Source organism: Mobula hypostoma, chromosome 8, assembly GCF_963921235.1.
Source record: "Mobula hypostoma chromosome 8, sMobHyp1.1, whole genome shotgun sequence".
NCBI classification, from domain to species: Eukaryota; Metazoa; Chordata; class Chondrichthyes; order Myliobatiformes; family Myliobatidae; genus Mobula; species Mobula hypostoma.
In genome coordinates this window covers 139,704,749-139,765,696 of record NC_086104.1, presented here as the reverse complement: position 1 = coordinate 139,765,696, position 60,948 = coordinate 139,704,749, and the positions used below count along the sequence as shown (strand labels likewise).

At 45.7% G+C, this 60,948-nt stretch overlaps 1 protein-coding gene across 1 annotated transcript; it reads left to right on the top strand.

Moving 5' to 3' along the window:
• Positions 1-2,837: 2,837 nt before the first annotated feature.
• LOC134351006 (mitoferrin-1-like) lies at positions 2,838-54,506 on the top strand. The gene is made up of 4 exons (XM_063056963.1): positions 2,838-3,112; positions 44,429-44,657; positions 50,228-50,284; positions 51,645-54,506. The coding sequence occupies exons 1-4, from the start codon at positions 2,894-2,896 to the stop codon at positions 52,169-52,171; spliced, it is 1,032 nt and encodes a 343-aa protein (XP_062913033.1). The 5' UTR covers positions 2,838-2,893; the 3' UTR covers positions 52,172-54,506.
• Positions 54,507-60,948: the final 6,442 nt, after the last annotated feature.

Sequence of the window (60,948 nt, the reverse complement as noted above, 5' to 3'; positions counted from 1 at the left end):
AGAGGATGGGCAAGAGGTATATTCAGAGGGACAGTGGGAGAAAAAGGAGAGTGAGAGAAAGAATGTGTGCATAAAAATGAGTAACAGATGGGGTACGAGGGGGAGGTGGGGCCTTAGCGGAAGTTTGAGAAGTCGATGTTCGTGCCATCAGGTTGGAGGCTACCCAGACGGAATATAAGGTGTTGTTCCTCCAACCTGAATGTGGCTTCGTCTTTACAGTAGAGGAGGCCATGGATAAACATGTCAGAATGGGAATGGGATGTGGAATTAAAATGTGTGGCCACTGGGAGATCCTGCTTTCTCTGGCGGACAGAGCGTAGATGTTCAGCAAAGCGGTCTCCCAGTCTGCGTTAGGTCTCGCCAATATATGAAAGGCCACATTGGGAGCACCGGACGCAGTATTTCACCCCAGTCGACTCACAGGTGAAGTGTTGCCTCACCTGGAAGGACTGTTTGGGGCCCTGAATGGTGGTGAGGGAGGAAGTGTAAGGGCATGTGTAACACTTGTTCCGCTTACACGGATAAGTGCCAGGAGGGAGATCAGTGGGGAGGGATGGGGAGGATGAATGGACAAGGGAGTTGTGTAGGGAGCGATCCCTGAGGAATGCAGAGAGAGGTGGGGGAGGGAAAGATGTGCTTAGTGGTGGGATCCCGTTGGAGGTGGCAGAAGTTACGGAGAATAATATGTTGGACCCGGAGACTGGTGGGGTGGTAGGTGAGGACCAGGGGAACCCTATTCCTAGTGGGGTGGCGGGAGGATGGAGTGAGAGCAGATGTACGTGAAATGGGGAAGATGCGTTTAAGAGCGGAGTTGATAGTGGAGGAAGGGAAACCCCTTTCTTTAAAAAAGGAAGACATCTCCCTCATCCTAGAATGAAAAGCCTCATCCTGAGAGCAGATGCGGCAGAGACGGAGGAATTGCGAGAAGGGGATGGCATTTTTGCAAGAGACAGGGTGAGAAGAGGAATAGTCCAGATAGCTGTGAGAGTCAGTAGGCTTATAGTAGACATCAGTGGATAAGCTGTCTCCAGAGACAGAGACAGAAAGATCTAGAAAGGGGAGGGAGGTGTCAGAAATGGACCAGGTAAACTTGAGGGCAGGGTGAAAGTTGGAGGCAAAGTTAATAAAGTCAACGAGTTCTGCATGCGTGCAGGAAGCAGCGCCAATGCAGTCATCGATGTAGCGAAGGAAAAGTGGGGGACAGATACCAGAATAGGCACGGAACATAGATTGTTCCACAAACCCAACAAAAAGGCAGGCATAGCTGGACCCATACGGGTGCCCATAGCTACACCTTTAGTTTGGAGGAAGTGGGAGGAACCAAAGCAGAAATTATTAGGAGTAAGGACTAATTCCGCTAGACGGAGCAGAGTGGTGGTAGAGGGGAACTGATTAGGTCTGGAATCCAAAAAGAAGCGTAGAGCTCACTTTAAGGACTCTTTATTTTTTCATGTTCTTGTTATTTACTGCTATTTATTTATATTTGCATTTGCTCAGTTTTTCTTTTGCACTCTGGTTGGTCTTTCATTGATCCTGTTATAGTTACGATTCCATAGATTTGCTAAGTATCCCTGCAGGAAATGAATCTCAGGGTTGTAAGTGGTGAGATATATGTACTCTGATAATTAATTTACTTGTGTACTTTTTAGAAATAATGTAAGACTTATGTTTTGTATTGTCAGAATTCATGTGCCAATGATTCTGCTAAAAACGAGATTTTTCATTGTAATACATCACCGTACATGGGTCTGTGACAATAACTGACTTGAATAAGAGAGAAAGAACTTTAGGATCTACAGTATTTAGTTCGTACAGCCGACGAAGCAATATAAAATCAGGAGAGTGCAGGGGAAGAAAGTCAGGCTCACTCCGTCTTCAGGAGGTTGTAGGCCTGAAGAATGTTACACAACCAGGGAGACAATCGGGGAATTTGAAAGCAAGAAATGAGCAGCTTAAACCGGAAGCTGATCCCACTTGGTGAGCACGGGTATATTACTCATGGAGCTGGCCACGTCATGTTGACCCCCTTGATTGCCTCATTGACTTGAAAATTTCGTGCTGCAGCTATGACTTCTCTACTTTGCACATTCGCCCATTCCTATCTGGTTCCCTCGTCAGCCACCTGCTCAGTTGCACGAAACCGTCTGTTTATCTCAAATGTCCATTTTTGCGCAAAGAGCCAGCTACGCCCGAAGGTTAGACTGACGTTAACAGTTGGAAATTTTGCCAAGTTAACTTTGCGACCAACTTCGACTTTACCTTAAGACGTTAATGAATTCGGTTCACCCTCAATGATTAAATCTGATAATTTTAAAAAACTAGATTCATGAAATGTGACGATTTCGCCCCAAAAATACAATTCACATTGACGCAGTGAATCGCACCACAAACAAATCCTAATCCAATGAAAATGATTGCTGATTTTTCAGAAACAGTGAAAATGCATATTTTTCCGCAAGGTAAAGTTGGATTGCAAAGTTGTTTGCAATATTTATTTTAACTTTGGCTCCGAAATCAGCCATAAATAACCAGGGTGTTCCAGTCACTAGGTGGGCAAGACTTTTACTGTCATTGGTCACTTAACAGAATGTTGCCCTTGATTGATAGGCATATAGACCAATCAATTTTAAGTTCATTCCGAATTTCCATTGGTGCAAATGGACTGTAGGTACCTCCCCGTTCCTCCATTTGATGGGGGCTGCCCAACAAATCCCGCCTCTTTTGCCCTCGTGACTGGAGGACATTTGCGAAGTGATTGGCGCTCAGGTCTGTCTGTCATGTCACGTAACGAGGGAGTACGTCTGTCACGCCGGGACGACCGTGAGCATCAGGGGGCGGAGCTTGGTCTATAAGCCGGGAGCCGGGAGCCGGGAGCGGGCTAGTCCCCCTGTCCATGGAGGTGGGTTGTGTCGGCTCGGAGCGCGGTCTCCGCCGCCCCCCTCGTCTCCTGATGGATCCCCGGGAGGAGGTGCAGGCCACCGGGCCGGACTCCGCGTCCGTTGACGTCTACGAGTCTCTGCCCGAAAGCGCATCGGTCAAGGCGCACATGCTAGCGGGCTCGGTGGCTGGGATCCTGGAGCACTCGCTCATGTTCCCTATCGACTCGGTGAAGGTGGGTTCCGCGACGGGAATTGACAGCCCTCTCCGTTCCCCTGGCACGTGGTTCGGAGCATGGGCCACTGATGGATGATTGGTGGCACGGCCGGTGGGTGCTGGGGCAATGAGTACTGGTTAGTTGGGCGCTTGTGTTGGGGTGGCGAGGGTAGGTGCAGGGGCAGTGGATGCTGGTGTGAATGCCATTGGTGACTGGCAGTCAGGCGACAGAGCACTGGGTTCTGAATAGTGTTAATAGTTATCAGCCAGCAGCACTGAATAAGGAGCAGGACACTAGGCACTCAGGTCTGGAGAGAAAGTTACATAAAACACTGACTCCAATTACCCAGGGCTGTTCACTTTACCAGTGGTAGAGTGAAAAGCTGGTCATATAGATCAGATATATACATTGCATTGAAGTAACAGTTAAAAACAAAACAGGATGCAGAATCAAAAACAATAGCTATTGAGAAAGTACAGTGCACGTAGACAATAAGTTGCAAAATCCTAATAAGGTTGATTGTGAGGTCAAGAGTCCATCTTATCATTCTAGGGAACTACTCAATAGTCTTATAACAGTTAGGTAGAAGCTATCCCCTTGAGCCTGATAGTATGTGCCTTCAGGCTTTTGACTTCGTTGGGTTGGGTTGAGTTGAGTTGTTCTGATCTTGGTAATTTACTTGCAAACGTTTCGTCACCAAACAAGGAGACATCATGAGTGTGCTGTTAATTGTGGTGTGTCCTCGGAATGCTTAGCCTTTATATACTTTTGGTCGCATGGTAAAGAAGTGTTTGTGAGTAAGTTCCCAAGATTGGAGAACAGTTCAACCCTACCACCCACCGTCCGAGCTGCACATGATCTGAATTTTGGCTTTGTCCAATGGGAAGGGCCAGGAAAGGAGTGGGAGAGGTCTTTGATTATGTTACTTGTTTTACTGAGTGAGAAATACAGACCGAGTCAATGCAGGGTGGCTGGTTTCCCTAATGTACTGAGCTGTGTCCACATCGCTCTGCCGATTCTTGTGGTAACTGGTGGAGCAGATGCCGTAACAAGCTGTAAAATCCATCAATTAAAAAATTAAGGGTTGATGGTGACATGTCAAGTTTTTTTTGAGATTAGAATATTAATCTCTTGGTGAGGGGTCATGATATATACCTGTACACTGCAGAATCAGAATCTGGTTTAATATCACTGGCATATGAATTGAAATGTGTTGCTTTTGGCAGCAGTACATAATTAAACTGTATATTACAGTAAGTGTATATATAAAACAGTTAAATAAGTAGTGCAACAAAAGAAAAGTAGTGAGATGATGTTCATAGGTTCAATGTCCGTTCAGAAATCTGGAAGAGGGGAAGAAACTATTCTTGAACTGTAGTGTGTGGGTTCAGGCTTCTGTACCTCCGTCCTGATGGTAACAATGGAAAGAGTGGGTGATGAGTCCTTGGTGATGGATGCCATCTCTCTGAGGCATCACTCCTTGAGGAGGTCCTGGAAGCTGAGGAGGCCAGTGCCCATGTTGGAGCTGACTGAGTTTACACCTCGCTGCGGCTTATTCGATCCTGTGCAGCGCACCCCCCCCCCCCACCTGGCCCACACATACAATACCAGGCGGTGATACAGCCAGTTAGAATGCTCTCCATGGACGTCTGGAGAAATTAGTCAGTGTCTTTGGTGACAGACAAAAGCTCCTCAGTCTCCTAATGTAATATAGCCACTCTCATGCCTTCTTTGTAACTGCATCGATATGTTGGGCACAGGATAGATTATCAGATGTTGACACCCAGGAGGAACTGGAAATTGTTTATCCTTTCCATTTCTAATCCCTCGATAAGGACCTCATCTTGCCCTTTCTGAAGCCCACAATCAATTCTTTGGTCTTACTGACTCTGAGTGCAAGGTAGTTGCTGCGACATCACACAACCCAACTGATCTGTCTCGCTCCTGTACCTCTCATCACCTTCTGAATTTCTGCCAACAATAGTTGTATAGTTGTAGAGATAAAGCACACAATAGACCCTTCCAGCCCTTTGAGCCACACCCCGCAGCAATTCCCTGGTTTAATCCTAGCCTAATTATGGGACAGTTTACAATGACCAGTTAATTTACCAACTGTTCTGTCTTTGAATTGCGGGAAGTAACTGAAGCACCTGGATGAAACCCATGCGGTCATGGGGAGAAGGTACAAGCTACTCGCAGACAGTGGTGGAAATGAACCTGGGTTGAGCTAATCTCTCTACCGGTGGGGGGCTGGGGGGGGGGGTGCACTACACAGGATCGAAATAAGCTGCAGAAAGTTGTAAACTGGTGCCCCGCGTGAGAAACGAGCAAGCTCACGACCTTCAGATTATGAGACTGCAAGCTTATGGATAGCATTTGGGCTGTGCCAGGCCACACAGTCATGGGTGTAGAGAGAGTAGAGCGATGGTTTGAGCACACATCCCTGCTGATTATCAGTGGGTGGAGATGTTATTTCCAATCTGCACAGACCTCGAGGATCCAGTTGCAGAGGGAGGTACAGAGGTCCAGGTGATGAGCCAATGAGATTACATTCACTGTAGACCTGCTGTGGCGAAAGGCAAATTACAGTGGGTCCGGTCCTTGCATAGTCAGAAATTGATCCTAGTCGTAACCAACCTTACAAAGCACTTCACGCCGTAGATGTGAGTGTGCTGGATGATAGAATGAGAAATCATAAACCTGGCATTACTCCTTAATCTGGGATCTATCAGGAGATGACGATATCTGTTCTAATCTATGGTTGTGTATTCAGGGGCATTGGGACTGCTCTGATTAGTGGATTTCCCTGTTATTTCTGTAGCTGGTAGCATTATAATATACTACCTCAGCTTTATTCCTAAAGACACAAGTGCATGCTTACTGCACGATAACCCGTAGGCTTTGTGACTCTAGGGCACTCTCTGGGACTGTTCATATTATAGAAGAAGGTATTCCTCCAAGGTTTGTGGGTCTAAAGTGGCTAAAAAGGGCAATATGAGAACTGCAGGTTCTTCCACAGATGAGGCAGGGGTTGGAGGTGGGTGGGAGGTGTGTATCCGCGAGCTTTGGGACTGGATAGTATGCTGCATACAATAGCAGGCTAGTGCTCTGAGGTAACCTTATCCCTATTTTACCCCTCAATATTGAGGTCCAGGTAGTGTTTTCTCATGTTGCTTTCCTATTTGAGTTATAGCCCGTGGCAGGGATGCATGCTGCACGCTGAACACATTTTCCACCCGAGGCAGTCATCATTGTCTACCTTAATTGAGAGTTGCCTTGCGAGATGGTGGAAGTGTTTCAAATTTTTCAGTGTCTCTGAACTTTATCTGTCAAAGATTGATATTGTATGGTGGGGTGGATTGCTCAAGAGCTTTTTCACTCTCTTGTGAGCTTCAAGGGTTGAGCTGGCTATGACTTTTGGAGTCATATTGACAGCCCTCTCCGTTCCCCTGGCACGTGGTTCGGAGCATGGGCCACTGATGGATGATTGGTGGCACGGCCGGTGGGTGCTGGGGCAATGAGTACTGGTTCGTTGGGCGCTTGTGTTGGGGTGGCGAGGGTAGGTGCAGGGGCAGTGGATGCTGGTGTGAATGCCATTGGTGACTGGCAGTCAGGCGACAGAGCACTGGGTTCTGAATAGTGTTAATAGTTATCAGCCAGCAGCACTGAATAAGGAGCAGGACACTAGGCACTCAGGTCTGGAGAGAAAGTTACATAAAACACTGACTCCAATTACCCAGGGCTGTTCACTTTACCAGTGGTAGAGTGAAAAGCTGGTCATATAGATCAGATATATACATTGCATTGAAGTAACAGTTAAAAACAAAACAGGATGCAGAATCAAAAACAATAGCTATTGAGAAAGTACAGTGCACGTAGACAATAAGTTGCAAAATCCTAATAAGGTTGATTGTGAGGTCAAGAGTCCATCTTATCATTCTAGGGAACTACTCAATAGTCTTATAACAGTTAAGGTAGAAGCTATCCCCTTGAGCCTGATAGTATGTGCCTTCAGGCTTTTGACTTCGTTGGGTTGGGTTGAGTTGAGTTGTTCTGATCTTGGTAATTTACTTGCAAACGTTTCGTCACCAAACAAGGAGACATCATGAGTGTGCTGTTAATTGTGGTGTGTCCTCGGAATGCTTAGCCTTTATATACTTTTGGTCGCATGGTAAAGAAGTGTTTGTGAGTAAGTTCCCAAGATTGGAGAACAGTTCAACCCTACCACCCACCGTCCGAGCTGCACATGATCTGAATTTTGGCTTTGTCCAATGGGAAGGGCCAGGAAAGGAGTGGGAGAGGTCTTTGATTATGTTACTTGTTTTACTGAGTGAGAAATACAGACCGAGTCAATGCAGGGTGGCTGGTTTCCCTAATGTACTGAGCTGTGTCCACATCGCTCTGCCGATTCTTGTGGTAACTGGTGGAGCAGATGCCGTAACAAGCTGTAAAATCCATCAATTAAAAAATTAAGGGTTGATGGTGACATGTCAAGTTTTTTTTGAGATTAGAATATTAATCTCTTGGTGAGGGGTCATGATATATACCTGTACACTGCAGAATCAGAATCTGGTTTAATATCACTGGCATATGAATTGAAATGTGTTGCTTTTGGCAGCAGTACATAATTAAACTGTATATTACAGTAAGTGTATATATAAAACAGTTAAATAAGTAGTGCAACAAAAGAAAAGTAGTGAGATGATGTTCATAGGTTCAATGTCCGTTCAGAAATCTGGAAGAGGGGAAGAAACTATTCTTGAACTGTAGTGTGTGGGTTCAGGCTTCTGTACCTCCGTCCTGATGGTAACAATGGAAAGAGTGGGTGATGAGTCCTTGGTGATGGATGCCATCTCTCTGAGGCATCACTCCTTGAGGAGGTCCTGGAAGCTGAGGAGGCCAGTGCCCATGTTGGAGCTGACTGAGTTTACACCTCGCTGCGGCTTATTCGATCCTGTGCAGCGCACCCCCCCCCCCCCCCCACCTGGCCCACACATACAATACCAGGCGGTGATACAGCCAGTTAGAATGCTCTCCATGGACGTCTGGAGAAATTAGTCAGTGTCTTTGGTGACAGACAAAAGCTCCTCAGTCTCCTAATGTAATATAGCCACTCTCATGCCTTCTTTGTAACTGCATCGATATGTTGGGCACAGGATAGATTATCAGATGTTGACACCCAGGAACTGGAAATTGTTTATCCTTTCCATTTCTAATCCCTCGATAAGGACCTCATCTTGCCCTTTCTGAAGCCCACAATCAATTCTTTGGTCTTACTGACTCTGAGTGCAAGGTAGTTGCTGCGACATCACACAACCCAACTGATCTGTCTCGCTCCTGTACCTCTCATCACCTTCTGAATTTCTGCCAACAATAGTTGTATAGTTGTAGAGATAAAGCACACAATAGACCCTTCCAGCCCTTTGAGCCACACCCCGCAGCAATTCCCTGGTTTAATCCTAGCCTAATTATGGGACAGTTTACAATGACCAGTTAATTTACCAACTGTTCTGTCTTTGAATTGCGGGAAGTAACTGAAGCACCTGGATGAAACCCATGCGGTCATGGGGAGAAGGTACAAGCTACTCGCAGACAGTGGTGGAAATGAACCTGGGTTGAGCTAATCTCTCTACCGGTGGGGGGCTGGGGGGGGGGGTGCACTACACAGGATCGAAATAAGCTGCAGAAAGTTGTAAACTGGTGCCCCGCGTGAGAAACGAGCAAGCTCACGACCTTCAGATTATGAGACTGCAAGCTTATGGATAGCATTTGGGCTGTGCCAGGCCACACAGTCATGGGTGTAGAGAGAGTAGAGCGATGGTTTGAGCACACATCCCTGCTGATTATCAGTGGGTGGAGATGTTATTTCCAATCTGCACAGACCTCGAGGATCCAGTTGCAGAGGGAGGTACAGAGGTCCAGGTGATGAGCCAATGAGATTACATTCACTGTAGACCTGCTGTGGCGAAAGGCAAATTACAGTGGGTCCGGTCCTTGCATAGTCAGAAATTGATCCTAGTCGTAACCAACCTTACAAAGCACTTCACGCCGTAGATGTGAGTGTGCTGGATGATAGAATGAGAAATCATAAACCTGGCATTACTCCTTAATCTGGGATCTATCAGGAGATGACGATATCTGTTCTAATCTATGGTTGTGTATTCAGGGGCATTGGGACTGCTCTGATTAGTGGATTTCCCTGTTATTTCTGTAGCTGGTAGCATTATAATATACTACCTCAGCTTTATTCCTAAAGACACAAGTGCATGCTTACTGCACGATAACCCGTAGGCTTTGTGACTCTAGGGCACTCTCTGGGACTGTTCATATTATAGAAGAAGGTATTCCTCCAAGGTTTGTGGGTCTAAAGTGGCTAAAAAGGGCAATATGAGAACTGCAGGTTCTTCCACAGATGAGGCAGGGGTTGGAGGTGGGTGGGAGGTGTGTATCCGCGAGCTTTGGGACTGGATAGTATGCTGCATACAATAGCAGGCTAGTGCTCTGAGGTAACCTTATCCCTATTTTACCCCTCAATATTGAGGTCCAGGTAGTGTTTTCTCATGTTGCTTTCCTATTTGAGTTATAGCCCGTGGCAGGGATGCATGCTGCACGCTGAACACATTTTCCACCCGAGGCAGTCATCATTGTCTACCTTAATTGAGAGTTGCCTTGCGAGATGGTGGAAGTGTTTCAAATTTTTCAGTGTCTCTGAACTTTATCTGTCAAAGATTGATATTGTATGGTGGGGTGGATTGCTCAAGAGCTTTTTCACTCTCTTGTGAGCTTCATGGGTTGAGCTGGCTATGACTTTTGGAGTCATATTGACAGCCCTCTCCGTTCCCCTGGCACGTGGTTCGGAGCATGGGCCACTGATGGATGATTGGTGGCACGGCCGGTGGGTGCTGGGGCAATGAGTACTGGTTCGTTGGGCGCTTGTGTTGGGGTGGCGAGGGTAGGTGCAGGGGCAGTGGATGCTGGTGTGAATGCCATTGGTGACTGGCAGTCAGGCGACAGAGCACTGGGTTCTGAATAGTGTTAATAGTTATCAGCCAGCAGCACTGAATAAGGAGCAGGACACTAGGCACTCAGGTCTGGAGAGAAAGTTACATAAAACACTGACTCCAATTACCCAGGGCTGTTCACTTTACCAGTGGTAGAGTGAAAAGCTGGTCATATAGATCAGATATATACATTGCATTGAAGTAACAGTTAAAAACAAAACAGGATGCAGAATCAAAAACAATAGCTATTGAGAAAGTACAGTGCACGTAGACAATAAGTTGCAAAATCCTAATAAGGTTGATTGTGAGGTCAAGAGTCCATCTTATCATTCTAGGGAACTACTCAATAGTCTTATAACAGTTAAGGTAGAAGCTATCCCCTTGAGCCTGATAGTATGTGCCTTCAGGCTTTTGACTTCGTTGGGTTGGGTTGAGTTGAGTTGTTCTGATCTTGGTAATTTACTTGCAAACGTTTCGTCACCAAACAAGGAGACATCATGAGTGTGCTGTTAATTGTGGTGTGTCCTCGGAATGCTTAGCCTTTATATACTTTTGGTCGCATGGTAAAGAAGTGTTTGTGAGTAAGTTCCCAAGATTGGAGAACAGTTCAACCCTACCACCCACCGTCCGAGCTGCACATGATCTGAATTTTGGCTTTGTCCAATGGGAAGGGCCAGGAAAGGAGTGGGAGAGGTCTTTGATTATGTTACTTGTTTTACTGAGTGAGAAATACAGACCGAGTCAATGCAGGGTGGCTGGTTTCCCTAATGTACTGAGCTGTGTCCACATCGCTCTGCCGATTCTTGTGGTAACTGGTGGAGCAGATGCCGTAACAAGCTGTAAAATCCATCAATTAAAAAATTAAGGGTTGATGGTGACATGTCAAGTTTTTTTTGAGATTAGAATATTAATCTCTTGGTGAGGGGTCATGATATATACCTGTACACTGCAGAATCAGAATCTGGTTTAATATCACTGGCATATGAATTGAAATGTGTTGCTTTTGGCAGCAGTACATAATTAAACTGTATATTACAGTAAGTGTATATATAAAACAGTTAAATAAGTAGTGCAACAAAAGAAAAGTAGTGAGATGATGTTCATAGGTTCAATGTCCGTTCAGAAATCTGGAAGAGGGGAAGAAACTATTCTTGAACTGTAGTGTGTGGGTTCAGGCTTCTGTACCTCCGTCCTGATGGTAACAATGGAAAGAGTGGGTGATGAGTCCTTGGTGATGGATGCCATCTCTCTGAGGCATCACTCCTTGAGGAGGTCCTGGAAGCTGAGGAGGCCAGTGCCCATGTTGGAGCTGACTGAGTTTACACCTCGCTGCGGCTTATTCGATCCTGTGCAGCGCACCCCCCCCCCCCCCACCTGGCCCACACATACAATACCAGGCGGTGATACAGCCAGTTAGAATGCTCTCCATGGACGTCTGGAGAAATTAGTCAGTGTCTTTGGTGACAGACAAAAGCTCCTCAGTCTCCTAATGTAATATAGCCACTCTCATGCCTTCTTTGTAACTGCATCGATATGTTGGGCACAGGATAGATTATCAGATGTTGACACCCAGGAACTGGAAATTGTTTATCCTTTCCATTTCTAATCCCTCGATAAGGACCTCATCTTGCCCTTTCTGAAGCCCACAATCAATTCTTTGGTCTTACTGACTCTGAGTGCAAGGTAGTTGCTGCGACATCACACAACCCAACTGATCTGTCTCGCTCCTGTACCTCTCATCACCTTCTGAATTTCTGCCAACAATAGTTGTATAGTTGTAGAGATAAAGCACACAATAGACCCTTCCAGCCCTTTGAGCCACACCCCGCAGCAATTCCCTGGTTTAATCCTAGCCTAATTATGGGACAGTTTACAATGACCAGTTAATTTACCAACTGTTCTGTCTTTGAATTGCGGGAAGTAACTGAAGCACCTGGATGAAACCCATGCGGTCATGGGGAGAAGGTACAAGCTACTCACAGACAGTGGTGGAAATGAACCTGGGTTGAGCTAATCTCTCTACCGGTGGGGGGCTGGGGGGGGGGGTGCACTACACAGGATCGAAATAAGCTGCAGAAAGTTGTAAACTGGTGCCCCGCGTGAGAAACGAGCAAGCTCACGACCTTCAGATTATGAGACTGCAAGCTTATGGATAGCATTTGGGCTGTGCCAGGCCACACAGTCATGGGTGTAGAGAGAGTAGAGCGGTGGTTTGAGCACACATCCCTGCTGATTATCAGTGGGTGGAGATGTTATTTCCAATCTGCACAGACCTCGAGGATCCAGTTGCAGAGGGAGGTACAGAGGTCCAGGTGATGAGCCAATGAGATTACATTCACTGTAGACCTGCTGTGGCGAAAGGCAAATTACAGTGGGTCCGGTCCTTGCATAGTCAGAAATTGATCCTAGTCGTAACCAACCTTACAAAGCACTTCACGCCGTAGATGTGAGTGTGCTGGATGATAGAATGAGAAATCATAAACCTGGCATTACTCCTTAATCTGGGATCTATCAGGAGATGACGATATCTGTTCTAATCTATGGTTGTGTATTCAGGGGCATTGGGACTGCTCTGATTAGTGGATTTCCCTGTTATTTCTGTAGCTGGTAGCATTATAATATACTACCTCAGCTTTATTCCTAAAGACACAAGTGCATGCTTACTGCACGATAACCCGTAGGCTTTGTGACTCTAGGGCACTCTCTGGGACTGTTCATATTATAGAAGAAGGTATTCCTCCAAGGTTTGTGGGTCTAAAGTGGCTAAAAAGGGCAATATGAGAACTGCAGGTTCTTCCACAGATGAGGCAGGGGTTGGAGGTGGGTGGGAGGTGTGTATCCGCGAGCTTTGGGACTGGATAGTATGCTGCATACAATAGCAGGCTAGTGCTCTGAGGTAACCTTATCCCTATTTTATCCCTCAATATTGAGGTCCAGGTAGTGTTTTCTCATGTTGCTTTCCTATTTGAGTTATAGCCCGTGGCAGGGATGCATGCTGCACGCTGAACACATTTTCCACCCGAGGCAGTCATCATTGTCTACCTTAATTGAGAGTTGCCTTGCGAGATGGTGGAAGTGTTTCAAATTTTTCAGTGTCTCTGAACTTTATCTGTCAAAGATTGATATTGTATGGTGGGGTGGATTGCTCAAGAGCTTTTTCACTCTCTTGTGAGCTTCATGGGTTGAGCTGGCTATGACTTTTGGAGTGCAATCTCTGAGCGTATTAGCAATTGCCACTTACTGGGATTGGGGCTGATTTTGGCTGTTGGACTGAAGATGTAAATAGAACTTTGTTCTGTGGCTTAGCTCCACTACAACAGTGAACTCAGTTAAAAGTAAGATGCACCACCATGCAAGAAATATTAGTAAGTGTCTTAGTGATGATAGAGCATTGCTTGACGTCACTCTGCACTAAGGTTTGTTTGTTGTGGTCCTGTTCATTAATGTCATTAATTCCATGGTGGCATAGTGTTTCTGCATCGTGTAGAAGAATTTCTGCAGGTAGCCAAATTTGGAAAGGTTGCCTACCACAGGCCACCCCAGCTGATGGGGTCTGGGGATAGTCTAAAGTCACCAAAATCTCTTGGTGGTTGATGCTGTTCCCTGTAGTTCTCTTTGGAAGATTATGATCATTGAAGATCATATCCATTGTGCCCCTAATCAGGGGTTCCCAATTTATATTATGCCTTGGACCAATACAGTTAAGCAAGGTTAGGAACCCCTGCTTTAAATGAATGGAATTCACTCTGGGAGAGGATGCGATTGAGGAGGAGATGCATGCCTCCAAACCCAATGACAAGGTTACGGTCCTCTTGGAGGAAGAGCCTCATATTAAGGGGATTCTCTAATTGTCACGGGACATTTGAAACAATACATTAACCATGCCTCTACACCTTGGCAAACTGGTGTGTGCTACATACAATGCTGAGACTGTTTGTGAAATGTGCTGTTTTATACAGTAGAGGAAGCATTCATGTAAAGTAACAAGGACTTGTATTCTTGGCCGTGCATTTTATGCAAACCAGTGAGACGTCTCTTTCAGAGAACGCTCCTTTATATTGTAATTTGTACTTGCCAGAAGTTTTTCTATATTCAGAGTGCTTGTCTGTAGGATAACTTGACCTTTGTACCTGAGGAGTACATCTGAATAAATCATTGACTGTGGGTTATATCATAGCAATGATTACGTTCTCTTGAGCACTGTGACTCTTGCCTGGGGTGCAATGCATCGTAACCAGTAGTTTATCCACTTGGGCAGGCATGCATTCTTTATAAAACAATGCAGAGACAGTGATGCCCTAGGGTATGAATGCATTCCATAAAGAAATAACACCGGGATATCTCTCTTTGTAGCATATTTCTCCGTGGTTTATTTGTTGAGTTAAGATGTATCTAGTTTAATTATCAGCTTGGCGCTGCTCTCTTGGGCAGCCTATAAGTTTACCGATGAATTATGTTTACTGAGAAGTTTACAACGAGACGACTTTCTGCTGTAGCAGTGGTTGGCTGTTCCATTGTAAGTGGCAGGATTATGGCTGTTACAAGTCAAATCACTCTGGAGCCTTTCTCTGCATGAATAGAATATTCAAATAGCCTGTCTGTTAAACAGAGCATCGGTTTAAACTCTATTCATGCTCCATGTATTATTAGAGTCGTAGAGACAGTTTTGTCCAACTCATCCTAGCTGGCCAAGTTGCCCATATCTCTCTCCTGGGGTTCCCAACCCTTTTTTATGCCACAGACCCCTACCATTAACCAAGGGGTCCGTGGACCCCAAGTTAGGAACCCGGCAGTAAACCTTGCCTGTCTGCGTCCCTGCCCGACCGGCTTGACTTCACACAACTCTTTCTACTGTACCAGAAGCAGCCATTTGTGCTGGGAGCTTGTTCTTTAGGTTGCTGTGGAACTGCTTCCAGTACTGCGAACAAGCAAATTGAAATCATTTATCTGCATAGGGTATGGTATATTGCAAGTTACGTTGCATCAAAATTGGGTTAAATGTCACCAACATATGTCGTGAAATTTGTTAATTTAGCAGCAGCAATGCAATGCAATACATGACAAATATAGGAAAAAAAATCAATTACTGTGTGTGTGTGTATATATTAAAAATGGTACAAGAACAGAAATGATAAAAAGTGAGGTAGTGTTCATGGGTTCAATGTCGATTTAGAAATTGGATAGCAGAGGGGACGAAGCTATTCCTAAATTGCTGAGTGTGTGCATGTGTCCACTGTCCACACAGACCCAGTGGCACTGACAAGCTCCTGCAGCCCGGACCCCCCCCCCCCCGGCGGACGTGGAGTGTGCTCTGAACATACTGTATGCCAACGTTAGTGAACTTGAGACCAGGTATCTGGAAGCTTTGTTCATTACAGCCGGGAACTTTAACCAGACCAACCTCAGAAAGGCGCTGCCAAAGTTGTACCAACATGTCTCCTGCCCCACTAGAGGCCAGAATATACTTGACCACTGCTACACAGCAGTCAAGGATGCCTACCGTTCTGTCCCACGACCTCACTTCGGAAAAACGGACCGTCAGGCCGTACTCCTCCTCCCGGCTTACAAACAGAAACTGAAGCGGGAGGTCACGGTGACAAAAGTAGTGTCGTGTTGGACAGAGGAGACGGATGAGGTCCTCCGTGACTGCTTTGAATCGGTGGACTGGTTAGTATTCAAGGACTTGGCAGCTAACCTCTGAGTATGCCTCAGCTGTCACGGACTTTATCTGGAAATGCACAGATGTGTTTCGCAAGACGATGTGGGTATGCCCTAACTGGAAACCTTGGATGAATTATGAGTTCAAGTCCCTTTTGAAGGCTAGAGCTGCGGCTTTTAGGTCTGGGGATACCAGCCGCTACACGGAATCCAGGCATGAACTCCGGAAAGCCATTAAGGGCGCCAAGAGGCAATATCGAGCCAAGGCTAACCAGAGGGATGCCAGCAGATAATGGCAGGGTCTAAATGAGATCACTGGGTACAAAGAAAAGGCTGGGAATATCAATAACTGTGGCGCTTCTCTTCCTAACGAACTTAACATATTCTACGCAAGATTTGAACAGAAGAGGAGCATCCTGCTCCCTCCGGATGAACCGGACCTGGTGGCATCGAGATTCATCGTCACCGAGGAGGACGTTAGAAGGGCCTTCCTGAAGGTAAATCCAAGGAAGGCGACGGGCCCAGATGGTGTCCTGGGACGGGTTCTCCGGGCCTGTGCAAGCGAGCTAGCTGGAGTGTTTGCTGACATCTTCAACTACTCCTTGCTTCAGTCTAAGATCCCCTCGAATTTTAAGGCAACGATAATCCCGGTGCCAAAGAAGAGCAAGGTGGCATGCCTGAATGACTATCGACCTGTGGCTCTGACATCAATTGCTATGAAGTGCTTCGAGAGATTGGTTATGGAACACATCAACCACAGCCTACCGGTTAACCTTGAGGCTTTGCAATTCGCCTACCGGAGCAACAGGTCAACGGCAGATACCATCTCTCTGGCCCTACATTCCCCCTTAGAACACCTGGAGAATAAAGACGCATACGTAGGGCTCCTTTTCATTGACTACAGCTCTGCCTTTAATACCATCATTCCAAATCAACTGATTCCTAAGCTGCAGAACCTGGGCCTTAGCACTCAGATCTGCAGCTGGATCTTCAACTTCCTCACAGACAGGACCCAGGCTGTAAAAGTAGTGGACAAGCTCTCCTCTACAATCACTCTGAGCACCGGTGCCCCAAAAGGCTATGTACTCAGCCCCCTGCTGTACTCATTGTATACCCATGATTGTGCAGCCAAGTTTCCATTGAACTCAATATATAAGTTTGCTGATGACACAACAATTGTAGGCCGTATCTTGGATAATGATGAGTTTGAGTACCGAGAGGAAATTAAGAACCTGGTGGCATGGTGCGAAGACAATGATCTATCCCTCAACGTTAGCAAAACAAAGGAATTGGTTGTTGACTTCAGAAGGAGTAGCGGACTGCGTGACCCCATTTACATCAGTGGTGTGCAAGTGGATCAGGTCAAAAGCTTTCAATTCCTTGGGGTCAATATCACAAATGACCTGACTTGGTCCAACCAAGCAGAGTCCACTGCCAAGAAGGCCCGCCAGCACCCTTACTTCCTGAGAAAACTAAAGAAATTTGGCCTGTCCCCTAAAACCCTCACTATTTTTTATAGATGCACCGTAGAAAGCATTCTTCTAGGGAGCATCACAACCTGGTATGGAAGTTGTCCTGTCCAAGACCGGAAGAAGCTGCAGAAGATCGTGAACACAGCCCAGCACATCACGCAAACCAGTCTTCCGTTCTTGGACTCACTTCACACCGCACGCCGTCAGAGCAGTGCTGCCAGGATTATCAAGGACACGACCCACCCAGCCAACAGACTTTTCGTCCCTCTCTCCTCCGGGAGAAGGCTCAGGAGCTTGAAGACTCGTATGGCCAGATTTGGGAGCAGCCTCTTTCCAACTGTGATTAAGACTGCTGAGCAGATCTTGACCCGGATCTGGGCCGTACCCTCCAAATATCCGGACCTGCCTCTTGTTTTTTTTTTTTTTTTTTGCATTACCTTACTTTCCCTTTTCTATTTTCTATTTATGATTTATAATTTAAATTTTTAATACTTACTATTGATTTGTACTCCAGGGAGTGCAAAACGCAGAATCATATATAGCTGTGATGATTGTACGCTCTAGTATCAATTGTTTGGCGACAATAAAGTAAAGTAAAGCTTCTGTGCCTCTTTCCTGATGGTAACGAAGAGAAGAGGGCATGTCCTTGGTATGGGGGTCCAGAATAACATATGCTGCCTTTCTGAGGCACCGCTCTTTGAAGGGGTCTTGGGTACTCCGGGAGCTGGAACACATGATGCAGACAAGAATTGTCTAAGCTTAACTGTATTGCCTTCACTTTCCTCCTCCTTGTTCTCCATCTCCTTCTCTTTATTCCATGGTCTACTGTCCTTCCCTATTAGATTCCATCTTGTTCAGACCTTTCTCTTCCACCTATTCCCTCCCAGCTACTTGCGTCAATGCCACTTCTCATTCACCTTGATTCACCTATCATCCACCAGCTCGTTCTTCGCCCTCCCCCACAGTTTTATTCAGTCTTTCGACCTGATGAAGGGTCTCGACCTGAAACGTTGGCTATTCATTTCCCTCCATAGCTGCTGCCTGGCCTACAGAGTTCCTCTAGCATTTCCCGTGTTTTGCTCCAGGCTTCCAGTATCTGCAATCTGTCTCGTCTGGATTGAAACGACTGTAAAAACGAGAGATTGTGCAGATGCTGGAAAGCTTGAATAATGCACGCACAATGTTGGGGAAACTCAGCAAGTCAAGCAGCATCTATGGAGGGGAGTAAACAGTAAAGAGCATAGTGGCCAGAATAAGGTGGGGCAGGGGGTAAGGTGTACAAGCTGATAGGTGAGACCAGGTGGGATGAAGTGAAAAGCTGGGAGGTGATAGGTGGAAGAGGTTAAAAAGCTGAAGGGGGAGGAATCTGATTGAAAGAATAGTTAAAAAGGAAGGGGAGGGGAACCAGAGGGGGATGATGGGCAGGTGAGAAGAAAAGGGGCGAGAGGGTAACCAGAATGGGGAGTGGTATGAGAGAGGAGGGATGGGGGGGGGCAGGGAAGACACATTATCGGAGGTTGGAGAAATTGATGTTCATGCCATCTGGTTGGAGGTTATCCAGACAGAAAGGTGTTGCTTCTCCAACTGGAGTTTGGCCAGACCGTGGCAGTAAAGGAGGTCATGGACAGTCATGTTGGAACGGAAAGTTGAATTGAAATAAGTAGCCACTGGGAGATCCTGCCTTTTGCAGCAGACAGAGTGAAGATGTTTGATAATGTGACCCCTCTTCTTCTCCCCCCCCCCAATCTGCATCGGGTTACGTTGATGTAGAGGAGGTTGCACTGGGAGCGCTGGATACAATAGATAACCCTGACATAATCACAGGTGAAGTGCCACGTCATTTTGAACGATGGTTTGGAGTCCAAATGATGAAGTGAAGGGGCAGGTGTACCACTAGTCACGTTTGCAAGGAGAGGGAGATCAGTGGGGAGGGACAAGTAGACAAGGGAGTCAGCACTGGGGCTCCACAGGGGACTGTCTTGTCTCCCTTTCTCTTCACCATTTACACCTCAGACTTCCAACTACTGCACAGAGTCTTGTCATCTTCAGAAGTTTTCTGATGACTCTGCCATAGTTGGATGCATCAGCAAGGGAGATTAGGCTGAGTACAGGGCTACGGTAGGAAACTGTCACATGGTGTGAGCAGAATTATCTGCAGCTTAATGTGAAAAAGACTAAGGAGCTGGTAGACCTGAGGAGAGCTAAGGTACTGGTGACCCCTGCTCCATCCAGGGGGTCAGTGTGGATATGGTGGAGGATTACAAATACCAGGGGATACGAATTGACAATAAACTGGACTGGTCAAAGAACACAGAGGCTGTCTACAAGAAGGGTCAGAGCCGTCTCTATTTCCTGACGAGACTGAGGTCCTTTAGCATTTGCCGGACGATGCTGAGGATGTTCTACGAGTCTGTGGTGGCCAGTGCGATCATGTTTGCTATTGTGTGCTGGGGCAGCAGGCTGAGGGTAGCAGACACCAACAGAATCAACAAACTCATTCATAAAGCCAGTGATGTTGTGGGGATGGAACTGGACTCTCACGGTGGTGTCTGAAAAGAGGATGCTGTCTAAGTTGCATGCCATCTTGGTCAATGTCTCCCATCCACTACATAATGTACTGGTTGGGCACAGGAGTACATTCAGCCAGAGACTCATTCCACTGAGATGCAACACAGAGCGTCATAGGAAGTCATTCCTGCCTGTGGCCATCAAACTTTACAACTCCTCCCCTGGAGGGTCAGACACCCTGAGCCAATAGGCTGGTCCTGGACTTATTTCATAATTTGCTGGCATAATTTACATATTGCTATTTAACTATTTATGGTTCTATTACTATTTATTATTTAGGGTGCAACTGTAACAAAAACCAATTTCCCCCAGGATCAATAAAATATGACTATGAGTCACGTAGGGAGTGGAGGTGGGTAGTGGGAGGAAGATGTGCTTAGTGGTATTATAGATGGAAGTTTTAGAGGGTGATGTGTTGTATACAGAGGGCCATTGGGATTTGGGTAAGGACAAGGAGAACTCTTATCTCTGTTATGCAAGATGATGATGGGGGCAGCATTGTTGGCAGTGGAAGGGAAAACTCCTTCTTTGGAAAAGGAAGATATCTCTAATGCATTTGAATGGAAAACCTCATCCTGAAAACAAATACAAGAAAATGTGCAGATGCTGGAAACCCAAAGCTGGAGGCACTCAGCAGGTTATCTCTAGAAATTAATAAACAGTCTACGTTTTGGGCCGAGACCCTTCTTCAGGACTAGAGAGGAAGGAGGAAGATCAGGATGAAAAGGTGGGGTGGGGGGAGGGAGGGAGGATAGCTAGAAGGTGATAGGTGAAGCCAGGTGGGTAGGAGGCTATCCAGATGGAATACATGGTATCGTTCTTCCATTCTGAAGGTGGCCTCTTTGTGGCATGCAGAGATCATGGACCGACGAGTCTGGAGAAAATGGGATGAGATGGCACCAGCTATGTCTGCCCCCTTGTTGGCCACTTAGGACGGTCCACGTTCGAAGTCTTCCCCGGTATTGCTCCCCAGCTCTTCCTCTGCTACCTTCACGACTGCATTGGTGCTGCTTCATACTGAGCTCGTCAGTTTCATCAACTTTGCCTCTAACCTCCACTCTGCCCTTAAATTTACTTGACATCTCCCTCTCTGGAGACAAACTGTCGAGCAACATCTTTTGTAAACCTTCTGATTCCTATGGTTATCTTCACTGTATCTCTTCCCATCCTGTCTCCTGTAAAAATTTCTGTTTTCTCAGTTCCTTCATCTCTACTGCATTTGTTCCCAAGATGCAACTTCTGTTTCTAGGACATCAGAGGTGAACTCAAGTCTTCAAAGAACAGGGTTTCCCTTCCTCCAGCATTGATGCTTCCCTCAGCTGCATCTTCTCAGAGCCTTAACAGTGACAGAGTTCCTCTTGTCCTTGCTTACCACCCCATCCAACATCCAACACATTATCCTCCACACTTCTGCTATCTCCAAAGGGATCCTACCATGAATCATATCTTTACCTCCCACCCCTCTTCACTTTCCACAGGGATCGCTCCCTGTCCATTTGTCCTTTCTCACTCATCTCCCTCCCAGCACTTATCCCTACAAGTGGCTAAAGTGCTACAATTGCCCATTCACTTCTTCCCTTGCCTCCATTCAGGGGTCCCAAAACTGTCCTTCCAGATGTGGCAACACTTCATCTGTGAGTCTGCCGGGGTTGTCTTATTGTGTCCGGTCCTCTTGATGTGGCCTCCTCTACGTTGGTGAGGTCCGCTGTAAACTAGGGAATCACTTCTGTAGCATCTCTGTTCCATCCGCCAAAGCAGAATTTCCTGGTGGCCAAGCATTTTAATTCCCATTCCCACTCTGACATATCCACTCTTGTGCCAAGATGTGGCTAACCACAGTGGAGGAGCAGCACCTTGTAATACATCTGGGTAGCCTCCAACCTGACAGCATGAATATCGATTTCTCCTTACAGTAAAAAAAATCCTCCCCCCCCCTTCTATAACCCACTCTGACCTCTTATCTCTTTTCACCGCCCCCTTGGTCCCCTCATCCTTCCCTTTCTCCTCTCTTATCACATTCCTTCATCTCTGGCCCTTTACCTTTCCTACCCACCTGGCTTCACCTATCACTTTCCCTCCCCCCCCCCCCTTTTTATTCTGTTGTGTTCCTCCTCCTTCTCCAGTCCTGACGTAGGGTCTCAGCTCAAAACGTTGACTGTTTTTTATTTCTATAAATGCTGCCTGATCTGCTGAGTTCCTCCAGCATTGAGTGCGATCCTGACAATGTGCAGCTGAGGAAAGTGCCGAGCATTTTTACAAGCAACAGGGTCAGAAGAGGTATCGTCAATATACCCGAGTCATTAGATGTGTAAAAGATGTCAGCGGGTGGTCTGTCTCCAAAGATGGAGGAAGCAAAGTGTCAGAGATGGACCAAGAAAATTTGAAGACAGGGTGGAAGTTGCAGGCAAGGGTGATGAAATTGACAAGCTCAGCTTGGGTGCAAGAAGCAGCACTAATGCAGTCATCGATGTAGCGGAGGAAAAGTTGTTCAGTATTACCAGTGTATGCTTAGGAACATAGACTGTTTCACATAGCTGACGAAAAGGCAGGCATAGCTGGGGCCCATGTGGGTGCTCATGACTGCTTTTAGTTTGGAGAAAGTGGCAGGAAACAAAAGGAGAAACTGTTGAGGGCGAGGACAATTTTCACCAGACAGGAGGTTTGGTGGAGGAGGGGAACTGGTTAGGTCTGTTGTCAAGCGCATAGTGTTTTAAGGCCTTCCTGATGGGGGTTGGAACTGCTGATTTCCCTGGAGGAATTATGCAAATCACTTTTAAGTACTTATAGGAATCTGTGTCTGGGGCTGTTGCCGACTTCAATTCGCTTAAGGAGGCACACCTTGATTTACAGCTTGCGATGTCATCTTGGTGATTACTTTGGTGACTGTAAGGGAAAAGAAGTTAGTTAAGAATTGTGGGCAAAATGACAGCAGCAAAACAATAATGAGCAATTGTTGGCTGTTATGTGTGCTGAGTTGGCAGGTACATGACTTGTCTGGAGCCCGCAGTTTTCTCCTTTGACTGCACTGGCTGTCACCTGTCCTGTTTCCTAGACCTTAATCAACCCAGAGTCTGGAGTGGCGGGGGGGGGGTGGGGGGGGGTCGTGGGTGGTGTAATCAGAAGTGAAGCTGTTCAGGATATGCACACATTCTGTTTGGCAGGAGAGAGGTGTGGGTGACGGTAGCATCGAAAGTGGTAGAAGGAAAACCCTGTTCTTTGGGGGCGGGGGGTGGGGGCGGGGGGGGGGGGAAGAGAGATCTCCCCCAGATGTTCCAGAATGGAAAGCCTCACTGAGTACTGATGCAGCCCACTTGAAGAAGGGAATGACATTTTTATGCCTGACATGTGGGAAGCGGTATTTGCAAAAAGACAAAAACAAGAGAAAATCTGCAGATGCTGGAAATCCAAGCAACACACAAAATGCTGGAGGAACTCAGCAGGACAGGCAGCGTCTATGAAAAAGAGTAGAGTCGAGTCAAGTCGTCACTTTTTATTGTCATTTCGACCATAACTGCTGGTACAGTACACAGTAAAAAAACGAGACAACGTTTTTCAGGACCATGGTGCTACATGAAACAATACAAAAGCTACACTGAACTACGGAAACAACACAAAAACTACACTAGACTACAGACCTACCCAGGACTGCATAAAGTGCACAAAACAGTGCAGGCATTACAATAAATAATAAACAAGATAATAGGCGCAGTAGAGGGCAGTAGGTTGGTGTCAGTCCGGGTCGACTTTTCGGGCCGGAACCCTTCGGCAGGTCTGGTGAAAAGAAGCTGAGGAGTAGATTTAAAAGGTGGAGGGGAAGAGAGAATCACAAGTGATAGATGAAACCTGAAGAGGGAGGGATGAAATAAAGAGCTGGGAAGCTGATTGGTGAAAGAGACAGAGGACCATGGAAGAAAGGGAGGAGCACCAGAGGGAGGTGATGGATGGGCAAGGAGATGAGGTGAGAGGGAAAACGGGATGGGGAAATGAAGTGGGGTGTGGGAGGCCTTACTGGAAGTTCGAGAAATCAATGCCTGTGCCATCAGGTTGGAGGCTACCCAAATGGAATATAAGGTGGTGTTCCTTCAACCTAAGTGTGGCCTCATCATGACAGTGGAGGAGACCATTGATTGATGTATGGGAATGGGAGGTGGAATTGAAATGGCTGGCTACTGGGAGATCCCACTTTTTCTGGCGGAGGGAGCATAGGTGCTTGGTGAAGCAGTCTCCTCATCTACTTCGGGTAACTCCGATATACAGGAGGCCACTCTGGGACAACGGACACAGTATGTTACCCCAACAGACTCTCGGGTAAAGTGTCACCTCACCTGGAAGGACTGTTTAGGGCTCTGAATGGTAGTGAGGAAGGAGGTGTAGGGGTAGGTGTAGCACTTGTTCTGCTTGCAAAGATAAATGCCAGGAGGGAGATCAGTGGGGAGGGACGAATGGACAAGTGAGTCACATAGGGATCAATTCTTCTGGAAAGTAGAAATTCAAGGGAGGGGGGTGGAGAAGAGAGGGACAGATGTGCTTGGTGGTGGAATCCCGTTGGAGGTGACAGAAGTTTTAGAGAATTGTGTGCTGGACGTGGAGGCTGGTTGGATGGTAGGTGAGGACAAGAGGAACCCTATCCCTGCTAGGGTGGTGGGAGGATGGAGTAAGAGCAGACGTGTGTGAAATGGAAGAGATGTGGTTGAGGGCAGCACTGATGGTGGAGAAAGGGAAGCCCCTTTCTTTGAAAAAGGGGGAATCCCCTTCGTTCTAGAATGAAAAGCCTCATCTTGAGAGCAGATGCGGCGGAGATGGAGGAATTGAGAGAAGGGGTTGGCGTTTTATAAAGTAACAAGGTGGGAAGAGGTATAATCCAGGTAGTTGTGAGAGTCCGTGGGTTTATAATAGACATCAGTGGATAAGCTGTCTCCAGAGATGGAGACAGTGAGATTGGAAAGGGGAGGGGGGTGTTGGAAATGGATCGGTTAAATCTGAGGGCAGGGTGGAAGTTGGAGGCAAAGGTGGTGAAGGAACTTGGTACTGCTTCCTCCATATGGGTGCAGGAAACAGCACCAATGCAGCGGTCGCTGTAGCGTAGGAGAAGTGCGGGATGGTCTGTGTTTGGAACATAGACTGTTCCACGTAGCTGAAAAACAGGCAGGCATAGCTGGGACCCATGAGAGTGCCCATGGCTGCACCTTTTGTTGGAAGGAAGTGGGAGGAGCAAAAGGAGAAATTATTTAGAGTGAGGGCAAGTTCCGCTAGGTGGAGGAGAGTGGTAGTGGAGGGGAACTGGTTAGGTCTGGTGTCAAAAAAAGAGAGCTTTGAGGCCTTCCTGGTGGGGGGCGGAGGTGTATAGAGACTGGGCATTCATAGTAAAAATAAGATGATGGGGGCCAGGAAACCTGAAATCATTGAAAAGATCCAAAGTGTGTGAAGTTTCACGGGTGTAGGTATGAAGGGACTGAACTAGAGGGAAAGAAACAGTCAAGGTATGCAGATACGAGTTCAGTGGGGCAGGAACAAGCTGAAACAATTGTTCTACCTGGACAAGCGGTTTTGTGGATCTCGGGTAGGAGGTAGAAAGAGGTGGTGTGGGAACTGAGGTTGGTTACGGTGGATGGGAGATCCCCAGAGTCAATAAGGTTGGTGATAGTGTGGGAGACAGTGGCCTGGTGTTCCTTAGTGGGGTTCTGTTCGAGGGGTAAGTAAGAAGAGGTGTCTCGTTGGCGCAGGGTCTCAGCAAGGTAGAGGTCAGTACACTAGACTACTACAGTTGTTGAGATAGAGACAGATTGAGAAAGGTAAGAGGGGTATCAGAGATGGGCCAAATAAGTTTGAGTGGAAGTTGGTGACAAAGTTGATCAAATTTATGAGCTCAGCATCTGTGCAAGAAGCAGCACCAATGCAGTCATCAACGTAGTGGGGGAAAGGTTGGGGAGCATTACCAGTGTCTGGTTGGAACGTGGACTGTTTTACGTAGCCAATGAAAAGGCAGTCATAGCTGGGGCCCATGTGAGTTTCTGTCGCTACACCTTTACTGGAGAATGTGAGAGGAGCCAAAAGGGAAAAAAAATTAAGAACCAGTTCTGCCAAATAGTGGGTGGTGGTAGAGGGGGATTGGTTAGGTCACATGCATCCCATCACATGGGAATGCTAGTAGAAGGGATTTTTGGCATCTGTAATCTGTCTCCATTCCAATCAAACTGGGGAGTATCTGTCTTGGCACAGCAAGTTCCAGGGAGTCGATAGCGATGCCTTGGGGTCCCATCCAATGCTCACTTAATTGGGAGATGAGTTTAAAAACTGGTACTTCCCATAGAAAGACTGTGTTTTCCACATTTGCAGAATCTCTTGTGTTTGGAGTAGTTTCAGTGCAGATACGGGGAGTGTAGGGGCAGACGTGAGCTGAGGGAAAGATTGGAGTGTTACCGGCGTACGTTTGGAAACGTGAAGCGTTCTACATAGCTGACAAAAAGGCATGTCTTCCTCGGGCCTGTGGCTTAGTTTGGAGAAAATGGGAGGAGCCAAAACGGGTGAGGAACAGAGAAAACTTACAGCACAATACAGGCCCTTCGGCTCACAATGTTGTGCCGAACATGTACTTACTTTAGAAATTTCCTCGGGTTACCCATAGTTCTCTATTTTTCTAAGCTCCGTGTACTTATCCAGGGTCTCTTAGAAAGACCCTGTTGTATCTGCCTCCACCACCATCGCTGGCCGCCCATTCCACATACTCACCACTCTTCTGCGTTTTTTTTAAAAAAACAACTTGCCCCTGACATCTCCTCTGTACCTACTTCCATGCACCTTAAAACTGTGTCCTCTGGTGTTAGCAATAACATGAGAGGACCAAACATTTCTGCCAGAGGGAGGATGGGAACTGGTTAGGTTTGTTATCGAGGAAGAAAAGTTTTAAAGCTTTCAGTTGAACTACTGATTTCCCTGGAGTAATTCTTATGCAAATCACTTTTAAGTACTTGTAGGAATCTACCTGATTGGGGCTATTGCTGACTTCACTTGTGTTAAGGAGGTACACTTTGATTTACAGCTTGCTGTGTCATCTTGGTGATTTAAAAAAAAGTGAGTTAAGTGTTTGCAAAATGACATCAGCAAGGAATAAGCAAATGTTGACTGTTACATGTGCTGAGTTGGCAGGTACATTGCTTGACTGGAACCCACAACATTCTCCTGTGACAGCACTGGCTGTCAGCTATCGTGTTCCCCAGACCTTAATCAACCCAGAACCTGGAATGGGTGGTGGTGTATCAGAAGCAAAGCTGTTCGGGATATGCACACGTTCTGTTCGGCAGGAGAGAGATGCAGGTGACGGCGGCATCGATGGTGATAGAAAGGAAACACTGTTCTTCGGGGGGCGGGGGGCCTCACTCTGAGCACAAATGCGGCAGAGCCAGAGAAACTGAGAGAAGGGAATAGCACTTTTACAACTGATGGTGGGGAGAGGTATCGTCAAGATAAATAATAGTCAATAGGTTTGTAAAAGATGTCGAGATGGAGATAGGTTGAGAAAGGAAAGAGGTGTCTGAGATGGCCCAAATAAATTTGAATGGAAGTTGGAGGGAAAGTTACTGGAATTGCTGAGCTCAGCATGGGTGCAGGAAAGCAGTTAGTGATGTAGTGGAGGAAAGGCTGGAGAGTGTTACCAGTGTCGATTTGGAAAGGCTCTTCCACATTGCCAACAACAAAGGCAGGCATGGCTGTGGCCCATGGCGACTGCTTTACTGGAGAAAGTGGGAGGAGAGATGAGAATTATTTTGAGGGTAAGGATCAGTTCTGCCAAGTAGGGGAGGGTCGTGGTAGAGAGGAACTGGTGAGGTCACACGTGTTCGTCATGCAGGAGAGTGCTAAAAGGGATTGCAGCATCTGTAATCTATCCAATTTAATCAAACTGGGGAGTGTCTGTCTTGGCACTGCAGGTCCATAGTGACACCCTGGGATACCATCCAATGCTCACTTGATTGGCACGTTGAGTTAACAACTGGCACTTTCCATAGAATGACTATATTTTTCGTAGTCATAGAGTAATTCTTGACAGCGCCAGTGATTGGTGCTGTGTTCCTGCTGTTATCTGTAAGGAGTTTGTATGTTCCCTGTTACTGTATGGGTTTCCTTCCACATTCCAAAACCAGGTTGGTATGAGTTAGATGAGTTAGTAAGTTGTGGGCATGCTTTCTTGGCACTGGAAGCATGGCGACACTTGCTCACTGCCCCCAGAGCATCCACAGATTGTTGGATGTTGATGCGTTTCAATGCGCGTGTGACAGAGCTAATCTAGAGAGGTACAGCGTAAAACATGTTCTATGGCCCACCAGTGCGCGGTGGGGCAGCCGGTAAAGCCATTGTCTCCCAGCACCAGAGACCTGGCTTCAAATCCTGCCCTTGGGTGCTGACTGTGTGGAGTTTACCCAGTGACCATGAGGGTTTCTTCTGGGTGCTCTCAGTTCCTCCCCTAACCCAAGGATGTGAGAATTGGCTGGTTATTTGTCAATACAAATTACCCCTGGTGTGTAGGTAAGTGGAAGAATCTGGAAGGACTTAAAGATATTGTAGAGTCTTTTAAAAAAGAAGATTAATGTTGGGTCGGTGTAAATTGGTGTTTAGTGGCCAGCGTGGACTCATTGGGGTGACAGGTCTGTTTCCATGCTGTTTATCTGAGGCTACGTCCACACTAGACCGGATAAATCTGTAACTGAAGCTATTTCTCTTTGTTTTGACCCTCCGTCCAGATTGAAACGGCTTTTTCCTCCCCCAAAAAATCGGAGCTTTTCTAAACGTTCTCCAGAGCGTTTAAATCTGAAAACACCGGTTGGGCAGTGTAGTGTGTACGGGGTAACCAGAGCTTCTTAAAAACGCTGTCATGACGTACCGGAACAAATGGTGGTGGCAGCGTGGGATTTCACTGTTTTCTTGACACCACAACAACAATGGCGGAAGGCTTCATGCGTGTGTTGTTTACTTTATTGTCTACGTTAATAGCTTGTTTGGAGTTAAACATAGCTATCTACCATGTACAGGCAGCATATCTACGTACAAAAAGGCGTCTTTTGTACTCACAGTCGTTGTGCAATGGATCTGCACAACGTCAACGTTGTTATCAACTGTACAAAGACTGGCGGTTTTGGAGATGACCCGTCCAAACCAGTGTCCTGCGCATGCCTAGTAGGAGGAGATTCACCCAAATACCTGTTTTAATGTGGACGGAGGTATTTTCAAAAACACCTGGCGTGGACGTCTATCGTTTTTATGCGAAACTGGCGTTTTCAAAATTATCCGGTCTAGTGTGGACGTAGCTTAAATTCACTGGCCTTCAACACCCATTTGCACTTATTTAAAATCAGAAAATCCTTGATTTGTTTACGCTACAATCTCATTGGTTTCCCTCAGATTCTTCCACTTGTCTCTTCAGAATGGGTAATTGACACTGGCCAATTAACCTATCAACCCCGCTTGCTATTGGGATGTGGGAGGAAACCAGAATGTGAAGAAACACTTGCTGTGATGGGGGAGAGCATGCAAACTCCACACAGCCAGTATGTGATGTCAGGATTGAACCCCGATCACTGGTGCTGCGAGGCAAGCTGTACCTCTATGCTGCCCTTTAAAGTTTACAGGTTAAATGTTAGTTTTATTTGTCGCACGTACATCGAAAAATCAGTGACGTGTCATTTTGCGTCGATGACCAACGCAGACAGTGGATGTGCTGGGCGCAGCCCGCAAGTGCCATGATGCTTCTGGCACCAACATAGCATGCCCATAACTTACTAACCCTAATCGATACGTCTCTGTATAAGCCAGGAGGAAACCAAGCACCCGAAATAAGCCCACGTGGTCACAGGGAGAGTGTGCAAATGGTAGTGGGAGCTGAATTTCCGATTGCCTGTGCTGTAAAGCTTTACGCTAACTATTGTGCTACCGTGCTCCTAATTCATTCAGAGGCCATCTCTAGCAAACTAGAGTCCACCATCCATCTCTAATTGTACTGTCTTTGAGTCTTTTTGGAGAGAAGCAAGGAATGAACTGGATTGCTGTATCTCACAAAGTTGCTGGTGAACACAGCAGGCCAGGCAGCATCTCTAGGAAGAGGTACAGTCGACGTTTCAGGCCAAGACCCATCATCAGGGCTAGTCCTGAGGAAGGGTCTCGGCCCGAAATGGCGACTGTACCTCTTCCTAGAGATGCTGCCTGGCCTGCTGCATTCACCAGCAACTTTGATGTGTGTTGCTTGAAATTCCAGCATCTGCAGAATTCCTCGTGTGTGGATTGCTGTATGCTTGTAATCAATAGGCCAGATTGATGATGGAGACAGATTTCCTTCCTTAATCCATATACTATAAATGAAGCATATGTTAATTCCAGTAGTATCTGTGACGGTGAGCAGGAAGCTAACTTAATTCCAAATGTCCTTAATTGACTGCAACCAAGATGGTGATGGCTCCTGGTGTACGAGTGAAGCAACAGCACCCTTGGATTCGATGTCGGCGAGACCCAGGTGTATGGCTCAGGAAGGGGAAGTTGGGAGAACACACACCAGTTGTCATTGAGAGGTCAGAAGTGGAAAGTGTGCAGCTTTAAGTTGTGCGTCCACATTTGGAGGATCCCAGCTGGGCTTGACACTGAAGTCCTGAAGAAAACACACCAGTTGCTTGATTTCATTGGAATTTTCAGGAGATGAGGTATGTCATCAAAAAAAAACTTGAGCATTTTTTTCCCGATGTACACTGGAGAACACCACTCTGGTTGAATTGCAAGCTAGTGTGGAGGCTTTAGTATGCAGGGTTCAGGAGGCTGCAGAGGGGCTGTAGGCTAAGCCAACTCTGTCATAGGCTCAGCCCTCCCCACCATTGAGGACATCTTCAAGAAGATGACATCCACCACAAGGGCTGTCACCATTCGGGATATGCACTCTCTCTTACTACTCTGTCAATGATAAGAAACAGCTTTGTGTCCTTCATCATCAGATTGCTGAATAGTCTGTGATCCCTACCTTGTTATTCCCTTTTTCTCCCCTGTTATTTTTGTAATTTATAGTGTTTCTATTTCTTTGCACTGTGATAGCGCTGCAGAACAACAAATTTTAAATCTGTGATAGGCCAGATTGCACTTGGAATATGGTGAACAGTTTTGGACCCCTTATCTAAGAAAGATCTGCTGGTATTGGAGAGAGTCGACAGAAAGTTCATGAGAATGATCTTGAATATGAAAGGGTTAATACACGAGGAGCATTTGGCTCTGCAGCAATGGTCACTGGAGTTTAGAAGGAATGAGTATCTATTGAACGTAGAACAGGGGGTTCCTAACCTTTTTTATGCTATGGCCCCTACCATTAACCGAGGGGTCCATGGACCCCCAGGTTGGGTACCTCTGATATAGAAAGTCCTTGGTAGAGAGGATTCTTATAGTGGGGGAGTGTAATGCAAAAGGCTACAGCCTCCAAATAAAAGAGCAGAGATGAGGAAGTTGTTCTTTGAATCTGGAATTCATTGCCATGGACAGCTGTGGAGGCCAAGTCATTGAGTATATTTAAAGCAGAGGTTGATAGGTTCTTGATCAGTAAGCGTGTCAAAGGTTATGGAGAGAAAGCAGGACAATGGGATTGAGGGGGATAGTAAGCCATAATAAAATAGCAGAGCAGAGTTGATGGGCTAAATAGCCTAGTTCTACTGTCTTCTCTGATTTTGAAATCATTCATTGGATTTGTATTTGCGTCCCAAGTCACACATCTGGAATGTTCTGCTATTCCATGTGATAAAATGACTGAAAGAGTGTTGACTACGTGGATAACAATGAGAGGCAAGGCAGTCTTAACCTGTGACCTGAGTTTGTCGAGGGCAAGCAGAGTCGGGAGTGCACAATGGAACGTCCAGTGTAGTCAGGCCTTGAATGTATCAACACAGGCAGCATCTTTGGAAAATAGGAATTGTTTATTTTTACCAGTCTGGGAACCTGACTAAATGTTTCCGGCATTTTGTTTATTTCAGATCTCAATTGAATTCTCTATTTTTAGAAACCAGTACTTCATGTCAAATTGTCAAACTTTAGGTAATCCTCCTACCGTCTGAATAAAATTGGGCCATTTCTACCCCTATCATTTGGCTCAGTATTTCCTTTTCTCTGCAATCTGCAGTTTTGATTTTCTTTGACAATTAATACGGGCTTGAAAAGGGAACAGCCTCTGATCTGTAGCTGGGCACCTGTGCAGACCTATGTTATACAGATAATTGAATTATTTATATTCCAATCCTGTCACTTCTGGTCCCTTTCAACAGCTATCTTGTTGAAGGTATGGGCAGCTGATAAATCCTCAGATGCATTTGGTCCTCCAGCTCATTTGTGCTCTTGATGACTAAGACACTGACGTAACCTAGACATGCACGATAGGCAAAAACAAGGCGGTGTCAACTGAGTCTCTGTGGTGCTGTACCTGTGCCTCTCAGTCAGCAGGCTGTGGGTTTGTCAATCCAGAGACTTGAATGTATCAATCTGGATTAAGTTGTCAGAGGATGGGATGTTACTGAAGCTCTTGTCTGTTTTCTGGGTGTGAAAGGTGAAATGATAGAGATGTAAGGAAGGACAGTGCAAGCCAGTATTTATACCTCATCATCAGTGAAACAGATTATCAAGATTGCCCTACTAATATCAATCTAACCATTCTTTCCCACATAGCCCTCCATTTTTCTTTCATCCATGTGCCTACCTAAGAACGTCTTAAATGTCCTTAATGTATCTGCTGCTACTTGACGCACCTGAAAGCACATTCCACACACCCACCACCCTCTGGAGAAAAAAACCTATATCGATCATTCCCCTTCCCTCCTACATTTTCCCCCAATCATCTTAAAATGATGCCTCTTCTCTCTCCCCCCCCCCCCCCAATTAGCTGTTTACGCCCTGGGGAAAAGGTCTGGTTAAGGAAGATTGTGAGGTAGAGTCTATTTTAAGTGCCATTGCAAAGAAGGTACGACAGTGCTTCTACTCCTAGAAGTTTGCACAGATTCAGCATGTCATCTGAAACTGATAAACTTCTGTTAGATGCACAGGGGAGAGTAATCCTTGCTGGTTGCCTTGTAGCCTATTTTGGAAACATCAATGCCAATGAATGGAAAAATCTACAAAAGTTGGTGGATACAGCCCAGTCCATCATAGGTAATGTCCTCCCCACCAAGGACTGCTACATAAGAAAGTCATCAAGGTCCCCCTTCACGCCGGCTATGGTCTCTTCTCACTGCTGCCAATGGGAATGAAGTACAGAAGCCTTGGGTCCCACACCACCAGATTCAGGAACAGTTATTAGCTTTCAACCATCTGGCTCCCGAACGAGAGTGGCTAACTTCACTCCTCTCAACCCTGAACTGATTCAATAACCTATGGACTTATTTACAAGGACTCTAGAAATAGTGTTCTCAATATTATTTATTTGCTTTTTTTTTGTATTTGCACAGGCGTTTCCTTTTGCACTTTGGTTGCTTGTCAGTTTTTCATTGATTCTATTGTATTGCTTCTACTGTGAATGCTTGCAGGAAAATGAATCTCAGGAAAGTGCACCTAGAAAGCAAAGACACTTCGTTAAAATGCTGTTTCTGGATTTCATTTCGACATTCAGCACTACCATCCCACAGACATTGAACAAGCTCGTACTCCTTGGTCTAAATACTCCATTGTACAACTGGATGTTGAACGTCCTAACTCACAGTGAGGGGGCACAACCGCTCCTCCCTCCCCATCATCCTCAACACAGGTGCTCTCCACCCCAGCGCTGTGTGCTGAGCCCGTTGCTGTACACTCTGCTCGCAGGTGACCGCATAGCTAAACACACAGATAAAACACCTCAATAATCAAGTTTGTTGATGTGGGGCTCATCACAAACAACAATGAGATGGCCCGCAGAGAGAAGGTGAAGGAGCTCAAAGCCTAGTGTCCCGCAAATAATCTCTTCCTCCATGTCAACAAGACAAAGGAGATGGTTATCAACTTTGGGAGAACTCTCACCACTCATACCCCTCTTTATATCGGCGGCACAGCGGTGGAAACTGAGAGCAGTTTCAAACTCATAGGAATGGACATCTCACACAACCTCCCATGGTCCCATTATACACCATCAAGAAAGCTCAACAACAGCTCTGCTTTTTTGAGGGGACTGAAGGGAACTGGACCATGTACATCTATTCTCACATCTTTCAAAGTTTCAAAGGTACATTTAATGTCAGAGAAATGCATATGATATACATCCTGAAATGCTTTTTCTTCGCAACCATCCATGAAAACAAGAGTGCCCCAAAGAATGAATGACAGTTAAATGTTAGAACCCCGAAGCCCCCCAGCTCCCCACTCCCACGTGTAAGCGGCAGCAAGCAACAGTACACCCTCTACCCCCACTGGCAAAAAAAGGCATCAGCGCCCGCCATTGACCACTCAAGTGTGAGCAAGGCAACAGTAAAGACAGACTTGCAGTACTCCAAAGACTGCATTATTCACCCTGCATTTGACATACCACAGGATCTCTCTGTCTCTCTCCCTAATAAGGTGTCTCTGTTTCGGTTGTGCAGTAGAGAGCATCCTAAAGGCTGATTTATACTTGCGCGTGCGGGCTACGCCGTAGGCCTGATTTATACTTTTGCGTAGCCCTACGCTGTAGCAAGCGTGCGTAGTTGTGTCTGCGTCGCTCTGCAATTCACCGCCAAAACACTAGTTGGTGGTGGGGTTTCTATGCCACTGTGTTGAGTTTCTTTGTGAGAGACATGGACGAGGAAATGCATCTCAAATGTTTTCGGATGCCGGCAGGTAGATTTGACGATTTGGTTCATCGTCTCCGACCATTTATTTCGCATCAGCGTACAGACATGGCAGAGAAAAGCAACCGGAAATGCGATGCTTCCAAGCGGACCAATCACAGTTGTTGCTGTCTGCATTGCTGCGACACGAGTTACATTTTTGGGGAGATGCTCGTTACCCTACGGCATAGGGTACACGGTAGCTGCGGCGTACATTTGATGCAGAAGTATAAATTGGGCTTAACACTGCATTACTGCATGGTACGGAAACTGCACTGCGGCTGACATAAAGGCTCTGCAACGGGTAGTCAAAGCTGCCCAATGCGCTGGCACCAACCTACCTGCCCTCAAGGATGTGTATATAGAAAGGTGCTGGAAAAGGGCTAGTAACCTATTCACCCTGCTCCTGACGAAGGGTCTCGGCCTGAAACGTCGACTGCACCTCTTCCTAGAGATGCTGCCTGGCCTGCTGCGTTCACCAGCAACTTTGATGTGTGTTGCACCCTGCTCATGGATTGTTTGTCCCACTCTCATCTACGTAACATCCATTCCAGACTCAAAAACATTTACTTTCCCCAAGCAGTAAGGCCGGTCAACTGCTCCACCCACTAATCCACCCCCCACCATTACTTTGTCGGTCCTGTCGGTCACCTCATCTACAGACACTCCTGTGCCTAGCATCAATTTATGGACATACAATCAATCCATGTATATAATCTGTCGTGTTTTTAAAATTGTTATTGTGTTCTTTATCTTGAGGCTTCGTATCTAGAGTAACAATTATTTTGTTCTCCTTTACAATTGTATACTGGATATGGCATTACAATCTTGAATATGGTGATATGCAAGTACTTTGAACTTTGATCGTATAGGGTCCAGGAAACAATTCAATTCTTATAATAGGGCAGCTGCTGTACTTGAGCCTGATGGTATGTGGTATGTGCTTTCAGTCTTTTCTATCTTCTGTCCAATGGAAGAGGGTAAAAGAGAGATTCCTAGGCTGGCTGATGCTTTGATTATGCTGATTGCTTTATTTAGGCAGTAAGGAAGCTAACAGAGCTGATGCCTCAACTCCAGGGTTCTGGGTTCAAGCCTGACCTTTTTGTGCTACCTGAGTGGGGTTCGCACATTCTCTCTGCAACGAAATATGTTTCGCCTGGATTTTCCAGTTTCTGTCCACAACCTATAGTGGGAAGCAGGATGAACTCTGGGTGGAGCAGCATCCATGAGGGCAGAAGAATCGTCGTTTCTGGTCGAGACACTGCTTCAGGATTTGAATCTTCCCCATCTCACTTGGGTTCACCTCCTCCTTTTCCTACCCATTTCTCCTTTCCTTTCCAGTCCAATGAAAGTCTCGGCAAGAAACATCGCCTGTTTGTTTTCCTCCAGAGATGCTGCCTGACCCACTGAGTTCCTCGAGCATTGTGTGTGTGTGTTGATCCAGATTTCCAGCACCCGCAATCTCTCTTGTATCTCCCTAATTAATGTGGTTAGGTGCAAGTGAGTTTGTATGCACAGTTTGGATCTAGGCATGTTAACCAAAATTGCATTTGGCATTGTGGTCTTGAGAATGATTGAGCAGACTTCTTTGTGTGTGTTTGCTTGTGGTATCTCTACCTCCAGGCAGTGCACATTTGACTGTTTTGCATTTTCTGACTGAGATAGAAATATCCTGGTTATAGTTTGATAAATTGTTTGCATGAGTTAATTGCAAAACATAGAAGGTTTAAAATGGCACAAGTTAATATAGCGATACCTTATTGGCAACAAGCAAATCTGCTATCTACCCTTAATGGGTTTCTTTGTTTTGTGGCTGCCTGTAAGGAGACAAATCTCAAGGTTAAATATACTATGCATACTTTGATAATGAATGTACTTTAAACTTTGAAAGGCAAGGTTTATAATTCTCAACCTCAGTAATTCCTGGTTTAAAGTTCATATTAAAGCCAATTATATCCTCTAACACTTCCCCATCAAAACCAAGTGAAGACAATTAGTTCAATAGTTAACCTGATGTTTTAGGCCACTCTGGAGAAAGGTTCTGTTCTTTTCTCAGTAGGGTTTGTGTAAACTTTTAGCTTAATAAATTTATCTAAGCTTTCAGTGACTGTGGTCTAATGCTTCTGATGAAGACCTGGTCTTCCTTGCAGACAAATCTGTATTAAGTTTGAAAGATAATTATTGTGCTTGGTCAGTAGCAGCATATGCATTTCATGTTCTTTTGATATTGATGCATTTCATGGGAACATTGCTTAGAAAATGATTCATATAGCTGCTGAGGTACAGATTTAGGGGCAAATGGCCAAACACCTAGGCAAAAATCCTCATTAGGAGTGACACAAACCACGTTCGAGGAACTCAGCAGGCCAGGCAGCATCTGTGGACCAGAGTAAACAGTCAACGTTTCAGGCAGGTACCTGTCATTAGGACCACCACCACTGACTGTTTACTCTTTTCCAAAGATGCTGCTTGACCTGTTGAGTTCCTCCAGCACGTTGCGTGTGTTGCTTTGGATTTTTTTTCTAGCGTTCATGAGGGAGGAGTAATGAAAATATTTGGGGAGTGAATTCTGGAGTATTGAGTCCAAGGAAGCTGAAGGTAAGGTTACCAATGATGGAATCATTTACAACAGTGAAAGCAAGGCTGAAATGGAGGAGTTATGAAATCTTGGATTGGGGAATGGAGACGGAGCAACAAATTTAGGGAAGGTGAGAATTTTCATGTATGACTCAACCAGCAGACAATTGAGGATAGGGAATGGGATCACCAAATTAGGATGTGAGAAGTACAGTTCTAGATGTGTGAAATCTGTGGAGTGTGAGAGGTGGGAGTCTGGCCAGTGGGGCAAAATGTGTAGAGTGCAGTCAGTGTTCCCAATATCAAACTTTGGAATGCCGTTGTGAGCATTGGATTGATCTTAACCCTGGGTGGTGAATCAGGTTTATTATCACTGATGTCATTAAATTTGTTGCTTTGTGGCAGTAGTAGAATGCAAGACTTAATAATTACAAGAAATGAATATATAAGTACAAAAGAGTAATAGCAAGGTTGAGAGCAAGAAAAATATTGAGTGTTCATCTTTAGGTGTCTGTTCCTCCTCTCTACTGGGAGGGCATGTCCCAGATGATGGTCCTTAATGATGCTGCTTTCTTGAGGCACTGCCTCTCAAAGGTGGGTGGGAGGGCTGCACCCATGAAGGAACTGATTGACTACAACCCTTTGCAGCCTCCTTCGATCCTCTGCATTGGAACCTCCGTGGCAGGGGCTGATTTACCCAATGTACTTTGGTGAGATAGCAAATCTCCACAAGCTCGTAGTGAAGTATAGTTGGTTTGCCGCCTTTGTGATTGCATCAATTTGTTCGGCCCGGGATAAATCTTCTGAGATGCTGATGCCCAGGAACATGAAACTGCTCAGCAATTCCACCAGTGTGACCCCTCAATGAGGACTGATGTGTGTTCTCCTGATTTCCTCTTCCTGAAGTCCACAATCGATTCCTTGCTTGTGCCGAAACTGAGTGCAAGGTTATTGTTGTGACACCTCTCAATCAACCGATCTATTTTACTCCTGTACGCCTCCTTGTCACCATCCGAGCTTCTGCCGATAGTGGTGTCACTGGCGAATTTGTAGATGCTGTTTGGGTTGTGCGCCACCACACAGTAATGAGTGTAGAGAAAGTAGAGTGGTGGATTAAGCACACATCCTTGAACTGCTCTGTTGCTGACTATCAGTGTGGAGGAGGTGTTATTTCTGATCCGCACTGGCAGTAGTCCCTGGAAGAGGACGTCAAGGATCCAATTGCAGAGGGAGGTATGGAGCTTGTTAATAAGTAGAGTGAGTGATGGTGTTGAACGCTGAGCTGTAATTGATAAACATAGGCCTAATGCTTACTGCGACAGCAGGTCTACAGCAGACGCAATCTCACTGGCTCTCCACTCGGCTTTGCAGCATTGGGACAACAGCACACATTAGACCAGGGGTGTGCTATGGTCCAGGTTCTCCAAAGCTTAGTGGAGAGCCAATGAGATTGTGTCCACTGTAGACTTGTGGTAGGCAAATTGCAGCAGATCTAGGTCCTCCTCAGGCAGGAGTTAATTCTATTTATAATTAACCTCTCTAAGTACTTCATCGCAGTACTGGGCAATAGTTTTTGAGGTGGCTCACCCTGCTTTGGCACTGGTATCATTAATGCCCTTTCTGAAGCAGGTGAGAACCTGTGACTGCAGCAATAGGAGATTAAGGATGTCCTTGTATGCTCCAGTCAGTTGGTTGGCGCAGGTTTTCAAGTACCTCACTGATGTCTGATACCATGAGAGGGTTCACCCTCCTGAAGGATGTTCTGACGTTGACTTCTGCGACAGATGACAGCGTTGCCAGGTGCTGTGGAGATTCGCACAGATGTAGTTTTATTCTCCCTTTCAACATGTGCATGAATGGTGTTGACCTCGGCAGAGAGCGAGGCATCTGCCATTTATGCAGTTAGGTTTCGCCTTGTTGAAAATAATAGTATGCATACCCTCTCATGCATCAAATTGCCTGTAACCACACAGAATTGCCTTTTCGCTCTCGCAATTGCCCTCAGTATGATGTACCTAGACTACCTGTAGGGATCTGGGTCGCCAGTCTTGAATGCCAGGGATCTAGCTCTCAACAGACTGCAAATCTCCTGCTTCATCCAGGGCTTCTGGTTTGAAAGCGCAAACTTGTTCATGTAATTCTTGAAGTTGGTGACGCAAAGACCCAAAGATGAATCCCTGCGGATGGTCCTAGTTGACCGATTCAGAGCAGCCCTGTGAATGCTTCTCCACCTTCCTTATTCATAGAATCATAGAAATTCACAGCACATTACAGGCCCTTTGGCCCACAATGTTGTGCCAACCATGTAACCTACACTAGAAACTGCCTAGAATTACCTACCACATAACCCTCTATTTTTCTGAGCTCCATGTACCTATCTAAGAGTCTCTTAAAATACCCTAAGTACCTCTACCACTGTTGCTGGCAGTGCATTCCAGTGTGTTTATATTTTTAAAAAAACTTACCTCTGACATCCCCCTTGTAGCTACTTCCAAGCACCTTAAAACTGTCTCCTCGTGTTAACCAGTTCAACCTTGGGGAAAAAAAGTATCTTGCTTGCCGCCCGATCAATGCCTCTCATCATCTTGTACACCTCTATCAAGTCACCTCTCATCCTCCGTCACTCTAAGGAGAAAAGGCCAAGTTTACTCAGCTTATTCTCATAAGGCAGGCTCTCTAATCCAGATAACATGCTTGTAAATCTCCTCTGCACTCTCTATATCCACATCCTTCCTGTAGTGAGGTGACCAGAACTGAACACTACTCCAAGTGGGGTTGACTATACCTTTTCATGGTCCTCACCAAGGTGGTTAACCTGGATACATAACGTGATTTGCAATTGTTAAAGTGTACATCAGTGGAATATCCAAGTCTTAAGGGGAGTTAAAAGACAAACCCATTAATCAATTCTAGGGCTTCCACATCTGGCAGGAGGTTCTGTTATAATTGTCAATGAAAATGGACTAAATCCAAAGTGAAATATTTTCTTCATGTTTGGTTCACTGTTGATTGGATTTCCACTGCTTTAAGAGCAGGGTACTTGCAAGATCATGAAAGGCAAAATGTCTGACTAGCAGGTGCATGATGTTCTGTTCATGAAGTTGCTAAGTAAGCAATCCATCCCTAACAACTGCTCTGCGACAGATCCAGACATGAGCTTAGAGAAATCACCTGGCCTTCACCCCACACCTCTCTGCTGCAACTTGCGCTGGAGAGTTTGTGAGGCTGCAGTTCAGAGTGACTGTTTATCCGAGTGTTGTTATACATCTCCTTTATGACTTCATGTTTATTATCCAATAATATTCCTTTGTGGGCAGAAAAATCTTGCCTCTTGTTGAATGAATCGCCCTCATCTGTAAACCCTGCTTTCAAATCATGAATACCATGAATAAACTCTTCTCTCCTGATGAGAGATGGCAGTGAGGTGATTGAATCAAAGGGCTTGAACTTGTGAAGGGTTTTGATAGACACACTGGTGGAAGACCACAGTTAGCGACCTCGACTATAGAATATTCCCAATGTAAGACAGCACTGAGCAAAGCTCAGTTCCAATACCACCTTTGCAGTGGTATGAAGGTGGAACTTGTTTTGCTGGGTTTGAAGTGAATAGGAGAGACTGGATAATTGCATTGGTGGGGGTGAGCCCAGATTACAGGGATGTATTGATTGTGCAAGTTAAAGATCAGGAGCAGGATGTGTGAACCTTAAATTGCTAGTCCCAACTGTTTGGGCTCAATGACCCCTCTGTCCTGCGGATCGTTGGGGGTTGACTTGATTGCTCCGGAACTTGGTTGGGCTGTAGGCATGCAACAAATGCATGAATGTTTGACAGCAAGCATTTCTCTCTGCGTCCATCAGGTCTGAAAATCAGAACACTGGTGTGAGTGTTATTGGTGAAAATGATGTTGAACATCTTTGCTCAATTGTCCCTTGCTCCTCGGAGTGTGTTTAGTATGGACACACCATCTGTTGAGCTGATAACTATGGACATGTGGAATTATCAAGGATCAACTTTAATCATATACTGTACATGTATTAGGAATTTGCTGTGATGTGTTAGGGTGTGTCAAGCAACAAAAAAGCATTCAACAATATTAAGAATAAAGAATTATGCAGGGTAGATTCTAGTTAATTGGTCATCGGTTTATCAGGGCAGCCACTTATTTTGGGGCAACTCTTAATGAATGGAAACTAATATAGCAAATAGCTGGGATTCCTTTCCTTTATTTGGACACTGTGCTACTTAATTGGGGCAGAAGGCTGTTGCTGAACAGTTTCTAACTAGTCAGTCATGTGGCCGTTAGATGCAACACCATGCTTAGAATGAGCAGTTTTTAAATAGTGTCAGTTGTGTGCGATTGTGTTCAAAAAGCAGGGACTTTTGCCACTGATAATTGACAAGAAAAAAATCAGCAAGACAATTCAGAACTGTTTTGCTCACTGCAGTCTAAGCCTTCAGGCTTGGAAATGCCAGAAATGGCTGGGAGTGAAAATGAAATGGGTAGGTTCGATGGGTACATTTAATGTCAGAGAAATGTATACAATATACATCCTGAAATTCTTTTTCTTCACAAACATCCACGAAAACAGAGGAGTGCCCCAAAGAATGAGTGACAGTTAAAGCATTAGAACCCCAAAGCCCCTCCCCAGCTCCCCCCTCCCACGGATAAGCAGCAGCAAAGCGGTGAACCCTCCTTCCCCCACGAGCATAAAAGCATCAGCGCCCTCCACCGAGTACTCAAGCATGCAGCAAAGCATCAATAAAGACAGACTTACAGTACCCCTAAAGACTACTCGTGCACCCAGTAATTCGACGTACCACAGGCACTCTCTCCCTAATAAGGGAAAAAGAGGTGTCCCTGTTTCATAAGGAGAGGGGAGACATAACAAACAACTCGCCAATTTATGATGTTAAGTCCGTTGCGTTGCTTTTTCCGAGCTCTGTGCCCAGAGAATCCGCTCTGGACGCACCGCTCCAGATGTTCCGTGTTCTCCCGCGACACCTCAGTTGGGGGCACTGACCTTGAATCAGCCTGTCTCCAGAGCCACAAAAGTCCAGCACCCTGAAGACGTGCTAGTCTTCTAGGCTGTGTCCTTGGCATATCAAAAAGTGTCCGGTCGTGAGGTCCTGAGAACAGGGTCCCGTTCCCGCAAAGAACCGAAGTCAGTGCAACTCCAGGTCAGTCTTCAAAAGAACCTTGGAAAGGGAAAAAAGATATCAAAGGTAGAAATAGAGCTGTTTCCGAAGATGCAAGCAAAGGAGTTGGGGTTTAGCACCATCTTAACTTCGCTCCGCCCTCCGATGCTACTTCAAGTTACGAATATGAAGAACCTGAATTATCAATCATCTTGACTGTTACCTTTGGTCCCCACTGGACACTCAGCTCTCATCTGTGGCTCCAAGTAGGTATTTGCATGTGACGGTGACTGATGAAGTATCTCGGCCCAAAATGTTGACTGTTTATTAATTTCCATAGATGCTGCCTGACCTGCGTTCCTCCAGCATTTTGTCTGTTGTTACACCAGGTAGGTTAAACCAGGCGAGTGTAGATACCCCGATGAGATGGGGGACATCCCTGCCGTAGCATGTGAAGTCAGCTCCAGGTGACTGAGTGAATGAGATCTACAGTGAGATACAACGACCAGGAAGGCGGATCTGCAACACTATGTGAAGAGCAAACAGCATGACTAGGAACATGGTCATCCAGTGCATCCAGCGAAGACCCAAGTTGTGAAGTTTACTCATACCACTGGACCAGGACTTCTGAGTTGAAAGAGTGAACTACCTCAATGCATGACTTTTCCACTTTTTAAAAACTCTCCCGTGCTGGTTTCCTGTGATTCAGATATAACGTACAGCTGCCAGTACTATCGGTAGTGTTCTAGTTTGTTCTGTATTTCATTTAAACATATAATTTATTTCCCAATTAAATAGTAGTTTGCCCTTTTTATATACCTTGACTATTTGCATGTTGCTTGGGGCAGCAGTTTAATTGGATGTAAATGTACTGGCCCAGATGGGTCCCAATTAACTGGATTCTATTGTATTAAAAGTAAATAACTAGTGAATTGCAACATTGAGCATAACAAATTGGCTACTGTGGACGAGAGCATCATTAAGACCAGTTGGGCATGTTTCACAGATGGGTGTAGCTGGGGGATTTATAAAGGCACCTTGTGTGGCATGTTTTGGAGCTTGCAGGTTGTCGCTTAGCACCTTGCAACCGAATTGGCTTGTACTCAGGGCTATATTCAGAGGTATTGGTCAATCTGGCTGCAACAAACAGCAATATGATAATGGAATTCAGCAGGCCAGGTAGCATGTATGGGGGAGAAAAAATTACAGTCAATGTTTCGGGCTGAACCCTTCGGCAGGACTGGTGAAAAAAGGCTGAGCTGATTTAAAAGATGGGGGGAGGGGAGAGAGAACCACCACTGATAGCTGAAGCCTGGAGGGGGAGGGATGAAATAAAGAGCTGGGAAGTTGATTCGTGAGACGAGGTGAGAGGGGTAAAGGGGGATGGGAAATGGAGAAGCGGGGAGGGAGTTGGGGGGAATTACAGGAAGTTTGAGAAATCGACGTTCATGGCATCAGGTTGGAGGCTACCCAAACGGAATACAAGGTGTTGTTCCTCCAGCCTCGTGTGGCCTCATCAGGACAGTGGAGGAGGCAATGGACGGACGTATAGGAATGGGAAGTGGAATTAAACTGGGTGACCTCTGGGAGATCCTGCTTCTTCTGGCTGATGGAGCGTAATAGATGCTTGGTGAAACGGTCTCCCAATCTGTCAGGTCTCACCGATGTGCAGGAGGCCACACCGGGAGCACCAAAAACAGTAAATGACCCCAACAGACTCACAGGTGAAGTGTCACCTTACCTGAAAGGATTGTTTAGGACCCTGAATGCTAGTGAGGGAGGAGGTATAGGCGTAGGTGTAGCACTTGGTCTGCTTGCAAAGTGCCAGGAGGAAGATCAGTGGGGAGGGACAAATGGACAAGTGAGTCACATATAGAGTGATCCCTAGTATTCCACCACCTCCAACGGGATCCCACCACCAAGCACATCTTTCCCTCTTCCCCTCACTTCTACTTTCCGGAGGGATCGCTCCCTACGTGACTCCCTTGTCTGTTCGTCGCTCCCCACTGATCTCCCTCCTGGCACTTGTTGTTCTACCCCTCCTTGACCTGGTACAGTTCACAGGTTGGGGAGACTCAGCAGTGAAGAACTGCCCCAAGACACCCTCTCATCTCACCTTTTTGTTTTTTTTCCCCCCTACACAGACACGCATGCAGAGTTTACAGCCTGATCCCAAGGCACAATACAGGAATGTATTTGATGGTCTTCTGAGGATAATCCACACGGAAGGTGCCTGGAGACCTTTGCGAGGACTGAATGCGATGGTGGTCGGTGCGGGCCCTGCCCACGCTTTGTACTTTGCCTGCTATGAGAAAATGAAAAGGACTTTAAGTGACGCCATCAGTCACGGTGGCAATAGTCACTTGGCAAACGGTATTTGACAATTAAGTCCGATGAATTCTGTTCTCTAACAATCTGCTGCAATCCTGGCTCAGCTCTTGTACTTAAATCAGCCGGCGACTGTAAGCTTCTCTAAAATAGTTGTCTGTTGCATGCTTGTCTGTTGGGTAGCGATGTCTGCTTTATTTAACATAATTGTTTCTTTGGGTGGAACAAACAACTTGTCCCTTGTCTCCCTGTTAAAAGCACTGTTCCTGTTTGAGCTTCTGGGAATTAAGTGATGCCTAGGTTTCTTGAATTTGCCACATTTAAAGGGCTCTGAGCGTTCTACTCCAGAGCCATCATATGTGACCTCTAGGTGGCAGTATCTAATCAGCTTGATCATTCTGACTCAGTTCTAAGTGAATGGGATGAGGTTCATAACACTATTACTACAGATTAATTGGTTTAACCATTGAAACTTTCCCATTAAATTTAATTTAGAGGGCAGTTTACCAGTCAAGGTGACTGGTAAGTAACTGAGACAACCACCTTCTAAATTGGGTCTGAAAGAGCAGTGAAGCAATATTTATGACTCCAACAAAGAACTAGTTTAGTAATGAAATAGATGCAGGCTGTATGTTACCGTGAGCCAGCTCGTACAGTCAATAAGGCAGGGAATTTTAACACAGTAAAGCTCTCCTGCCAATTCCTGGCTTCCCTCGTAGTCAAGTTTACACCTGATGGTGCCCTCCCGCGTTGCATCTTCATTCTAGGCTGGGCAGCTGTCTCCTTTTGAGGTGTGACTAGGAATTGGATCCCACACCTCTGTGGTGCTGTCTCAGAGGGCAATAAGGAAACACTGCCAAGTCCAAGTGGGTCATAAGCTTCCAGGTGAGCAAAGATGAATGTATAACTAGAAATTCACAGAAGGAAGTTAAGTGCTTGAAGCTGCCATGAAGTCTGTGATTGCTGCCAGCAGCCTTGAACTCAGTCGCACCTAAATAACTCAGCGAAGACTACCGTGGCTTTCCGCTTTTTTCCTCCTGATTTATTTTCCCATTTCCTTTAGGACGGTGGAATGGTGTAATGGTGCACCAAAGCCAAGGCTGGACTGGGATATTGTTAGGTCAAAATATTGATTGAGCGTTTGGGTTTTTGTAAACATTGTTGCTCCTGGCAGCAGCTCATTATTTGGATCTTTGCATTATAATTGTCGCACTGGCGTAAGAAAACTGAGCAAAACATTTTACAGAGTCTCAATATCCCAATCATTGAGATACAGCGACAGTGCAGACATCTATTTGTACAATGAACAGGTCCTCCACATCACGATGGGAGGTATACTGGATATCCTACTGAACAAATCATCTGGCAAGCCTACAGGTTCAGATAGTTTGGGAATGTGACCTCTACCTTTTCTCTCCATGTAATTGACTTGGCTTTCTTTTTGAGGGGAAAAAAAAAAATGCCCTTCATAAATGTCTTTAAGGGTAAGAGACCTGCCTTTGTGTGCTCTCTGTAGACTAAATGTGATTTTATTCTCAACCACTGTAAATCCAAATTTCACTCGTGGCCTAAAGAGTCAAACAAGGTTAGTGTGAAAGACTATTCAGTACACAAGACCATGGTGGCATTCAAGAGCAGCCTTGCTTAACCCACTGCTCACAGTCCTGAATTGTACTTCCTTTCAAATTCTCACCCAGCTCAATTTTACACATTGCATTTTAATCAGCTTAATTTATTACCCTGGGTGCGGGTTCCAGACCTTAATGACTTGCTTGTTAAATAAACTTTGATATTTCTGAATACGTATTTTAATAACTTATGCTACACTTTGAAATTGAGCTAACGTGCTGTTTGTCCTCAGAGCAGGTGAAGTCTTGGTTTAACATGTTAACCAAACTGTGGCATCCCCAACAATTGTGTGATCATTCAAGAGTCCTGAGAATAAGTTTTGAAGCCGTGACCTTGTTTGTGTAAACAGAAAGTTCCAGCTCTGAGCTTGGCTGCGTGGCAGCTGAGGACTACGAAGCTCTGTCATTGTTCAGTCTTTCAGTCATATCGGTGAATGTTTTGACTTGTGGTGGACAAGACACAAAATGCTGGAGGAAGTCAGCAGATCAGGCAGCTTTTATGGAGGGAAATGAAAAGTTGACATTTCAGGCTGAGACCCTTCATCAGGACTGGGAAAAGAGGGCAAAAAACAGAATAATGAGGTAGGGTGGGAAGAGTTGCAGGGTAATGGGCGAGTTTAGGAGAGGGGGACAAGGTAGGTAGGTGAAGGGGATGAAAGAGAATAATGTGAGAAGCTGGGAGTTAATAGTTGGAGAATGCACAATATTGAAGGATAAGGAATAAGGATAGGAGAGGATGGTGGACCATGGAATAAGGATAGGGGAGGATGGTGGACCATGGAATGAGGACGGGGAGGACGGTGGGCCATGGAATGAGGACAGGGGAAGATGGTGGGCCATGGAATAAAAGGAAGAGGTTGAGAAACCAGAGAGAGGTGATGGAAAGATAGTGAGAGTGGAAGAGGGGAAGAGAATGGGTGAGGGGGCCATGGGAATGAGGGAAAACAAAGGGGGGAGGGAAGAAAAACAAGAGGTTATGCTGAAGAGGGGATGAAGAAGCTGGGAGGGGATAGGTAGTGAGGTAAAGGACTGAAGGGAGGAGTCTAATAGAAGAGGACAGTGGACCATAGAAGAAAGGAAAGTCGGATGGGAACCAGAGTGTGGTGAGGAGAAGGGAAAGGGGTAAGAGAGTAACCAGAATGGAAAATGGAATGCGTGGCCACCAGATAGCCTTCCTTTTGGAGGACAGAGTGAAAGTGTTTGACAAGGCAGCTCTCTCACTGATGTAGACCGGTAGGTGAAATGTCACCTCCCCTGGAAGAGTTGTTGGAGGCCCTGAATGGTGGTGGTGGTGGCGGGGGGGGGGGGGGTGTCCAGTGGCATGTGCAGCTCTTGTCCCAATTGCTAGGGAGGTGTCGGGAAAGAGTTCATAAGTAGGGACAAGTGAACAAGGGAGTCACAGTCTTTCCGACTGAAACCCTGGGGGCGGGGGCAGGGAAGGATCGCAGTGCTAGATGGTGGAGGCTACAGAGAATCATATGTTGAATATGGTGACTCTTGGTGTGTTGTGCAGAGGAATAGGTGAGGATAGACGGAGGAGGTGTGGATGAGGACAACATTGATGGCGGTGGAGAGAAAACTGCGTTCTTTGGCGGTGGAGGGAGGAGGACATCTCACTCAGATGTTCCAGAATGGAAAGTCTCATCCTGGGAATAGATGTGTCAGTCAGAGGAACTCGGAAGGAAATAGTATTTTTTACAACTGACATGGTGGGAAGAGGAAGAGGTGCAGTCAAGAAAACTGAGATTCAGTAGGCTTGTGAAAGACGTCAGTGGATAGTCTGTCTCCTGAGATTAAGAAAGGGGAGAGTTGTCAGAGATGGAACAAGTAAATTTGAATAAGCTTGATGAAATTGAGTTCTGCGTGGGTGCAGAAAGCAGCACCAGTGTAGTCGTCAGTGTAGTGGAGGAAAAGTTGGAGAGCATTACCAGTGTAGTCTTGGAACTGCTCCACATAGCAGTCAAAAAGTCAGGCGTAGCTGGAGCCCATGTGAGTGCCCGTCACTACACCATTTTTTGAGAAAGAGGGAGGAGCCAAAAGAAAAATTGAGGACCAGTTCTGCCAGGCAGGATGGTGGTAGTGGAGGGGAACTGGTTGGGTCTGTTGTCAAAAGCAGAGGGCTTCAAGGCCTCGATGGGGGTGGAAATGTATAGGACTGGTTTATCCTGACTGCCTCATTTTCATGAAGGGCCAGGGAGCTGAAAAGTTATGAAAGTATTGGAGAGCATATGAAGTCATGAATATAGGTAGGAAGTGACTGAACCAAGGGGGTCAAAATGGAGTCAGGGATATCGGTAGGAAGGGAATAAACCTGAAATTAAAACATTGCATTTTAATGCAGGAAATGCCACAAGCAGTTTGGATAGAAAAATCTCTAAAAATGGGCAAAACATTATGACTGGATAATATCTAGAGCAAAAGTACATATGAAACCAGGTATAAACATCTTAACCCAGTTGTCTGTTCTATTATTCATTAAGTATAGGTGGATTGTTAACTTTGCATTAATCATTGTTTACAAGAGCAGGCATAAGAGTCCAATTGGCCCGTACCTGTTACTGTTCAGTTTGTTCGTTATAATAGGTATTATTCAGCCAATATTACATTTATGTCCCTAACTGCTTGTCCTAAATCCCTTGATTCCTTAAGTCCAAGCATATATCAGTATTGAACACAGCAGCTAAGCCAGCATAGCCTCTGACTGATGTAATTTTCTCTTGGCTCAGACCTGAATGGCTGCTTCATTATTTTGGGATTATTAACCCCTGATCCTAGTTACTCCAGTATCATCCCTACATCTTGCCTATCAACTCCTGCAAAAGAAATCCTTGGATGTTTCAATGAGATTGTTTCATTTTTCTAAACTTCAAATATAGGCTTCATCTGCTTCAGCTATTCTCACTGGATAGTCTCTTATCCTTGGAATCAACTTGGTTAATCTTTGCATTCTCATCATCTCACATTCAGCTATAACGTGGGAGCCTTACTTAGGTCCACATTTGAAGCTGGGTTTCTGAGGAATTCTTTAAACAAAGTTCAAAGTGAATTTATTAAAGTACTCATGTTACTATATATAACCCTGAGATTCATTTTAAGCACCCAGCCTTTGGTGTTAAATGTTATGACTTTAATTGGTGAAGTTTTATTGAGAGCTGAGATGTATCTGATCATTTGCACATGGGTAAAGTTTGGTTTCTGCAATGGCCTCTGTGTCCACAATTTCTATGTTGGGCAGGGATTTACTGCTTAGGTTAAATGTCCTGTGCAGTGAACTCTACTCACCAATTGTGCATAATCTAGCTAGTATTACTAGAGTGTGTGTGGTATTGCAGTCAGGGAAATCCAGTATACACTGAGAACAATTCTGCAGGAGAACTGATGCTAAGAGATAAATCTGCATTGTGACACAGCCCGACCGACCTTTTCACTGGTTTCCCAGACTCGCCTAGGTCCAATCAGTTCCTTCTCCAGCATCGATTGATTGTACCTCAAAGCACATCATTAGATGTGAATTGCATGCGACATCCCGTGATCACGAAATGCCTTGCGTCCCCATTGATTGTTTGTGTTGCAGTCTCTTCATTGATCCTGTCTCTAGCCCTCACCTTCATTGCATGCCTCCTCTCTCGTGAAACATCAAGTTGATAGCTAGTGAAGTCCCAGCTTAAGACTTCTGCTCTGTTATGTATTATTTCAAGGATCTATCCTTCTTCCTGCTTCTCATGTCTCTCCTAGACGCCAGGGCTGGTGGCTGTTTAAGCTCCAAAACCTTGCCATGTGGCGTCATGCCATGCCTGTAGACGTGCTGTCCAGAGTCTCCCGGTGCCCAGACATTGCCTGTTTTCTGGTCGATGGGGGTGAGGTGTCTGATCTTTAGTTGCAGTGTTACTTGTTGAAGGTGCTGACTGAGTTGGGCCGTGTTGAAATCCCAAGGGTCTTTGGCATTGCCAAGAGCCAGCCTGCTGATGTCTCCCTTTCCTTCTGCAGGTATTGCCGGAGGCACAGCAACACTGCTGCATGACGCTGTAATGACGCCAGCTGAAGGTAAAAGCTCCTGCAAGAAGCTGCGGGTTGGGGTCGTTTCACGTTCTGCTTCCCAGTGTGTTCCATCAACACCAGAGGCTCTGTCATCTATAAATGAATGTGTTCAGTGTGAGTGTAGTATCCTGTCTCCTACACCCAACCCACAAGTTGCCTGGTCCACTTGCTACTGTGCTTCCCAGAAGCTTTGCTGTCTGGGTTCTGCAAGTTAACCTTGGCCCAGGAGCTCTTGCTGACAAGTAATTGAGATTTTGCAAGGCCCCCTAATTGGTAGCATCCCTCTCCTGCAATATTACTGCTCCTGAAGTGATTTATGTAAAGATACAGCTCTGTAATAGGTCCAACGAGCCTAATTACACACTTGCTTGTATGTTCTCCCCATTGGCAGGGGTTTCCTCTGGTGCTCCAGCTTCCCCCCTCAATCTAAAGACATGCAGTTAGGTTAATTGTTGAAGTGTACAACCACTGACCAGGTCCATCTGTGCAGTGCTGGAGTTAGTGTAGCAAGGTGTTTTGTGGAAAGCTACCCTTTGGCAGGTCTCAGAACCTCATCGGTCACATCAAAGACAATGGAGGATACTGCAACTCCACTCTGAGCACCACCAGGGTGGGAGGAGGTAGCCTGCACTTGGTTGGGCAAAGGTAGGAATTAGGGAAAGCAAAACTGCAGATGCTGGAATCTGTAAGAAAAGCAGCAAATGCTGGTAGACCTCAGCTAATTGTGCAGCATCTGTTGGGGGGGGGGCGGAGGAGAGACAAGGCAGTTAAAAGTTTTGGATCTGAGCTGAGAAGAGTAGAGGGGTTGCAGTTTTCAAAGCAGCTGTGAGGGAGAACAAGATCTGACAGAATCCTCTCAGGGATGAGGAGGACCCCCCCCCCCCCCCAAGCTAAGTATAACAAGCAGTCTGCTGGAGGACCTCAGCAGGATGGGTAGCATTTTTTGTGGTGGTGGGGGGGAAGAGGAATTCTTTGAAGTTGTGGGTTGAAACCCTGCATCAGGATTCTGAAACATCAACTACACAGCCACGGGGACCCTGCTTAACCCAATAAGTTCCTCCAGCAGATTCTTTGCTGCTCCAAATTCTCGAATCTGCAGATTTTTCAAGGAAGATTGATAGGAAATACCTGGAAGAGAAGTAGTAGAAAGCAGATAAAACTGCAGGTAGTGGAATCTGAAACAAAGTCCTCTCTCCTTCTCCCCCCCGCATCCCACCACAGGCTTCTGAAGAAGCGTCACTGACCTTAAGCTTCATCTGGTTTCTCTTTCCGTAGATGCTGCCTGACTGGCCGAGTGTTTGTTCCTTTTTGGCTTTTGAATGGTCACTGCTAACCCTTTGTTCTCCCACTTTCCCCGCTCCCACAGCCATCAAGCAACGGATGCAGATGTTCCAGTCTCCCTACAAAAGCGTTTGGGATTGCATACGGATCGTCCGGCAGGTGGAAGGGAGCCGTGCCTTTTACCGGAGCTACACCACACAGCTGACCATGAACGTGCCCTTCCAGGCCATCCACTTCATAACCTACGAGATCATGCAGGAGTGGCTGAACCCCATGAGGCAGTACAGCCCCTCGACGCATGTGGTGTCCGGGGCCATGGCGGGGGCAGTGGCCGCGGCTGCCACCACGCCCCTAGACGTGTGCAAGACATTGCTGAACACGCAGGAGAACCTGGCGGTGCGAACACTGAAACCCAGCAGCGGGCACCTCTCGGGCATGGCCAACGCCTTCCGGACTGTCTACCAGATTGGTGGCCTCACTGCCTACTTCAAGGGTGTGCATGCCCGTGTCATTTACCAGATGCCCTCCACTGCCATTTCGTGGTCAGTCTACGAGTTCTTCAAGAGCGTCATTTTGGAGAAGCAGCAACAGAGCTTGTCATCCTCTTTGTGAGGGCGCTCTTTCTAGCAGAAATGTGGTACAGCTTTGAATGAATGGCTCCCACGGAACTGAAGGTTGAACGAGGATGCCGAAACACTGTGTGTTAGCCCACCAACATTTTGGGTATCACACATTGACCTTTCCCCAACCGTCCTCAAAAAAAAAACCCAAAAAAAACCAAAAAAAAAAAAATTTGAGAGGGCAATTTTAAAATGCAAGCCAAGGTATGAATGATATAGAGGCATGAAAGAGCTGATTTCATATCCCAACAGAGCTTTGAACCCAGCCAGTGACTGAATTCTGAAACGCTGCAAACTGCCCAGCACCTTGGCTAAGTGTTGCAGGATTCAATGGATCAGGATATCACTTTTAATAAAACCTGCCTCCAACCGGGGAAATTAGCATGGGGCTTCATTTGTAACAGCCAAGGTGGTTAATTTTGATAGAAGGGTGGTTGCATGAGGAGAGGCATGGGAGGGGGTTTATATGCAGTGAGATTGGTGGACTGTTTTGTGTTTGACCTGGTACGCACACACGGCGATTGGCAGTGTACTCTTGCACGGGGATTTTAAGATCCTTCAATCTATGGTGACATTCATTTAACACTTGATCTCTGATCCTTGTGGGTTTGGTTTGGAGAGCTTGACTCAGCTTGGAAGGAAGAGATTGAGGTTTAAGGACAAAATCGTGGAATTAATGGAAGAGGAAGATGAAAGATGAGAGAGTGACGGGAGAAGCTGTTGGAAGCATGAAGGGGGATGGATGAAGGAATGGGATTGAGGTTGGTGAAGGAGAGGAGTTGTACGGAAGTGCTGGATGGGTACTGGAGTGAGAAAAAGGTATTCTAGGAAGATAATGAGGGGTGGACGAGGAAATTTTGGAGCAGTGAGATAAAAGCAGAAAGTTGTGTTGGAGGCAAGTTGGGAGGAGTTGGACACTGAGTAGTGGAGCAACTAGGAATTTGGTTTAGTTCACGGTGTGCATACAATTTGACCCATCTTCAATGGTGGCAAATCTGCAATGGGAGTACACTGTAGATAAAGGGGAGGGATGCTGGGTCTATCTTTCCCACACCACAGTGGCAGTGAATGGGTGACTGTATTGGTCTTGGCTGGCCCTGGGCATGGTTTGGAGAGGTTCCCCTACACTATTTGTCCAGAGGGAGTATGGTGAATATGTTAAAATTGAATGCATCATATAGGTATTTTTGTCAGTCCAGGGTGAGGCATTTCAGTAGTTCAGCTTTTTTCTACCAGTTACTGAGGGAAGGTGAGTGAATGTCTTTGCCCACTTCCCAAATTCCTGATACTGATTTTGAAGAAAGATATTGCATAGGAGGAGGGATTGGTGGGAGCTTGAATGTTTCACAAGTTTTTATAGACTCGGAGAATGAAGATTACCAGATGGTGAAATGTGCACAATTTGAAAAGGTTTCAACCTTTTTTTGACAAGTTTGTCCCATTTGACAGACAAGGCAAGTGGAAGCTAAGGTATTCTGTCTGGTGCTGAATGTCCATTGTGCCTGTGCAAGATGCTGTTCCTTACTTTCTTGTCCTCCTGTTCTCTCTTCTGCAACCCTCTCCATTTGTCTGTTCTTTGGCCACGGAGATCAAGACCCCCTCAACCCAATCTGATCATACAACAAAAGCCACTAACATGTTTTTTAAAAATTTTCAGATATAGAACAATTTTCTCTTTCCATTGAGTCTCTCAGTCACTTTTCTAAGGTTGCCCAGTATTTTCCGACAGAAACCATAGTGTATTATGGTCATTATCCATTTTAACTAACCCAACCAATCCTTGGGCTGAGGAGTTGGGGCGGGTGAGAAAATGAGTTTGGAGTCTTGCTAACAGAGGTTTATCTCCTAGATCATCGACCCTCTCCGATGCTGTGGTTGGTGAGGGAGCTCTTCTGGCACCATGTCCTGCAGTAGATGTTAGGGGTGGCCATGCTGGCTCCTGTTATGCCCAATACTCCTTGCAGTGCTGAGCAAATAATTCTGTACTGGGATGGTACATGTTGAACATTGATTTTTAAAAAGAGCAAAGTTGGATTGAGGGGATAAAGACTGGATACAAAAGCATTGACTACCTCAACACTTCAAGTACTGCTGTGCTTCTCCGGGTCTATGCATTGGGTAGTCAGACTCTAAACGCTCACAGCTGCTGTCACTTTTGGTGTTTTTAAAATTGTCTCCCAGTATTTGTGAAAAGATAACTTATTGTCTCATTTTGAGAGGACTTTATGGAAGTGTGGACTAATGTTCATGTGAAATTTGCAAGATTCTTTGAAATGAATTGCCATGTATTTTTAAACTGCTAAATTAAAATATATATGTATATATAATCTGGGTGTGTTACAATATATGAGTGAAATTGGCATGTAACAGAATTGACATTGAGTAGTTGGGTTTCAAATCTGTTGGGGTTGCACAAATTGACGACATTTAATTTATATTCCGAGAGCCCCAAAATAGTTGCTGACTTTGTATCAGAGTGTGTGTCTTGATGAATGAAAACCCATTTAAAGAAAGCCCTTAACACTGTATTTTTTTTAAAAAAAGAAAACACTCACACAAAATGCTGGAGGAACTCATTCAGCCCAAGACATTGACTGCACTCTTTTCCTATAGATGCCAGGTGGTTTGCTGAGTTTCTCCAGCATTTTGTGTGATGTTCAGATTTCCAGTGTCTGCAGGTTTTCTGTTTGTGTAAAGAACAACTCCGAGCGTTTGTTTCCAGCTAATCAGAAACTGGAGCTAGTTTATGATGGCTTGTTGCAGCATTCATCAACAGTCCTGCAGACATGAGTGGCAGTGGTGGGAAACCAGTGAACTCTACAAGGCAAACACAAGGAAATCTGCAGATGCTGGAAATTCAAGCAACACACACAAAAAATGCTGGTGAACGCAGCAGGCCAGGCAGCATCTCTAGGAAGAGGTACAGTCGACATTTCAGGCCGAGACCTTTTGTCAGGACTAACTGAAGAGATAGAAAGAGATTTGAAAGTGGGAGGGGGAGATATGAAATGATAGGAGAAGACAGGAGGGGGAGGGATGGAACTAAGAGCTGGAAAGTTGATTGGCAAAAGGGATACGAGGCTGGAGAAGGAGAGGATCGTGGGACGGGAAGCCTAGGGAGAAAGAAAGGGGAGGGGAGCCCAGAGGATGGGCAAGGAGTTATAGTGAGAGGGACAGAGGTAGAAAAAAAGAGAGGAAAAAAATAATAAATAAGGGATGGGGTACAAAGGGGAGGTGGGGCATTAATGGAAGTTAGAGACGTCAATGTTCATACCATCAAGTTGGAGGCTACCCAGACAAAATACAAGGTGTTATTCTTCCAACCTGAGTGTGGCTTCATCTTGACAGTAGAGGAGGCCGTGGATAGACGTATCAGAATGGAAATGTGATGCGGAATTAAAATGTGTGGCCACTGGGAGATCCTGCTTTCTCTGGCAAACAGAGCGTAGGTGTTCAGCGAAATGGTCTCCCAGCCTGCGTCGGGTCTCGCCAATATATAGAAGGCCACATCAGGAGCACTGGATGCAGTATATCACCCCAGCCGACTCACAGGTTGCCTCACCTGGAAGGACTGTCTGGGGCCCTGAATGGTGGTGAGGGGACTGCTGCAGTTCAGTGCAGTGCCCACAAGGTGGTGCTGCAGGATTTGTGGTCAGAAGCATCTACTGCAGGGCAGTGGCAAATTTTTGATGTGGACTGGCACTTAAGTCCTAGTTAAATGCTTCATTGGCTTCATGCTTACTGAACATCTGTCAACCAAGGTTGTTGTTAAAAGACCCCATGAGAAACAGCAGATGTTGCCTTTGCCCATGCTTTTCCATACCCTCCACCAGAGCAAATTAAAATGGCTCAACCATATAAATGGTGGTGTGGGCACTGTTATAATATAGAGATATGAGTGGGATTCCTGCTCTCCACTTTGCCCACTGCAAGAGTTGGCTGATATCTTATCCAATATCAATCCCTCTGTCATATCGCTGGAGCATCATCTGGTCATTGTTGTTTTGGGGAGCCAGCTTGACGCAAGTTTCCTTTCGGCCTTGCCTCTGTTACAGCATTTTCTGTAAGCCTGAGACTAAAGTACATTAAGACATCCTGCATTGGTGAAATAAAAGTTTTCTTGGGGGCGATGGGACTGAATGTATAACCTATGCCAATTCTGCTATTGCCCAGTCAGACTTTGCCACATGTCTGATTTAGATTGGTGTGTGAGATACTTGTGCAAAAGATAAAACTTGCTCACTTTGGTGGTGTAACATAGTCAAGGAGGGTACAGTTCAGTGGTCATTACTTGTCGATAAGTCTGCTCCTGGCCATACTTCAAAAACTTAGATGTGTGTCAACGCGATAAGCTGTTGTATCAATTCATGTTTTAGTACCTGCACAGAAGTTGGTGTCTCAGGTGATAGATACCATCTGCTGATAGGATCTTTCTGTTAATTATGCTGAGGGAAACGGTCAGCCTTGCCTTGAGCTCTGTGTGAGGTAGTTTGACAGGAATCCCACCCACTGCCTGCAAGTTCTCCTCAGCTGGTGTATTCAGTAATCTTGTGCTGTGGCCATCATGTTTAAATACAAGGATTTGCTGTTATGCTCCATCCCATGGCTCTTTGAAGACCCTAGTGCTCTATGCTTTTGAATGAAAGGATGCTGTGAGGACCTGGTATGGTTTCTGGAGGTAGTATTCTTTATGCATTGCAATCATGGAGATTATTATGGGCCCTAGACAGGTATTGCAGGCAGATGGTGTGCACAGAAGTGTGCCATCTCTGAACTCTAAGGAAGGTTGTTCCTGTGGGCTGAAGGGAAATTTAGATGTCACTCAACCGTCTTGGGAGTTGAATAGCCTCCATGCTCAGCAGAACTCTGCACTGGTAGCTTGAGAACCAAGTGTGATCGTGGCCCCGATCTCCTTTGCTAATACAGTCATGGCACAAGTCAGGGTCACAAATCTCAGTGAGGAAGGCTTTGTGGCCAAGTTTGCAGATGATACAAAGATAGGTGGACGTGAAGATAGTGTTGAGGAAGCAGGGAGTCTGCAGAAGTACAAGGGGTCCATGGCCTAAGGTAGAAGGAGTCAATTTTAGAAAACCTGGCACATTTATTTTTTAACATAGTCCCCTCCTACATTTACACACTTAGTCCAGTGGTTGTGGAGCATATGGATCACTTCTTTGTCCACAGCAGGGGTGATTGATAAGTTTGTAGCCTAAGGTAGAAGGAGATGAGTTATTAACTTCAAACTTTTTGCATTATCACTCAGAGTTGAACTGCATGTGCATGTGAAAAGAGGATCTTGGACCTCCAGGTGGTCCACAGCAGGGGTGATTGAGAAGTTTGTGGCCTATGGTAGAAGGAGATGAGTTATACCGCTCTTGTTACATGCACGTGCAGTTCAACCATTTGAGTGAAAATGCAGAAAGTTTGAAGTTAATAACTCATCTTCTACTTTAGGCCACAAACTTATCAATCACCCCTGCTGTGGACCCACTTCTGAAGGTTCAAGACGCTGACTTCTACAAAAAAGGGATCTGGATGCTCCACAAATGCCGGACTGAGTGTGTAAATGTGGGAAAAATAAATGTGCTAGGTTTTCTAAAATTGACTCCTACCTTAGGCCATGAACTTATTAATCACCCCTCGTACTTAGGCAGATAGGGAGAATGAGCAAAGATGTGGCAGATGGAATATAGTGTAGAGAAGTGTATGGTGGGGACTTGTGTAGTGTCCACTACAGTTTAACTTGCAGATTGAAATCTGTGGTAAGGAAGGCAAATACTGTGTTATAATCATGAGGAAGTCTGCAGGTGCTGGATATTCAAAGCAACATACACAATGCTGGAGGAACTCAGCTGGTCAAGGCAGCATCTATAGAAATTCTTTATCCAGAGGGTGGTGAATCTGGAATTCATTAACATGGAGGCCAAGTCTATATTTAAAGCAGGGTTTGATGCCCTGACTAATCAAGAATCTATCAAAGGTTATAGGGAGAAGGCACGAGAATGGGGTTGAGAGGGATCATAAGTGAGCCGCGATGCAATAGCGTAGCAGACTCAATGGGCTGAGTGGCTTAAATCTGCTCTTGTGTCCTCTGGTCTTATTCACAGCTGATGGGTCTTTCAGGGACAAACATTTGGGCGCCAACTATTCCCAATCTATACTGATTTGTCTGAGGGAAGCTGAAGGTAACATTTCCAAAAATACCAGTAATAGTTCAATGGAAATCAGAGCATTGAAGTGGGTACTAAGACTTTGTTGGTGGACAGCAGTATGGCAGGTGGGCAGTGCGGGAAGCATAGGCTCACCCATTTTGTAGTAAAACTATTTTAAATGGAGAGATTGGAAAGCAATGCTGAAAGGGACCTGGGTGACCTTGTACATCAGAAAGTTAACATGCAGGCATAGTAGATGAATTTTTTTTTTACATAGATTAAGGGTCCTTGATCAGAAATATTAACTTTATTTCCTGTCACAGATGCAGCCTGATCTGGTGAGTATTTCCAACAATTTGTCTTAAGGCAGTTGATCAGTTGGGCTTTGCTGTAAGTGGATTTAAATATGATAGTAAATATTACAATTATGTAGGGTCTGCACATCACTTCTGGAGTATTGTGCACAATACTCTTTTCTCTTATCCAAAAGACATGCAATAAGTATTCACACCACAGCTTCATGGGATCAGATGTGTGAAGAGAAAGCAAGGAAGCTAGGGCTCTTGGGAATGTAGTGCAGTTTTTTAAATGGTTCAGCAGGGATGCAAGCAAAGATGCCGGACTGAGTTGAGAACTTTATCTGAGGGTGATGAATCATTGGATTGCATTCAAAGCAGTGACAAATGTCTTTACTCAGAAATCCAATGAAATGGGCACAGAAAATGGTACCTGAGGTTAGAAGAGCAGCTGGTGGAACAGGCTCCGTGCTGAATCCTGCTATTTATAAATTTCTCATACCAGAAGGGCTTCAAGATTTGGAAATATCTCACCAAAGAATTAAGAACAGGAATTCCCTAATGTGGAAAATCACACTTTTGCAGTTGAGTCAACTTTCAATTCTATTGCACCATGTGTAAGCAAACTTTTTTCCCTCAACAGTGTTGTACCTTCTCAGTATTACCTGTTTTAATGTTGGACTAACTTGCATCCATCTGTTTTGGAGATCAAGGCCGTTGCACTGTGGACCATCTGGCTAGTTGACCAGTCACTTGGAAGCGTGGCAGGCTGCTGTTCTTGGAGCAAAGATGTAAATGCACAGGTAGTCACATAGGTGCACAGGATGTCACCCATATGGCGGTGAATGACTTTGAGCAGAACCTCAGCTACACCTGCCTTTGTCTTTCTAGATGGCGAGGTTTGCAGGCTTAAGAGATGCTGCTGAAGATGTCTCCATGCAACACATTGGTGTTCTTTGTGGTACTGCCAGGATTCCCTTCTGGAAGATGTGGCAGGTCCACGATTTTAAAAAATGGGATGAAGCTACTTGGCCCCTCAAGCCAGACTTCTCATTAGGTTGTGTCTTAAACAGACTTGCAACAGGGCTCAACCTGGTGCCAATGTGGAGACTGCTGATGTCTCCCTGCACAGAGACATTACCAGTGTCGACCTGTTCCTTGTCATTTGCATCTAATTCTCTTTAGAAATAATATTCAAGCCCAAGTGTCTTGAAATACAGTTTTCTTTTCTATTGTGGCTGCATTCCAGGCCTCTGTTCAGCCAGCGACTTCCTGAACCTATGGGATGCATAGCCCTCCACTCCAAGAAGAAGTCCCACTCTCCCTTGTGTTCCCAAATGACTAATATCCCAGTCCTTGTGTCCTTAATGCCAATCAAAGCCTAAACCTATCCTTGCATCACTCCCTTTTATCCTTAATATTATATCTGTCTAATCACAATCTCTGTTCACTTTTCCTTTGTATCATTCCCAGGCTGTCCTCAGTCTCCATCATCTTTATTACACTCAGTTTAATCCCCCTTTCCCTTCATTTGTGACTTGTGCTCTGTGATCAGATGCTGAGAATTCCACATGTTAGGACTTGCTGCTCGAGTCAAAACTTCCTTGAATTCAAGCCTGCTGTTTTGTATGGGCTGCTCCTCTGCCTGTCTCTGGTGCTGAAGCATCTACAGATGGAAATGACCTGTCTATGACCTATCATATCTGGTTCCCATCAGAGATCTATCAAGACCAATCTTGTGCCAAGCACTGATCTGTGCGATCAGTGCTATTGGTGTGTGTAATTAATTTGATCTGGAAAGGATGGCTTTTTTAAACTTGGCTTTGGATAATGGAGGTCACAATCTGAGCATTTAATTACCTGAGTAAGACGGTGCTAATTTATTTTATTTAGAGATGCAGCACAGTAGGAGGCCTTTCCAGCCCAACGAGCCCACACCACCCGATTACACCCATGTGACCAATAGACCCACTAACCCGTGCTTCTTTGGAATGTGGGAGGAAAACCCAGAGCACCTAGAGAAAGCAAGCAGTCATAGGTAGAACATACAAACTCCTTACAGACAGCGGTGGGAAATGAATCCATTCCGATGGTGTTGCAATAGCATTGTACTAACTGCTATGCTGCTGTAAGTTACCACCTTGAAACCACTGCAGTACATATGGGCACAGTTGCCAAAATGTCCAGAGCATGGTTACTCCAACTTAGCAGAATTCCAAGGTTTTTATCCAGTGGAAGTGGAGAAAGAATAATTCCAAGCTGCAGTGGTGCACAATATGGAATTCAGCTGCCTTTGTCCATCTAGACAGCAGGGTGAGGAG

Bases quoted from the DNA above. Each gene is read 5' to 3' on its own strand.
- LOC134351006 (XM_063056963.1), top strand. From the start codon at position 2,894: ATGGAGGTGGGTTGTGTCGGCTCGGAGCGCGGTCTCCGCCGCCCCCCT. The intron at 3,113-44,428 runs GTGGGTTCCGCG...CCCCCTACACAG, and splicing joins TCCCTATCGACTCGGTGAAG to ACACGCATGCAGAGTTTACA. The intron at 50,285-51,644 runs GTAAAAGCTCCT...CCGCTCCCACAG, and splicing joins TGTAATGACGCCAGCTGAAG to CCATCAAGCAACGGATGCAG.